Source organism: Peromyscus maniculatus, chromosome 7 (genome assembly GCF_049852395.1).
Source record: "Peromyscus maniculatus bairdii isolate BWxNUB_F1_BW_parent chromosome 7, HU_Pman_BW_mat_3.1, whole genome shotgun sequence".
In the NCBI taxonomy this organism is placed as follows: domain Eukaryota; kingdom Metazoa; phylum Chordata; class Mammalia; order Rodentia; family Cricetidae; genus Peromyscus; species Peromyscus maniculatus.
Window position 1 is genome coordinate 15,441,408 of NC_134858.1, and position 72,089 is coordinate 15,513,496.

Consider the following 72,089-nt stretch of genomic DNA (forward strand, 5'->3'; position numbering starts at 1 on the left):
CACTCCCACCCTGATACCCCCCTTGAGGTTTTGGAAAGAATGGGCATGCGGACCTGACTGTACCCACCCTGTGATCAGGCTGTGATCTTGTGAAATTAGCCTCTAGACATAAATCAATTGAAACGGAATTGTATGGGAATTGTAATCTTGTGGCTTTTGTGGGTTTTTCCTTTAAAAGTACCTATGTGGTTGCAGTGGGATGCGACTCTTGCTCTCAGGACAAGAGTGGCCCGACTGTACAGCCACATCAATAAACCTCTTGCTGTTTGCATCAACTGGACTGGAGTCTGGGTTCTTAGGGTGCCCAACTGAGAAGGTAGTACCCTGGGTCTGGGGTCTATCATGATATTTCAGCATTTATCCCAAAATTGCTCTCTTGTTTTTTTTATTAAAAGACCATTTAGAGTTCATGTTACACTTGATATCAGTCAAGCATTAATCAAAGGACCATATACCACTTTGCTGAACTATTGAATATAAGTGGATTCTGGGGGAGAGGAATTCTTGTCTTCACTTGTGTACCCAGAGATGAGCCCTGAAGGTTCCAAAGGACAGTTCAAATGCATGGTCATACAGCTTGTCCTGCTTAAAATCAATGAGTCATGAAACAAAAAAGAAGTTATGAATGTAAGAAAGAGACTTGTAGGGAGGAAGGAGAATATATAAGGGCTTGAGAAAAACACTTTTACATTCAGAGAAAACAGCATAGTCAAAGAATTAAAATTAATTTTAAATTTTTATAAATTCATAAATCAGTTTGAATAAATTTATGCATATAGATAAGGATCTTTATCTAACATGGATCTTGTAGCCTATAATCCTTAAATTAATTATATTAGTAAATTGCCTTTTTATCAAGCTACTTCAGTAAAAATGTGTTTCTTTTTATTTTAAATAATTCTGAAACATATAGAGAAAATTAGAGTATTCCAAGGTAAATGTATATGTAAGGACATTCTGAATAAGAAACACTTGAATTTGCTCAGAAAATAATAGCAATTATTTACAAATGGCACCTTATAAAAGAGAAAAGCTTTTAGTATAGTAAATGAAACTGTCAATTAAGCATATGGGCACTCTGAAGAATGAGAGAATACCATTGCCATGTATGCATGTGACAGAATATTAATATCCAGAATATACAAATATAAAGATTTAAATATTAAGAAAAGAATCAGATAAAAAATAGGCTATGATTCTAGATGCTGTGGTCTGCACCTTTAATACCAGCACTTAGGAAGAAAAGAAAGGCACATTTCTTTGAGTTTGAGGCCAGCCTAGTCTATGTAATGAGTTCCTGGGTAGTTGGGTCTATATAGTGAGACCATGTCTCAAAAATGGTGAGGTGTATTCCATCCAGGGAAGCAGGTAGACTAACTGAAGACCTTCTCCTCTCCTTCTGGTCCTCCAAATCAAATACTCCAGTCTCATCCACAGCTCTGCCACAAAATACCTGTTACAGCCTCCCTTCCCCATACTCCCATCTCTAGTGGATCCAACAGCTCTCCCTCTCTTAACCTCCCTTCCCCTATTGCCTTGCATTACCTCAGTCCTTTACTCCAGAAAGCACTTGGTGGGAACCTACAGGCCATGCTGGGCAGGGAAGCAGGTAGGCTAATTAGACAAAATTAATACAATTCCCCATTTCATCCCAAGCTCTGTAGCAGAGGATCTGCCACAGACATCCTTCCATACCTGCAACTATCTCCAGGGGATCACACAGAACTTCCTGTCCAAATTTCATTCCCTCAACCCATTGCTTTGTCCCAGGCCCCAACTCCAGAAGGTACTCCCTAAAAACTCCCATACCACCCTGACCAGAGAAGCAAATAGGCAAACTGAGATCTTCACATTTTCCTCCATTCTTCCAACTCCAATACCCCAGTCTTATTCTCAGCTCTATAGCAAAACTTCTGCGGTGGTATCTCCTCACTTTATGTCCATATTTCCAGGGGACTAAGCATGGTATTCTGTGGAATAGTCCACTTTCCTCCATCTTGTGAACTCCCTGTGATATCCCGGGTCCATTACCATTTCTAAGTGTCAGCCCATCCCCACTCCTAAGTGTCAGATCACAATACACAGAAACACATTTTATCTGGAACTCCTCTACATCCACACCTATCCGGACCCCAGAAAATTTTCCTACCAGGCAACCCACAGCCTCCACACTCTTCTAAGAACTGTAGAGGAAACAGAAACCAAGAAAGCATTCACCAAACAAAGACAAAAAATAGATATCAGCACCCAGAACTATAATCTCCCCAATCCCAGATTCCTAGATGCCAGTATGAAAACATGAGCATGAAAAATAATATCCAGGACAGAATCCAGAAGCTCTGATTGGACCAAGAGGTGAGTGTCTCTTCTAGCCAGAGAGTCCTGTCTCTAGGACCCATTCCCCAGGCACTATCCGTAACCCCTTTCCCCACCCATTGCTGCCCCAGGTACAGGCCAGCAGGGAAGACTCCTGTGGGCAGGCATCCTCATCAACAACTCCATCAGACCAGACCCTGAAGTCTACAAGACTCACTCCCTGCCCGAAACCCACCCCTGTGACCTCAGTGATTCTCTGAGACACATACTCCACCAGCTCTGATTGGACTAAGAGATGCAGTTCCTTCAGAATCAGACACCCCTTGCACCAATTTGAGGAAGAGATGGGTAGATATAAATGCAAAAATACATACAGAAACATAAAGAGCAATATGTCACCACCAGAACCTAGTGGTTCTAGGTTCTACAACAGCAAGACCTGAACAACACAACATAGAAGAAACAGAAGAAAGTGACCTTAAAAATAACTATGAAGATGATGCAGGCCTTTAAAGATGAAATGAGGCCGGGCGGTGGTGGCGCACGCCTTTAATCCCAGCACTCGGGAGGCAGAGGCAGGCGAATCTCTGTGAGTTCGAGGCCAGCCTGGGCTACCAAGTGAGTCCCAGGAAAGGCGCAAAGCTACACGGAGAAACCCTGTCTTGAAAAACCAAAAAAAAAAAAAAAAAAAAAAAAAAAAAAAAAAAAAAAAGATGAAATGAAAAATTCCCTTAAAGAAATTGAGTAGAATACAAACAGAAAAAAATGGGAAGAAATCAATAAATCCCTTAGAGAAAGCCAAGAAAAAGCAATTAAACAGGTGAAGCAAACAGTTCAAGGTTTGAAAACTGAAATTGAAACAATGAAGAAGACACAAACTGAAGGAAGGACGGAAATAGAAAATCTGAGTAAGTGAACAGGAACTACACATATAAGCATAACCAACAGAATACAAGAGATGGAAGAATCTATGGCATGGAGGATGCAATAGAGGAAATAGATACATCAGTCAAAGAAAACACTACAGTCAAAAGGTCATAATACAAAAAGTCCAGGAAATTAGGGAAAACAATGACACTATAAAAAGACTAAACTTAACAGGGATAGAAGAAGAAGAAGAATACCAACTCAAAGGCACAAAAAATATATTCAACAAAATCATAGAAGAAAACTTTCCCAACTTAAAAAAGGAAATACCTATGAATATATTTATAGAACACCAAACAGACAAGACCCTCCAAAAAGTCCCTCACCACATAATAATCAAACCACTAAACATACAGAATAAAGACAGACTATTAAGAGTATCAAAGGAAAGGGGCTAAGTGACTTATAAAGTCTGACCCATCAGAATAACACCCAAATTCTCAATGAAGACTCTGATAGCCAGAAGGTCCTGGACAGACACTAAGAGATCATGGATGCCAGCCCAATTATAGCTGGTAGATTCTGTGTCTCAGGAAGCTGCTGAGGTCACAGGGGGATGGGTGGGCTTGGGGTAGGGAGTTGATCTTGCAGATTGCAAGATCCTTTTGGGGTGTTGATGTGGAAGCCTGCCCGCAGGTATCCTCCTTGTGGACCTGAAACAGGCTGTGCTGAGTGGGTTTGTGGAGCATGGGTTGTGCCTCAGGGCCTTGGTCCTAGAGGCAGGATTCTTTGAGGAGTAGAAGACTCACTCATCCCTTGGTCCAATCAGAGCTGGTGAACTCTGTGTCCCAGGGAGCCAGTGAGGTTGCAGGGGCACAAGGCAGAGAGTGAGTCCTGCAGACCGCAGGGTCAGATGGAAGTGTTGGTGGGGATGCCCACATGCAGGAGTCCTCTCTGTTGACCTGAAATTGTGGCAGCCAAGACAGAAAATTTATATCCAAATCATATAAAGAACTCAACAAAGATTCAAGAAATGGCTCAATTAAAAAAGAAATATGGCCAGGCAGTGGTGGCATGTGCCTTTAATCCCAGCACTCGGGAGGCAGAGCCAGGTGGATCTCTGTGAGTTTGAGGCCAGCCTGGTCTCCAAAGTGAGTTCCAGGAAAGGCGCAAAGCTACACAGAGAAACTTTGTCTCAAAAAAACAAAAACAAAAACAAAAAAGAAAGAAATATGGATTTGAATAGAGGATTTTCAATAGAGGAAGTAAATGGCAGACATACATGTCAAAAGTATCCATCATCCTGAGCAATTAGGGAAATGCCAAGTAAAATTTCTCTGATATTTCATCTCAGCCAAGTAATAATGATTAAGATCAACAAATCAAATGACATCAAATTCTGAGATGTGAGGAAAGAAGAATATTTATTGTTGCTGGTAGTGCAAACTGATATAGCCATTCTGAAAATTAGTGTGAAGAATTCTCTAAAAGGTTAAAAATTACATCCACAATAAGACCCAGATTTACCACTTCTTGACATATGTCCAAAGGATTCAACATACTACCACACAAGTATCTGCTCAGCATTGGTAATTGCTTCTGTATTACCAGTAGCTAGGGAATGTAAACAACCTACCTGTCCTTCAAATGGTGAATAGATAAAGGAAATAAGGTACATATACACTATGAAATACTATTCCTCAATGAAGAATAATAAAATTGTGAAATGTGCATGTAAATCAATGGAACTAGAAAATATTTTCAGTGAGTTAACAGGCCCAGAAAAATAAATGCTGTATGTTCTCTCTTTTCTGTAGTTCCTTGCTTCAAATCTGCATACATGCATATATAACCTAGAATAACCTGCCAAAATAGAAAAATAAGTTAAGCAAAAGAAAAAAAAGTATACCTTGGTAGGAGGTGGAGGGTTTGAGAGAGATCTATAGAGCAATGGAGGAGGGTTTTGGGACAAAGATGATATGCAGGAAGATATGTGTGAGGGATTTAATGGAAAAGAATAATGGGGGTCAGTACAGAAGAAGGAATGAGGATCTATAAATAAAAATAAGATTTCTTGAAAAAGCCTTAAGGAACCATGTGTTTTATTTACCTAAAATTACATAATAGATACATGTGTGTACATACGTAAACAGTTTAAGTGAAATTATACCACTTGTGGTAATAATGTTCCTCCCTGGGAAATACATACTATCTAACAAAAACCCAAGTGCCAGAATTAGAATACTCCTTTTGACAGATTGGTAAGGGAATCCAAGGGACTCCTAAAACAATATAGGCTATTTTTATTTTCCTTTTATTGTCTCTAAGAAGTAGAAGGAATTTCCTATTACTGAAGACATCAGGCACTTTGGAACCAGGACTGGATGGAATTCAGCTTGATATGATCCCAAAACTCCTCTCTGAAAACTAGTACCAGAGGGTGCTATGTATGCTGTCAAGGGAAGATAGCATTCAACTGTCCTAGTCAGCTGTAGTACCTATGAACCAGAACAATAATCAGTCCTGCAAGTTATCCTCACAGGTTCATTAAGAGCATAAACACTTTTGTGGCAAACATTCAGCTGTCTAATTGGATGTAAGACCTACTCAACAAAATAGAAAACAGCCTGGTACTATAAATATAGTCAAACCTCTCATGACTAGTGAGGTTATAGATGTCAGAGGAGAACTTTATAATGTCACTTGCCACAATTAGTATAATTCCTAACTGCTTTTAAATGTTTATCCTTATAGCTACAGACAAGTGTAGCTTCCTACCACTAACAGAGCAACTTCTTCATCCAGCAGATGGAGACCGTAACAAAAGCCAAATGCAGATAACAACTTTATGTGGGCTGCCTAGTCTTAGCTGACATACTACTTACACCTAAGATTCAGGATACATTGCAGAAGTTGGGACAGAAAATGGTCAGAGTCATAAGACCAGGAAGTCTGCTACAAGAACAAATCTTAGCAATCATGATGAAGCTACAGCAATAAATTCTCAACTAACTGGCTTTTTAATGAAGACCTGAACAATGACAACACAGGTGAAATATAAACTTACATCAAGAAATCTCACAGCACTTCACCTTTAGATGAAGAGCCACAAACAATTAAAAACTGCTGAGAGCATGAGAATTAGTATTTTTCAGAGATGAGGACTGTCTTTATGAGGTTTCTACTGCTCTGGTAGAGACCATGATGCAAAGCAAGTTGGGAGGGAAAGGGTTCAATTATGTGTTATATACCAGCCCACACTCCATTGAGAGATGTCAAAACAGGAATCCAAGGCAGGAAACTGGAGGCAGGAAATGAAACAGATGTCATGAAGGAGTGCTTCTTCTGCCTAGCTCTCCACTCTCCTTTTATTACCCAGACCACCTGCTCAGGTGTGACTCTGTCCACAATGAGCTGGATCCTCCCACATCAATTATTAATCAAGAAAATGCCCCACAGAGTGGCCTACAGTCTAATGTGATGGACGCAATTCCTCAATGAAATCTTCGCTTTCCAGTATATCTAGGTTTCTGTTTACTTGACAAAAACAAATCAGCATAAAGAAACACCCTAAGTGTTTTTCCAATTTCTAGTGGTCACCACTAAAAGAATATACATATAAGCAAATGTACACACATGGATCCATTTACAGATTTATTGTCATATATATGTAACAGTAATTACAGGACAAAAAGTCATGAATTTGCAAAGCAGACACCTAAGATGTATGGTGGAAATTGAAGGGAGGAGGGATAGTTATTGTAATCATATTTTTAAAAAATAAAATATTCTGGAAAAATAAAATAAAAAATTATTTTCTTAAATTCAGGATTCTATAAATTAAACAAGTAACTATCCAGATATATGGTTTGTACATGTTCTCAAGTGATGCTGCTGTTAATGCCTATGGTTTTAATTGCCTTTTCTCTTCATCTTTTCAAAGTTGTTACCTGTGAGGTCAAGTTGAGAAAACAAACACATGCTGCAGAATTCTGTCTCCTTTGACTGACAGATGATCACAAACAGCAGCCTCTGCTCTTCATCATGTTTCTGTCCTTTTTTTTTTTTGGTCTCCTCTTGGGAAACCTGCTCATCAACCACATCTGTCAGTTCTTACTTCCATATATGTACTGCCATGTAGTTCTCCCTCTCTATCATGTTCATTAATGTTATCTGTTCAAGTGGAAGCAGGATCCTTAGGATGTTGGTGAATATTCATGTAAAAGATAAGATGATTACTGATATATAATATCCCTCACATCTGTATTATCCCAATTTTTAATAGCATAGAAATCTTTCTTCTCAAAATGATGGTCTATGTCCTCAACAGGTCCATTTGTTACTATCAAGAGATTATATCTATGGCATGCTATTTACTTCATGCATTTTGAGAAATTTAGATTTAGTATAATCAGATTACTAGTAAGCCCAAATATTGACTATTCTGACTTATTAGTTCTTAGAGAATTTCATACAGTGTATTTTGATTATATTCACCTTTCCTCCTGCTCATCCAAGGTTCTCCCCCACTTCTCAGCCCACCTGACTTTTGTTCATTTTCCAATCACCTCCAGTTTGTGGTATTCATATATTCTTGGATGTGTGAGCTTCACTGGATGATAGTTATCTAACTAGTGGCTTTATCCTTAAGGGAAACTGACTTCCTCTCTCTCTTGTATACCATCAATTCCTGATCTTAGTTACTAGTGGGACTTTAACATCATTCCGTTCTCCATGTTAGAATTTGTTTTGTCTTAAGCATGGAGCATATGAATACTTTCATAACTGCTATGAATTCATAAATGTAGCTACTCTGAATGTACTTATTCATTGCCTTTGTCTCTTTGCCACTTGTGAGCCTCTGTGTTAATCAACATCTACTGCAAATAGAAGCTTCTCTGATGAGGGTTGAAAAATTATTTAATCTATAGGTATAACCCATTAGAAGTCAGTTCCATATTGTATTCATTGAGCATAATATTATATCCATTTAGTAGAACACAAAAGCTTCATCTCTAGTACCTAGCTTTCACAGTGCTAGAAGGTGCTATTTGTATTACCAGATGGAAAAAGCAAGGAGTCCTGTAAAATATAATTATGACTGGTCAACAAAGAAATGCTCACTGGTGCAGTAATGATACAAAAATTTTGGGAATAACAAACCACTTTCTGGCTGCATTTAAATATTGTTCCACAAGATGAAACCTATAGTTGGCACAATTGTTTGACTATGAAACTGGTTAGATAGGGATGAAACTTCTATTTCAGTACCAGCATAACATCTCCATATTCTGTGACTCCTAGTCTTTGTATTTATTTTTATTCATTATTTTCTCCTCTATGCTGCCCTCCCGTCTCCTAGCCCATTTTACCCTTCCTGTTCCATTATTCCCTTTGAAACTTTTCTGTCATTGCTTTTAATAACCTCTCCCCTTGAAAGACATTTCCATGATCCCTTATGAATTCTTTGACCTTTGTGGGTATTCTAAATGAAACATCTGTACCTGAAGTTCAAAGCTAAATTCCAGAAAGGCGAGAATACATGTGACCCTTATTCTTCTGGGTCTGGGATAACACATTTAGAATACATGTTTTAAACTCATTTCCTTGCTTATGGGTTACATTTTCATTTTTATAGAAGTAGATGAATGATATTTTATTGCATAAATATACTTTATTTTCATTATCTGTGCATAAGTCTTGGATGTCCAACATCCAACATTCTTTAGCTATTGTGAATAGAATATCAAAGAACATGCTTGAAGAGGAATCTCTGTAATAAGAGGTTTTTTTTTTTTTAGGGGGGTATATGTTGAAGAATAGCATAGCTGGATAATGTATTAGATCTTTATTTAGATTTATTTGTTTGTATTTTGGTTTTTTGAGACAGGATTTCTCTGTGTAGCCCTCACTGTTTGGAACTTATTATGTAGACAAGGCTGGCCTCAAGCTCCGAGATATGCCTGCCTTTGACTCCTGAGTATTAGGATTAAAGTTGTGCACCCCCATGCCTTTAATCATGTAGTATTTAGAGTTTTAAGTAATGACCACATGAGTTCCACAGTGGCTGCATCAGATGGCAATTACAGCAGCAGTAATAATTGTTCTACTTTCTCTATAGCCCACAGTGGAATTTGTCAGCTTTGTTTCCAGTGTTTTTGTATTTTTGTTTTTCTTTTTTCTTTGTTTTGTATTGTTTTTGCCTGATCTTATGCACTCTGACTTTAGTAAGATAAAATTTCAATGTAATGTTAATTTGTACTTTCCTGATGGCTAGAGATGATGAACATTTAAAAAATATTTGTCTGCCAACTTTACAATTATATTTCATCTTTAGAGACCACTCTGTTTTGTTCTATGGCCTAATTTTGTAATTGAGTTCATTTTCTCTCTCTTTCTTTCTTTTTCGACATTTAGTATCTAGAGGTTCTTATATATTTCAGAAACTGACCCTCTGTCAGATGCATAAGAAGTAAAGATTTTCACCCGTTTTGTAGTTTGACTCCTCATTTGAATAAAGATGTCCTGTGATGTACAGAGGTATTTTAGTTTCATATAGTCTGATTTGTCATTTTTTTATCTTTTTTTAAAGCAGTACTTCATTTTATTTGTTCAGAAATTAACAAAGGAAGTGGAAGGCTCATAGCTTTTGTATTCTACAAGTTTGGATCAAGAAATTTGAATTGTATTTATTCTATTGTTAGTCACATCCTCTCAAAGGGCTTCACTTCTTTGCATTTATGTTGCCATAAAAACCTTTCATTCCTTTAATTCTTTTATTTCTACAATTGTCTAAGGTTTTCTGTTTGCATGCATTCTACCCAACAAAATGAAATATATTAGTCCTGTTTTCCTACCTCAGAAAGTGTCATGACTAATTCTCCTCTACACAACAGCAAGAGTGTTCTACCAGGTCTGCTTCCAATAGCGCCATTTCTTCCATCCATTTCTCGTCCATTGCAGCCCAGTAACCCATCACCATGCCAGGCTCCACGAAGACACTGTTCGGCTTTTTATCCATACAGCAAAACCTTCTTTTATTTCTGTTGCTCATGTAAATAGGACCCATGCATTGTAGCTTTAAGGCACACATGATTTCTTAAGCCATCATTATCATATTGTACACATGATGGAGAACATTTCCCTAAATGTATTATTTTGCACTTCACTATTCTGAAACTTCCATAGATCATTTTTCCTTCTTTCAAGGTGTTCTGAGCTGCCTTTTTCTCTGATATAAGGAAACTGTAATTCTGTCTTGATTATACATTAGAATTACATGGGAAGGGTAAAAACATATTCCTTCCTATTTTCCATCACAAATAATTCTAAATTAAATTCTGTGGGGCGCGGCTTTCTGCTTTTTTACTCCCTCGCCAACTCTATTGTGTTAGGAGAATTGTTCTAAATGTCTGGCTCCAAAATGGCAAGACTAGGATCCATCAGCACCAGACCACCTGCAGCATCCAGGACACACCCAGACCCGATGAATCAGAGCATGTTAAGCAGACTACTGTGGTGGTATTGTGTTCCCCAAAATATTGTGTATCTTAATAAACTTATCTGGGGTCAGAGAACAGAAAAGCCACTAGTTAGGCAGTGATAGCACACGCCTTTAATCCTAGCATTCCAGAGGCAGAAATCCATCTGGGATCTCTGTGAGTTCAAGGCCACATTGGAAACAGCCAGGCATGGTGACTCACGCCTTTAATCTCAGGAAGCTAGCCTTTAATCCTAGGGAGTAATGGTAGAAAGCAGAAAGGTATATAAGGCATGAGGATCAGAAACTAGAAGATTTTGGCTGGTTAAGTATTTGGCTGGTTAAGCATTTGGCTAGTTGAGCTTTCAGGCTTTGAAGCAGCACCGTTCAGCTGAGATTCATTCTGGATGAGGTGAGGTAGCTGTGGCTTGTTCTGTCTCTCTGATCTTCCAGTATTCACCCCAATAACTGGCCTCGGGTTTGATTTTATTAATAAGAACGTTTAAGATTCCTGCTACATACTACCTTCTCCCACAATGGTTCCATGTTTACTCTAAGTTTCACCGTGAAATTTTCCAACAAAAACCATTTGCTAAAATGATTAAGAGGAAACCCCATCATCTGCTGGTAGGAGCTCTGAGTTCTCATTTCTCACCCAAGATCTTCATCTGTCCATGAGTTCTGACTTAGGAAATGTATAGTAGTGTTTTCTCTCAAGGTCAACAAAAAGACTGTAAGAAATTATTAGCTCAAAAGTGGTCAAGGTGTTCTTCAATCATTTTGTCCTCAGAAGGAGTAATTATTTAACACAAAAATGTTTCTTCATTTTTCAAGCCCATATGATCAACCACACCAATCAGTAAATGTCCCACCACCAAGGTGGCAATCAAAGGATCTTCCCATATTGATCCAAATGTTACTTCTATGACTCAGAAAGACCTTCTTAGAATGGATGGCCTTCCTCCCAGAGGTGTGGATTTTTACAAAAAGAAAATACCTGGAGAACCTCTTATTCTACCATTTTCATCCCTGTCACGAAATGTCTGAGAGGATCAACTTAAAAGCTAAAAGGTTTACTTAGTCCATGGTTTCAGAGTTTCAGCCCAGGGTTGCTTGGCCTGTTGGTTTGGACCTGTATAATCCCAGCACCAGGAGGCAGAGACAAGCAGATCCTGGGGGGCCTCTGGCCAGCTGGTGTAGGTGGATTTCTGTGAGTTTAAAGCTGAAGCCAGCTCCAGGAAAGTCAGGCTGTTACATGGAGAAATACTGGCTCTTTTATTTCCAGCATATTTATCAGCCCAAGATATTTGATTTAAATCATGTGTCAACCTAGGTTGCAGATTGGAGTTGTCTTGAGCGTTTCTGGTTCAACTCAAGATTGTATGATGCACTTTTGAGAGAAGCTTAGACATTGAAATTTGGTATGTTCCCCGGGTGACTCCAATGTACAAGCAAAGCAGGAATTCTCAGGACTATTTAGTGCTGTGGGATGGTCTGTATGTCAAATTGCTCTGATTGGTCAATAAATAAAACACTGGTTGGCCAGTGGCAGGAAGTAGGTGGGACAAGGAGAGAGGAGAATTCTGGGAAGTGGAAGGCTGACGCGGAGAGACACTGCAGCCGCTGCCATGACCAGCAGCATGTGAGGATGCCAGTAAGCCACCAGCCACGTGGCAAGGTATAGATTTATGGAAATGGATTAATTTAAGCTGTAAGAACAGTTAGCAAGAAGCCTGCCACGGCCATACAGTTTGTAAGCAATATAAGTCTCTGTGTTTGCTTGGTTGGGTCTGAGCGGCTGTGGGACTGGCGGGTGACAGAGATTTGTCCTGACTGTGGGCAAGGCCGGAAAACTCTAGCTACAAATGGCGCCCAACGAGTTGGCAAGAGTTTCCACCTAAAACCTGAGAAAAGATTCTAAAACGGAACTAAAAACAGCTTCCTAATTGTCTCTCTCAAATGAGCGGCAGCTGCCGGTTTGAGCTACTGGCGGGTTCCTGGCGTGTGAGCTCGGTTTGCAGTATGGCGGGAATGAGGCCTCTGCAAGTGGCACATTAAGCTGCGTAGTGGATTTAGCCTTTGCTAGTACAAAACAAAAAAAGAGGTTTCTGGGCTACACGCTGCTTTGATAAAAGCATAGACCCAGGAGGGCTCCCAGAGCTGGAGGTAAATATACCACCGCCATGTTGGGAAACTGAAGTGGGAGGAGCCAGCAGCCACAGCACCGTTTCAGGCTTAGAAGGCTGCAGTTTAAAGCAATAGGCTCAAGGTAATATAAAACATAAGCCACATAAATATGGCTACCACACAGAGAATCTGGATTATGTTCTCTTTGATATTCGTAACTGAAGAGAAACATTTGATTGCAAAAGCTGTTGAGTTATGCCAAAATGTGTATTTTAAAGGTACCTTAACTTCAAAATTTGGATTTAAGGATATGTTGCTTTGGAAAGGAGGCTCTGCTTTTGTTTCCACAGAAAGCCAGAGGCTATGGATTTGTTCCAGATTAAGATACATCAGGTTTGACCAGCCAAGACCGCCTGAAAGGTCTCCGATGACACCATGGCCCAGATGATCCAACATCCAGAATCGTTTCAAGGCAACTGGCTCAGATGATATGGTCTCACGGACTACTCCATGATCCTAAAATTTTCTTTGTGTCCCCATAAGATACAGCGCCCCCCTCCAGCAGGAAGTAGTAAGAGAAGCTACGCCCAAATTCCCAAAAATACCAAGCTGACTTTGGAGATGTGTAAAAGTTAAAACCTTCCTTTTTAAAAAAAAGAAAGGGGAAGTGCTGTGGGATGGTCTGTATGTCAAATTGCTCTGATTGGTCAATAAATAAAACACTGGTTGGCCAGTGGCAGGAAGTAGGTGGGACAAGGAGAGAGGAGAATTCTGGGAAGTGGAAGGCTGACGCGGAGAGACACTGCAGCCGCTGCCATGACCAGCAGCATGTGAGGATGCCAGTAAGCCACCAGCCACGTGGCAAGGTATAGATTTATGGAAATGGATTAATTTAAGCTGTAAGAACAGTTAGCAAGAAGCCTGCCACGGCCATACAGTTTGTAAGCAATATAAGTCTCTGTGTTTGCTTGGTTGGGTCTGAGCGGCTGTGGGACTGGCGGGTGACAGAGATTTGTCCTGACTGTGGGCAAGGCCGGAAAACTCTAGCTACAATTTAGACCTGCTGTGTTCGGAGTGGGTTCACTTTGTGTCATCTCATCTTCCTGGTTTTCTCACAAACTAACTGCAGGTAAAGGTTTCAAGGGATTTTAATTTTTATTTATTCTCTTACTTGCTAACTCCTCAGCCGATCCTATCTCCTTAGACTGAAAGCCTCAGAGTCCTCACCCAAAAGGGTGGCAGCTGATCTGCTGCTGCCACTAGCTTACCTCCGGGAAATCCTCAGTCTAAAGAGCCATTTTTTCATCTTACTGACTTTGTCATCAGGGCCTTGCTCAGAAAGTCCTTTCCAGTGCCATAATTTCAAGCATATACCTTAATCTTCACTCTGTTAGGCTCAGGGCATCAAATCTTACATTGAGATCCTTGATCAATTTAAAGTTGAGTGCTGGGACACTTTGCTCAGCCTGGGTGAAGGGAGGAGGGGACTGGACCTGCCTCAACTGAATCTACCAAGCTGAGCCGAATCCCCAGGGGAGTCCTTGCCCTGGAGGAGAAGGGAATGGGGGGGGGTGGATTAGGGGGATGGGGAAGAAGGAGGACAAGGCAATCTGTGGCTGATGTGTAAAATTAAATTAATTATAAAATTTTAAAAATGATCCCAGAAGGAAAAATAAATAAATAATGAATAAGTAAATAAAGTGAATTTGGTCTGAAAAAATTAAAAATAAAGTTGAGTTTTGTACAGGATGAGTTATTAGGACATAGTTTCATTATTCTACATGTAGCTCTCCAATTTGAGCAGTACCATTTTCTGAAGTTGCTATTTTTCCCCAAATATATATTGCTGGTCTCTGTCAAAAATAAGGCTGATGTGTATGTGTGAGTTTATGTGTGTGTAAGCAGTTTCCTCCTATTGATCAGTGAATCTGTTTTATGTTATTTCTGTATTTGTTTTAATACTGTAACTCTATAGTCTAACTTGAAATTTTGTATCATAACTTACATCCAAAAGTTTTCTTTTTCCCAGTCAAGATTTTCTTCCTCCTAAGTTGTTTTTATTTCACATGAAATTTAAGGTTTGCTTTTGTTTTCTTTTCTTTTTATTTTTTCAGCTGCTGTAAAGAATTGCATTGATATCTTCTTGGGAGACTCCCACCGGGGAAGCTGATAGGCTAACTGCAGAACTTGGTATCTCTCTCTGCTCTTCCAAATCCAATCCCTGAGTCTCATCCCTAGATCTTCAGGAGGATGTCCGCTGAGTCCTCCCTTCACTCTCTGCCCCATCTCCAGTGGATCACACAGATCTTTCTCTCCTAACTATTCTTCCCCTACTCATTGCCTTATCCTAAACCTCAACACCAGCAGTCATTCCCTGAGGAACCATCAGCCTATTCAGGCCAGGGAAGCAGGTAGGCTAACTGTAGATTGTCAACTCCCTTTCATTCCTCCAAGTCCAATTTTTCATTCTCACTCCCAGCTTTGTGGCAGACATTCTGTTGTGGTCTATCCTCACTCTCTGTCTCCATTTACAGGGAACTAAGCAGATAGATCATGGTGGATCATTCTGCTTCTTCTCTCATGTGGATGCCCTCAGCCCCAATCCTTTCCCCATTCTCATTCATAAGTGTCAGCTTCCAATAGCTAGAAACACATTTTATCTCTTACCCTAGTAGCTATATTCCTATCAGGATCTCAGAAGAATTTCCTATTTGACAACACACAACCACCACATTCTCATAAGAGACCGAGAATAAAAAAACAAAGCAACCATCCAGCAAAAACAAGATCAGACAATACCAGCACCTAGTATTACTATCTCTCAAACTAAGATGCCTAGAAACCAGTATGAAAACACAATCAATAATAGCTACACCAATATGTCTCCAGTGGAGCCCAGCAACTGTAGAACACCAAGATCTGAATATAGTCTTTATGGATAGAGGACACCAAGAAATAACTCCTCTAAACACAACAGGACAAGCACACCTACAAACTCACAGAGACTGAGGCAGCATTACAGGGACTGCAGAGATCGGCACTATAGAGGGTCCTAGAACTGAATAAAGAAGTGGATACATGACTCCATCCTTAGCCCAAAAGCTACCTCCAATTGATAATTGCTTTCTAATGAAAATTTAGTTTTATCCAAGAGAGTATCACTGGGGAAACAAACTACTGTTATAAGTAACCCACATGCCTAGCAGTAGATGGTCATCAGAAGATAAACTCAACGGCATCTTTGGAGGTTCTTGTCACATAGAAGTCAAAGGTTTTTCTTCTTCTTTTTCATCTCCCTCTCTCTTATCCTCTCTCTCCCTAGAGGTTCGTGTGTGTGTGTGTGTGTGTGTGTGTGTGTGTGTGTGTGTATTATGACTTCTCATCTTATGTTTTTATGGGAAATAAAAATACATGTAAAATACATGATTCTCTGCATGTATATCTGTTTATTGTGTCTTTCCATGGGCTCTTTTCCTTCTGCTTGTTTTGTCATATTCCAATGTACTTTATTGGTGAAATTATTAAGGCCACTCCACGTAGTTAAACAGGAGGTTTATTTTGTGGGGTAACTTACAATTGAAGGGATAGGAAACAGGGTCTGGGAAAAGTGTAGCTCAGTCCGGCGGTGTTCTCTGGAGAACTCTGCTCGGTTTACCTCCAGCGTCCAGGGTCCAGGAACCAAGAGAGCCAGTGGGTCTTCAGGGTCCTCTCTTGGCCCTGCCTTGTAGGTGTGACAGTTACCAAAGCCTCAATGGGGGTTGGAACTTCCAGACCAAAGCTGGAATGGTTACCCACTACAGTACTTGTTTTTTATTTATCTTATTTTGCTATTATTCCACATAATAGTGCTTGTTTATTATTGAATTTATATTGGATATGGATGGGGGTAGGTTAGGGAAGAACTGGGATGAATAGAGGAAAGTGAAACTATAATTAGGATATATTTTATACAAAATACCTAATTCCACTAAGAGAAAAAGTGTAAGAAATGATATTGTCAGCTTTGATTCAAGTGGCTATCTGGAAAAGAAAATTTTAAAAATACATTGCTTATTAAAAATGTTTTCTTCAAGCTGGGCAGTGGTGGCGCACGCCTTTAATCCCAGCACTCGGGAGGCAGAGCCCGGCGGATCTCTGTGAGTTCGAGGCCAGCCTGGACTACCAAGTGAGTTCCAGGAAAAGGCACAAAGATACACAGAGAAACCCTGTCTCGAAAAACCAAAAAAAAAAAAATGTTTTCTTCAAAGTAAATAAATAAAAGGGAAAGCATGACAAATCAGTGAATAGTCTTGAGGGGTTCAGAATCACACTGACATATGTTTATAAATTTGGTTCACTAAAATGAAACCAGGAATGATATAAAAGTATTTGTAATCTACATACATAACCTTTGAAGTTCATATAACAAATGTTTAAAAAAAATGGAATGTTTGTCAGAATCCATTTTTCAAAATGAGAAAATATTTGCGTAATAAAATAAGATTGAAAAAGTGCAGATAGCAAACACAAATTGAGCCAATAAATAGAAAATTAATATTTAAAATAAAAAGGGACACAAAGGATCAACCTTGGGCACATGAGGTGGCACAGGCTTTTAATCTCAGAAATAAAAGAGCCTAGTATTGAAGGATAGTCCTGTTTCTATAGTCATGCTCAGGCCAGTCTACACAGTGAGATTATATTTGAAGAACACTCACAACACTGATATTAGACTTGGAAATCTGATACCTACATTTGAAAAAAGGGTATTTTAATATAATTAGATGAAAGAAGACTAGCTCATGGGATTAAATATCATATTACAAAATTGTAACTAGTTAGAATGGCATGGGACTGGATTCATTCCCTGTATTTGATTTAGAAATATGTGGCCAAATATATTGTTTCATTAATATTAATTAAGGTTATTTCTTCCATAGTGTGTATTGTCTCTGATGCCATGAAACACATTCTTATCTGGCTTTAACAAAATAATGTAACATTTAGGGGCAAATATGAAGCCTAGGAGTGCTACACTGGAAGCCAATATAGAGAAGACTTCCATAGCCACCATAACCTTCCCCTTGGTGCTGTGGTAGACAGGAAGAAAGGTGACCCACACACTGAAGAACACAAGCATGCTGAATGTCAAATACTTGGCTTCATTGAATTTGTCAGGAAGATTCCTGGACAAGAAGGCCATGGTATAGCTCCCAAGGGCCAAGGAGCAGAGGTATCCCAGAACACAGTGAAAGGCAATGGCTGAGCCCTTGTTGCACAAAATGATGATGTGTCCATGTTGAGCATAAGCATCTTGATCAACAAAGGGAGGAGAGGTTCCCAGCCAGATTCCACAAAGAATTATTTGGAGCAGAGTAAAAATGGGAATGACGTAGTTAGTGGCTCTCGATATCATTAACCACCTCATCAATCTCCCTGGAAAGGTGACCTTGAAGGCAATAACTACTGTAAGAGCTTTGGCCAACACAGTGGAGAGAGCCACAGTGAATGCAATTCCAAATGTGGTCTGCTGCAGGATACAGGTAGCTGTGTTGGGCTGCCCAATGAAGAGCAAGGAAGAGAGGAAACAGATGATGAGTGTGATGAGCAGAATGTAACTTAGGGCCCGATTATTAGCCTTTACAATGGGAGTGTCTCGATGCTTCACAAAGATCACAAGAACAGAAGCTGTAATTGTGGAGAAGCACAAGGCTATGCTACTGAGTGCCATGCCCAAGGGATCTTCATAATGTAAAAATGTCACAGTTTTCTGGAGGCAATGATTCTTCTCTGTGTTTGCATAATGGCTTTCTGGACACTTCAAACAATGATCCATATCTGATAAGAAATTAAGATGATCATGAGTATGTGTACAGATGTTTCTTTTTATCCTAAGGTACTTTTCAACACCAACTTATTGGATTGTCTCCTAAATGACTTTCTTTGGTTCTTTCAGACTTTAATAAATATTCTATAGTGAGTAATTCCAAATTAATATAGACTATTTTCTTTATGAAGCCACAAATTAACTAAGTCTAATGTCATATCTATACTTACTTTCATGCTCACCCAGAATTTTTCAATGTTTTTTGTTTCTAAAGTCACTTCATTACTAAATTCCTTTGTATAAACCTAATTTAGTTCTAATATAATTTTCTTCTTTCATCTCCACCTTTAATTGGACATGGATTTACATATACAACAAAAGAAAACCCTTTAAAATTAGTTATTATAACTATGATCACAGATAAGTGTCCCAATTTACCCATTTTCATAAAGTCCATTGGCTTCTCCAAGTCTGTTCATTACTGATGGAGCTTGAGATTTGCATATTCTTATATTTTTGATGTCTTAAAATCTTGGGACTGGACCTGCCTGGACTGAGTCTACCAGGTCGATCTCAGTCCTTGGGGGAGGCTTTGCCCTGGAGGAGATGGGAATGGGGGGTGGGCTGAGGGGGAGGGGAGGAGGGCAGGAGGGGGGAGAACAAGGGAATTCTTGGCTGATATATAGAACTGAATGGTATTGTAAAAGAAAAGAAAAGAAAAAAATCTTTACTATTAAAACTCTTATTGTAAAATATAGTTACTATCTTCATCTTACACATAAGACTATTACTGAAGATACCATGAACTTATGGCATAGAACTTGGGAAAATCAAGCTGGTACTTAACTGGAAGCTTCACCACTTCTAGTTAGCATTCATAGTGCTAGAAGAAAGCAATCATCTATCTCACTCAGCTTCATATTCTGTGAACTGTAACAACAGACTACTTGCAAAGTATGTGCACTGATGCAACAGTGTCAGGACTGTTAGGAGAGTAACTAGCTGCGTTTTTATTGTACTTCACATGCATTCCCTAAGCTAGAACACATATCTGATACTATTAATGATTCGGGAAACTGGCTAGATTTATTACAAGCCCAGGAGCAAACCTAATATTATCAATCTGCTAAATGATCACAGCAATAAAATGACTCCTACTGTTGAATTGCCATGTTCATACATCAGTTTATCATTCCATCCTCAGAAATTTTTCTTGCAGTAGATAGTAATTAATGAGACCCACAACTGAACCCCATACAGAGAATAAAAGACTTTGTACTGTTTATTCCTGAATGAAATGTCTTTATCATATCTCTCCCCTCAAGGCTTGGGGATCTGTGTTGAAAAGGAGATGGAAAATTTGTAAAAAGTTAAGTGTTTGAGGGTTCCTATTGCTGTGAAGAGACACCATGATGATGGCAACTCTTATAAATAAAAACATTTATTTCGGGGTGACTCATTTACAATTCAGAGGTTCAGTCCATTATCATTATAGTGGGGAGCATGGCAGCACACAGGTAGATATGGTGCTGGCAACCTCTTGATCAGAAGTCAACAGGAATTGGACTGTGACACTGAATGCTATATTTAGCATAGGAAACCTCAAAGCACACCCCCACAGTGACTAACTTCCTCCTAGAAGGCTATACCTGCTCCAACAAAGTCACACCTTCAAATAGTCTCACTCATAATAAGTACACTTATTTGGGCCAATTACATTTAACTTACCAAACAAAGGGTAGTAGATTATTTTAAGAAAACATCATTTTTCAACATAATAAAGCAAGTGCACCTATGAAGTCATAGAGACTGTAACAGTATGCACAAACCTGCACAAATAATAAAACCTTTTCTTTTTAGATGTTAGCTGTTTGTTTAATTTGAACTATGTTCAGAGGTCAGGATGTTAATAATGTCTCTATTTCAAAATTGTTTCCTGAATAATATTTGTGTTTTCAAGGTAATATGATAAACAATACATTCAGTGGATAATTATACAATCTAATTGCTCTATAGGCTTCATTTATTGTTGCTAATCAATGGTATATTATTTCTCATTTTGGGGCATCCTTTTTATTAAATTTTTTCATTATTTTACATATCAACCAGTTTTCCCTCCCTCTTCTCTTCCTGTTCCCTCTCCCAGATTCCATCTATGCCTTCCACCCACTCCTCCTCTATTCAGAAAGGTGCAAGCATCCCATGGGAGTTCACAAACCATAACATATCAAGGTGAGGCAGGACAAAGCCTCTTGTCCTGCATCAAGGCTTGGTGAGGGATCCCAGTATGGGGAATAGGTTCTAAAATGGCATTTCATGTACCAGTGACAGGTCCTGATCAGACGGCTAGGGCCTCACAAACAGACCAAGCTACACTGTCTGCACATGTGGAGGCCTTAGGTCAGTCCCAGGCAGGCTCCCTAGCTGTCTGTCCAAAGTCCATCAGCTCCCTCCAGCTGAGGTGAGCTATCTCTGTGGGATCTCCTTTCATGATCTTGATCCCCCTTGCTCATACAATCCCTCCTCCCTCTCTTCAGCTGGACTCCTAGAGCTCAGCTCAGTGCTTGGCTGTGAATCTCTCCATCTGCTTCAGACACTTACTGGATGAAGATTTTCCAATGACAATTATGGCAGTCACCAATCTGATTACAGGAGAAGGCCAGTTCAGTTACCCTCTATACTATTGCTAGGAGTCCTATCTGGGGTCATCCTTGTGAATTCCTAGGAATTTCCCTGGCACCAGGTTTCCTTTTAACCCCCAAATGGCCCCCTCTATCAAAATATCTCTTCCATTGCTCTTTGCTGTGGGATGTCTTTCTGTATGCTGTGAATGTGTTGCTCTCACTGGTTGATAAATAAAGCCGTTTGGCCTATGGCAAGTCAGGTTATAGCCAGGCAGGAAACTGGTGAGAGAGACAGGAAAACAAAAAGGCAGAGGGAAGAGACGCCAGCACTGCCAGGAGAAGCAAGATGTGAAATTACTGGTAAGCCACAGCCACATGGCAACTTACAGATTAATAGAAATGGGTCAAGTTATAAGAGCCAACTAGCCAGAAGCCTGCCATAGGCCATGCAATTGGTAATTAATATTAAGTCTCTGAATGATTATTTTATAAGTGGCTGTGGAACCTTGGGGCTGGGCGAGACAAGAGAAACCTTCCAGCTACAACTCTCCCCCTCTGTCCTGTCCCCAAATCGACCAACCTGACCCCTCATGTTCCCATCTCCCCATCCCCTTCTCTCCATAGCCTCTGCCCTCCACTCCCAGTTTACCCAGGACATCTCATCTATTTCCTCTTACCAGGGAAATCCATGCAAACCTCTCAGGGTCCTCCTTGTCACCTAGCTTCTCTGGGGCTGTGGAATGTAGCCTAGTTATCATTTGCTTTACATTTAATATCAACTTATGATTGAATACATACCATATTTATCTTTCTGGGTCTGGGTTACCTCACACAGGATGATTTTTTTTCTAGTTCCATCCATTTGCCTGCAGATTTCACGATGTCATTGTTTATTACCACTGAGTAATACTCCACTGTGGAAATGTACCACACTTTCTTTATCCATTCTTCTGGGAGTCCTTATTCAATATGTCTTAATGCTCATGCTTTTTTTCTGATTATAGTTATATTGCCCCCTTTATATATTCTCCAAACATACTTTGAAACATTTTAGTCTATTTTGCACAATTAGGCTTGGAACTAATGACTTTTTAGTTGTCATTAGTGCAGGTCTATACAGCTGTGCCGGGATATCCATTCCACCAACATTCAATGAAGTGGTTATATGCTATGAATTTATATTATAACTAGTAGGCACAAGTTGTTATATTACCCTGTAATTATTTTAGATAGAGGAAACATTACATTAATATTTATAAGCTCTAAGCATTTGTAAGTATTGGTACATTATGTTCCCTAAAGTTTGAAAATCTTCATCAATATATGATTTTCATTATAACATTGAAAAGTCACACAATTATAGATGCAACAACACTACTAGATGTGGAAACACCAACTTCTATTTTTTCTCTACCATGGAAGTAAATCTGAACATGTTTATGACCTAATCTAGAAATGAAAATCCTGTAGACATTGCATTTCTTAGGTTTCCGAATGTCATGTCATTGCAGACAGTTCATATTTTCTTGAGTTTACTTCTTAAATACTGTTTCTTATTCCAGTGGAGCAAGAGAATAATAAAGAAACCCTACTTTTCATCAAGTGTGCAAGATACCAATTTTTATGCACTAGAAAACTCAAACAAAGTTTCCTTGTCATCTGCTATGTGTAAACACAATTGTGGTGGGAAGTATCCTTAAAAAAGCACAATTGTGGTGGGAAGTATCCTTAAAAAAACACAATAAACTTAAGCTTTGAGTTGATGTGACTAAATGTAACTAAAATTTAACTTGAAAAACATAGTTAAAACAATTGTATGTGGAAAGTTTTTTTTTTCAGTCAACAAAATCTATAATTTATCAATAGCATAAATCAAGCATGAATTATAATTTAATTCTTGTATAATTTCAAGAAGAAATATAATTAATTATACCATTAAAGTTCATATAAAAAAGAAAAAGTTTTGTCTCTTCAGTTCTTTCATAGATCTTTTTCCATTTGCTTTGATTTTTCAGAATTGAATGGAGAGTTTAAATGTTTCTAGGACTTGCTTTTACCTGTCTCATTGGAAATTTCATTGTATGGACAGGTAGTACAATCAAAGCAACAGGCAGCTTTACCCTCTTGGACAGTTCTTCTGAGTCCAGGTCCACAGAGCTTATAGCATACAGACTTGGGAATCTGAAGAAAATGAAAGGTGTTTTAGAAAATGTTCAGAGTTCTGGGGATAAATATGGAGGTTTTAAATATTACACTGTTAATTCATAGATTTTATACTTATAAATGAAGATGATGATTACAGTACTACCAATTTTGGAAGGTTATACTCAACACAAACTCATAGGATTAAAATTTGGCCTAAAGAACATGAATTTGATGGAAGTTTTTAAACTTTAAGAAACATGGTTAATTAGGAAGAACTTTCATAATTGTAGCATGTCCATGTGTGATTCTGGATTGATCTTATCTCTACCTATATTGACTTCTTACGTTATCAGCTTTTATTTCTACAAGTGTTTCTAATCCTGTCAACCTGAAAACTTTTATAATGACTATGAAACAAGTGTTTGCTCATTCATCTGAGGTATTTCCAGGTGAGCTTACATGGATTAGAAAGAGCCACTCTTAAAATGGTTTACACTTTCTCATTGTGAATGAAAAGGAGAAAGGAAGTGAACAGTAGCAGTCACCACTTATGATTTCTAAATGTAGATGTAATGTGACCAGTGACTTTCTGATTCTACAGTTATAATTTATACAATACAATTAAACTGCTTTATCAATTTTGGAGCCAAAGTAATCCTTTAAATTATTTTTGTTAACAAATTTATTTTCAGCAGTGAGATAAGTAACTATGATATACACAGATGCCCATTATACTTTGTAGCTGTGCTAGAAAACTAAATTGCAGGAAACTTTGTCATGATATTTTACAAGCAGACCTCAAAATAAATCTCATACCAAGTGTTTTGAATCAATGACATGAATTTTACTTATACATTTATGACAGAAAATGAGTGAAAATCAAGAAACATTGAAAAACAAACAGTTCCATTGATCAGAATCTGGATATCAGAAAATCTGTGCATACATTTCTTATGCTATTCTGAATTGGTATTAGTATACTGATTGGATCTGAGTCAGGAACTAAGAATTATTACATACAAAAACACATTTTGATTTTATTTAGTAATTTCAAACTATTTGGATAAGAGCCAACCCACCTCTGTAAATCTTGTGGGCCATTGTATCAAATTGGTAGTTAAAGACAATTGTTGACCAGGTGGAGCATTTGGAGAAAATGATCCTACTTTCACCTTTAGTCCAATGCCTTTTGGAAAATTCCAAAAGTTGATAATGTCATACTTGGAATCTAACTTAAATTTCATGTGCGTTAACATATGGCTTCTTACATGATTATTCATATAGATATTCTGTAGGGATGGATGGAGCTAAAAGAGATACATGAACTTATATTAAGGTAGGTCCCAGACAGTTACAACAGAACCAAAATAATGGAAAATCTCTCTGCTTTTTGTCCCAGAAGTAAAATGCTATTTTAGTATAGGCAATTTTACTGGGTAATGTATAGTAAATGGGATCCTAGCTGATAAGAACTACTATTGTAATGATAAAAGGTACAGCTGTTTCAAGAGCAAACACTGAAGCAATACACATAAGCAGTCAAAAATGAGGCAAATCTCAAAAACTGGACACCCCTATTTATTTGCTAAACATGTCTAAGGTTTCAATGTAATGTAAAATGTGAAGATAATAATGCAGAAATGATACTTAAAATTATCATTTACATACATCATCCTTGCTGCAGGTATCAACTTTTCTTATTTTTACTGTGAAAAATGTTTGAGGTGAGTCAAATTTTCATGTTGAAATGATTACTAAGGAGATTGTGAGGCTATTTGTAAAACAAATCAGATACTGTCTTAACATTTGTCCTCTTACAACTGGCACCCCATTGATCAGAGACAAAGAAACTTAGGTAAGTATTGAGCTCCAGAGAAACAAGCATAGGCCATCCTATGCTATTTGACCAAACGTGCCACTATCTACAGTGTTTGTGTTTGGTAACTTTGAAAAGTATCTTAGTGTAACAATGCTGATTTTAAAACATAGTAGGAGAGAGATTACCTGCCAGGGGAGGAATTTAATTCTCTCTCCATTATCATATTGTTGAATTTGAACTTGCTTAAGAATCATCTCATGGAGACTGTGGGCCACAGCATACACAGCCTTGTATATGTAGTAACTCTCTTCACTCATGGCCGTGTCAAAATTTTGCTTAGGCAATAAATCCAAGGAAGCATTGGGTTGACAGTTCTCCAAGAGTTTACAATCAATCCTGGAGAATGGGCATTTGAAGAACAAATGCCACAATTTAGGAAGATATGTATCTTCTGGGTATTTGGAAGGACGAACTGTTTGGATAAAATGTGTAAAATCAACCATCTCCTCATAGTGGTGTGAAAAAATGAGACTCCCATGGAAAGAATCTAACATAAAATAATCAAAGTGGTTGGTAACATCCCAAGGTGAGTTCATGACCCAGACTTTCCCTGTAGTTAACTTCTGTCCTATATTTTTCACTAAGCCATGTAGAGAATCAGTGTCTCCATAAATGATAATCACATTTGCAGATGAGTCTTGGATCCTTCCCACACTTTTCCAGAAATTGTCAGAAAATGAAGCCAATGTACCTGAAATCATTTCCACAAAAGCCATGCAGACTATATTTTTCCTCATCTCTTCTTTCAAGTCAAATAAAATTTGAATTCCTCTGTGGTCATCTGTGAGGAGCAATCCTACCCAGGTCCATTTGAAATGAAGCATCAAAGAGACAATGCCAAGTGACAGTGATGTGTCTTTGGGAGCCATCTGGTAGAGAGAAGTAAACTGTGCTTGATCATCCAGGATAGTATCAAAAGGCCCAAAAGTAAGCTAAGGTGAAAGCACAATATTGAAAAAAGTGTGAGAACATTGGCATCAAAGACAGTTTTACATTTGAAGCAATAGTTGAGACTTTTTTAAAAGCTAGTCTGCAGATTTTATTTTTAAAAACTAACCTCCTTTGCTGTGAGGTTTCCAAAACCTTATGTCAAGTCTCATACTCAACAGAAATCTTTGTCTTCACTACCCTGCTGGTCCTTTCTATTCCTAGCAGAAAAAATATAGATAAATCATCAAATGTCTAAATATTTATCTCTTGATATATTAGTAATTCAAATGACCATATTTTTCCTCTGTAGACACCCTAACTATCACCAAATGAAAGCTGTTTTCCTGTTCTGTAAAGTCCCCTCCCTCACCTGTGGTATTTTGTAGAGCTGAAGCAGTGTCCCTATATGGGCTGATATTGCGAATGATGTTCCAGTAAGTGCTGCTGCTGAAGTCTGCTTCTCTTTACAATTGTAATTAACTTTGAAGTGATTCATCCCTGTGAGCCAAATAAAAGCATTCGTAAGAGTATTCTTTTCAATGAAAGGGATATTATAAAGATCAAATCCAAGAGATGTGTTAGGTAAAAGATGAGGGTTCCTGTTGATCTCCTCAATGGCAAATACCAGGGCCAGGACAAACTGGTAGTTCTTAAACTTATACCTGCACATAGGGTATAAAAATATATAAGAAGAAGACTTAGACAACATACATCTGCTCATTTAATGAAATACATTTTATAGTTCAAATGTTACTGTTCCTACAAAACCCATACTGTAAATTCTCCATTTAATGGCTACATTTAGAAGGAGTTTTTTATACTTAGGATTAATTATGTTCCCATAGTTATAACAATGATTAGTTAAAGCTAAAAGTGAGCTTATTTTGTCTGTCTAGCTCGTGAGAATACACTAAAAATTCTGCCCTGGAAGCAGAAAATAAGCCCCCCAAAATTAAAATGATCTGATGCCTGTGTCATAGTTTCTCAGCCTCTACAACTATTAAAAGCCAACATTTTTGCAATTAGCCATTAAGTTTTCTAAATTAACATTGTTTTTGTTTATTTTTTAAATTATAATTTATTTACAACCTTTCTCCCTTGCCTTTCCTACCTCTAAATCCTCCTACTTACTCTACCATATTCTCCTTCAAATTCATGTCCCCCTTTTTCATCCATTGCATGTATATATGTATATGTATATACACATATATTTTTAAATATAACATTTTAATCCATGTTGTATATATGTATATATGTTTTCAGTGCTGACTACTTAAGGCGATCAAGGAGATACAAATACGAAGGGAAGAACTCAAAGTATCATTATTTTCTGATGACATGATCATATATATATATATACATATATATACATATATATATATAGACATGACTCTGAAATGGCACCACTAAAATTGATAAACAACTTAACCAAAATATCAGAATTAATGCATAAAAATCAGTAGCCTCCAGATGGATGTACAAATGACAAATAGAATGGCAAAAAATCAGATTAAACACCTTTTACAATAGACTCAGTATTATAAAATATCTTAAGGTATCTCTAAACCAGAAATCAAAAGACCCAAATAATTAAAAAGTTTATGAAATTGAAGAACAAAAACGTAAGAAGATAACATAAGAAGGAAAGATCTCCTATGCTCATGGATTAATAGGATTAATATAGTAAAAAGACCATCATAACAACAGAAATGCATGGATTCAGTGCAATCTCCATTAAAATTTCAACACAATTCTTCACAGAATTTGAAAGGAAACTTTTCAGCTTCATATAGAAACACATGCACACTCACACACACAAAATAAATGCAACAATAACAAAGGTTAGTTAAAACACTTCTGAATGATGTGAGAACTGCTAGAAGAATCACCATTCCTGGTATCAAGAAGTACTACAGAGTACTTCTTGTACTTGTGTGGTATTTGTGATGATATATTGTGTACCCTAATAAAATTTGCCTGAAGATCACAGAACAGAACAAGCCACTTGATTAAACATAGAGGCCAGAGGGTGGAGGTACACATCTTTTATCCTAGCACTCAGGAGACAGTGATTCATCTGGATCTCTGTGAATTCAAAGCCACCCTGGACTACATGAGATTGACTCAGTCTAGGAGAGAAACAGAGCCAAGCAGTTGTGGCACACACCTTTAATCCCAGTACTGGGAAGTACACACGCCTTTCATCGCGGGAAGTGATGGTTGGGTGGAGAAAGGTCTATATGGCAAGAGGAGACAGAAGCTAAAGTCTTTTTGGCAGAAGAGTCTCTTTTAGCTAGAGGCTTTCTCAGCTGGAGCCTTTGGGTGAGGACTCAGAGGATTTCAGTGAGGTGAGACATAGCAGTGGCTTGTTCCTTTTTCTCTCTGTTCTTTCAGCATTTACCCCAATATCCTGCCTCAGGATTATTTATTAAAAGATCATCTAGAGTTAGTGTTATATATAAGCCATATAAGCATATAAGCCATATAAGCAGACACATTGATCAGTGGAATCAAATTGAAGGCTCTAACATAAATACGTAGCTATGGATTCCTGACTTTTGACAGTGACGTACCTTCAACAAATGCTGCTGGTCAAACTGGATGGCTTCATGCAGAGGAATGCATGTGCATTCTTACTTATAAATCTGCACAAAACTAAGTTCCAAATGGATCAATGACTTCAACCAAAAGCCAGATACATTACAGAAAGTGAGAATTTGATAGAGAAAGTGACAAATAGAGTTGAAGTCATTGGGACACTGAAAGCAGAGGAACTAAGATAAACAATTAACAATGGGGCTTCACAAAACTGGAAAAAAACTTCTGTATGGCAAAGGACAGCATCATGCACACAAATTGGCAGAGTACAAAATGGGCAATGCTTTTTTTTTTACTACTATATATCTGATACAGGGATTATTTCCAAAATACATAAAGAACTCAAAATTTGAACATCAAGGAAACAAATAGTCCACCTAAAAATGAGTACAGATCTAAACATATATTTTCCAACAGGAAACTCACATGAATGAGTAGCACTGAAAGAAATGTTCAAAATCTTAGTCCATGGTGAAATCCAAATCAAACCTACTTTGTGTTTTCATCTTACACCTGGCAGATTGGCCAAGCAAGATCAATAAAACACATGACATCTCATGCTGACAAGGATGTAGAGTGATAGAAATACTCATCCATTCCTGGTTGTACTGCAAAGTTGTATAGCCTATATAAAAGTAAGTGGAAGTTCCTCAGGAATCTGAGAATAGAGCTATCTCAAGATCCAGTGTTATACCATTCTTGGACATATACCAAAAATTATGCTTCATCCTATTAAAAAGACATTTACTCAACCATATCATAGCTGCTCTATTCATAATAACTAAAAATGGAAAGAACCTAGATATCTACAAAAGTGAATGGATTAAGAGAATGTGGTATTTTTACATAATGGAATTTCACTCAGCCTTTAAAAAAAACAAAAAAGTGAGAAATTCTTGGGTAAATGGATGGACTAAAAAAATCAGTCTGAGTTAACCCAGCTCCCCCAACACAAATATGATCTATATTTGCTTATATGTGGATGTTAGCTGTGATGTGATCGATAAGATATATTCCATATATCCACAGAAATTTGGTATATAAGAAAGGGATGGATCTCCATAGAAAAGGGAAATAGAACAGATAGTTATGAACAGATGGGGTGAGAACTGTTACAGGAGGATGAAAACAGGACAGCAGAGAGAACATTTGGGCAAGGCAGACAATATGTGGGGGACAGCTAAAACTTAGCACATTTTAGAGGTCATATGGAAAACTAATTCAGTATTAGCTTCCTGAAATTTGTACATATGTGAGGGTAATTTAAATGAAATTGCCAAATAATGTAGAGACAGATCCCCAACTAAATACTTCTCATGACAAAATGAACCTTTTAGTACCAGAAATGGCTTATATCTAATCAAATTCTTGGTTAAATGTTTTTCATGAGAATGCCTAGACAACCCAGGATATTATTAAGAGAATTGATGCTCCTCCACAAACCAATAGGAAAGTACTATTGCTAAAGACAACCTCTACACAACTGTCTCAGGCAAAATTCTATGGTCATGAAGAGACACCATGACCATGGATATTCTTATAGGGAAAAGTATTTATTTGGGTGCTTGTCTACACTCTCAGAGGCTTAGTCCATTATTATCATAGTGGGGAGAATGACAGGTATAGTGTGGTCATCCCAATCCACAGGAAGAGAGAGGGAGAGAGAGACTTGGCCTGGCATGGGCTTTTGAATCCTCAAAGCTCAGCCCCAGTAAGATACTTCTTTCAACATGGACATATCTTCTTGGAACACTCAGCCCCCAATCAAATTCTTCCCCTCAGGGTTCAATGAAATTTGAGAAGAGGATATGGAAAAATGAGTAAATGGATTGCACGAAGGGAATGGGGCCTTCTTAACACAGCAAGAACAGTGCACATATGAGCTCACTCTGGGCCTGCACAGGTCTGGTCCAGGTGAAGTAAGTCCTAGAGCTGAAAGGAGAAGTGAACACTAGACACTGTCCATAACCCAGAGGATATCTCTGATTGATAGCTACCTGCATTGAAGACAGTCTCATTGGGGAAACAAACCACTCTTAAAGGGCAGGCCCCACATCTGGTAGTAGATGGTCAATATAAAATTAATTCAGGAAAATTAATTAAATTAAAATTAATTAAAATGACACAGCAAAATGATGTAGTAAAATAATGTGATAAATCCAGAGTCCCTGGGAACCCCCACCCAACTCTGCCCCACTTGCCAGCCAGCAGGGAAAACTCTTGTGGGAAGCCCCCACCACCACCAAAACCCTCCATCAGACCCTGCAATCTGTAAGTTCCACACCCCGCCCCAATACCCACCTGCCTGTGACTCCTGAGGCACAGAAACCAAACTGCCAGCTCTCATTGGACCAAGAGGTGAGTGACTCTTCTCACAGCCAGAGAGGCCTGCCCCTAGGACTCAGGCCCTGTGACACAACCAGCTCCCTGGAACCCCCATCCAACTCTGTGCCAGTTGCTGGCCAGTAGAGAAAACTCCCGAGGGAAGCCCCCACACACACCAAAACCCCCATCAGACCCTGAAAACTACAAGTTCCACACCCTGCACCAATACCCACCCTCCTGTGACCCTAGTAACTTCCTGAGGCACAGAAACCAAACCACCAGCTCTCATTGGACCAAGAGTAACTTCCTGACACAGGGGATCCCTGAGTCCTTAAAATACCTAACAGTCCCATTAAAAAATGGGTTATAGAGCTAAACAGAGAATTCTCAACAGAAGGATCTCAAATGACTGAGAGACATTTAAGGAATTTCTCAACATCCTTAGTCATCACAGAAATGACTCTGAGATACCATCTTACACCTGTCAGAATGGCTAAAATCAAACACACTGAAGACAGCTTATGTTGGAGGAGATGTAGAGCAAGCAGAACTCTCCTTCACTGATGGTGGGAATGCAAACTTGTACAGATACTTTGGAAATCAGTATGGTGGCTTCTCAGGAATTTGGGAATCAATCTTCCTCAAGATCCAGCTATACCATTCTTAGTCATATACCCAAGGAATGCTCAATCATACCACAAGGACATATGCTCAACTATGTTCATAGCAGCAATATTTGTAATAGCCAGAACCTGGAAACAACCTATATGTCCCTCAACTGAAGAATGGATAAAGAAAATGTGGTACATATACACGATGGAGTACTACTTAGCAGAGAAAAACAATGACATCATGAGGATTGCAGGCAAATGGATGGAACTAGAAAATTTCATCACAAGTGAGGTAACCCAGACTCAGAAAGACAAACATGGTATGTACTCATTCATAAGTGGATACTAGATGTAAAGCAAAGGATAACCAGACTGCAACCAACAGCTCCAGGGATACTAGCTTGTAAGTAGGACCCTAGGATACACACAGGGATTGCCCAGAGATGGAGAAATGGATGAGCTCTACATGAGCAAATGGGGTTAGGAGGTAATGGAGGGCAGGGGATTGGGGAATGCGAGCTTATGGGTGTGGAAAGATTGAGCTGGATCAGGAACAGGATGGGAGAACAAGCAAAGAGATACCATGATAAATGAAGGTACCATTAGATTAGGGAGAAGCAGAGTGTTAGGGAGGTCCCCAGGCATCCACAAAGATGACTCCACCATAGACTACTAGCAGTGGTTGAGAAGGTGCCTGAGCTGACCTACTCTGGTGATTGGGTGGCTGAATTCCCTAACTGACATCATAGAACCCTCATCCAGTGACTGATGGAAGCAGATGCAGAGATCCACAGCCAGGTCCCAGGAGGAGCTTCAGGAGTCCAATCAATGAGAGAGAGGAGGGATGCTATGAGCAAGAGTTATCGAGACCATGATTGGAAAAAGTACAGAGACCACTAGCCAAACTAGTGGAAACACATGAATTGTGGACCAACAGTTGAGGAGCTCCCATGGCACTGGACTAGGCCCTCTGGATCAGCAAGACAATTGTTTAGCTTAAACTGTTTAGGGGCCCCCTAGGCAGGTGGACCAGGACCTGTCCCTAGTGCATGAGCAGGCCTTTTGGAACCTTATACATGTGAGATACTTTGCCCAGCTGTGGTGCAGGAAGGAGGGCCTTGGACCTGCCTCATCTAAATATACCAACCTCTGCTGACTCACAGGGGAGACCTTGCCTTGGAGGAGGTGGGTTGGGGGGAAGACTGGGTGGTGGGAGGAGGGAAGATGGGACTCTGTGGTTGATAGGTAAAATGAATAGAAAAATCTCTTTTAAAAATCTACCAACAACAACAAAAATATGATAAATCCAATGGACCTAGGAGATATTTACACAACATTTCATGCAAAGACAAGGAATATACCCTCTTCTCAACATTTAATGGAACATTTCTCAAAACTAAGCACACACGTGGACAAAAAGAAAGTCTCAACAATTATAATTAAATGAAAATACTCTCTACAACCGGTCTGTTCATCATGGTTCAAAGCTGGATATCAGCAACAGGAACAACAGAAACTTCATAAATTCTTAGACACTGAAAAAACTCACTACTCAGTTAATAGTTGGTTAAGATAAAAATCAAAAACAAAATTAGAAACATTTTATAACTGAATGAAAATAAAAACACAACATACACAAATGTGGGAGACAATGAAGCTTCTAAGCATCAAGTTCCTAGTACTAAGTTCCTACATACAAACTTGGAGGTATTTCTTACTAATAACTTAATGACACTCTTCAGTTCTCTAGAAATAAAAGAATCACTGACAGAGAAGACATACATATCAAGAAATACCAACTCCAGTCTGAAATCAATAAAACAGAAACAAAGAAAAAATACAAGGAATTAATAAAATGAAGAGTTGGCTCTTTGAAATTGATAAACCTTATCCAAATTAACTAAAAGATGTAAAGAGAATATCCAAATTAAAAAATTAGACATGAATACGGAGGCAACATAAGAAACACCAAAGAGCCGGGCGGTGGTGGCGCACGCCTTTAATCCCAGCACTCGGGAGGCAGAGCCAGGCGGATCTCTGTGAGTTCGAGGCCAGCCTGGGCTACCAAGTGAGCTCCAGGAAAGGCGCAAAGCTACACAGAGAAACCCTGTCTCGAAAAAACCAAAAAAAAAAAAAAAAAAAAAAAAAAAAAAAAAAAAAAAAACACCAAAGAAATCCAGAGAATCATAAAGACATACTTTAAAATGTTGTAATCCACCAAACTGGAAAACCTAAAAGAAATGGTTAAATTTCTATATATGTATGACACACCAAAGTTAAATGAAAATAAGGTGAGCAACCTAAACAGGATCATATCCCTTGGTGAAATATAAGCAGTAACTTAAACTTCTCCAGCAACAAAAATCTACAAAGATGAGGACAATGTAGTTTCAGAGCAGAATTCTACTAGACATTCAAGGACGAATTAATACCAGTACTGCTCAAATTATTCCACAAACTAGAAATGGAAGGAACATTGCCTGATTATTTTCATGAAGAGACAATTATTGTGACAACTAAGCCACACTACGTACGACCCAACAAAGAAAATTGTGGATCAATTTCACTAATGAACATGCATTAAAAATTCTAAATAAAATATTTGGAAACCAAATCCAAGGACACATCAAAAAGATTATCTACCTTGATCAAGTAGGCTCTATCCAAGAGATGCAAAGATAGTTCAATATATGTAAATTGATAAATGTAATTCACCACCTAAACAGAGAGGTAAGACTACCTGCTGATCTGATTAGATGAGAAAGTGCTTTTGATATAATCTACTGATCCTTCATGATAAAATTCCTGGAACGATTTAGAATACAAAGGACATATCTCAGCATAATAAATGCAATATAGAGCAAGTACTCAACCAACATCAGCCTAAACAAACAGAAATTCAAAGAATTTCAATTAAAATGAGGAATAAGACAAGGATGTCAATATCTATTCAGTATATTCTTGAAACCTTATCTAGAGCAGTAATATGACTGATGGTGATCAAAGTGATACAAACAAGAAATAAGAAGTCAAAGTAACTTTATGTGTGGATGTAATGATTTTATATATAAAATACCTTTAAAATTCCATCAGAAAAATTATACAGCTCATAAACTGAAAAAGGTAGGTCATGAAATCAATACACATAAGCAGTTGTGTTCCAATACACAAATGACAAACAGGTTGAACTAGAAATCAGGAAAATAATACATTTTACAATAGCTTCAAAATAAATATAAAATACCATGGGATAATGCTAACAAAGGAAATGAAAGATGTCTGTAATAAAAACTTCATAAATTGATGAAGACATCAGAAGATGGAAAGATCTTCCATGCTCATGGATTAGTAGGATTAATGTAATAAAAATTGCCATCCTACAGCTATATTCACATTCAAGACAATTCCTATTGAACTTCCAATGCAATACTTTAAAGAAATTTTAAAGATAATTTTCCACTTCATATGGAAACACAAAAAATCCAGGATAGGTAAAAGAATTCTCAGTAATAAAAGAACTGTGGGAGCTATCACCATCCCTTATATCAAACAGTATCATAGAGCTATTGCAGTAAAAACAGCATGGAATTGGCATAAACAGAGACACATTGATCAATGGAATGAAAGTGAAGACTCATACATAAGTGCATACATCTATGAACAACTTATTTTTAACAAAAAAGTAAAAAATATGCAATGGAGAACACACCACCTTTAGCAAATGTTTGTCAAACTGGATAAATCAATGTAGAAGAATACAAATAGACCAACGTTTATCACCCTGCAGAAAATTCAACTCCAAATGGATAAAATAGATGAAAGATTTCCTGTGCCCATCTGGCTCCGGTGTCCTTGTGGTCCCGCAGTTGCTCAGACCCAAATGAACATACAGAGGTTTATATTAATTACAAACTATATGGCCTATTGACTCAGGCTTCTCGCTAGCTAGATCTAACATCTTAAATTAACCCATTTCTATAAATCTATACTTTGCCATGTGGCTCATGGCTTACCAGCATCTTTACATCTTGTTTCTCATAGTGGAGGCTGGCAGCATCCTCTCTGGTCTGTCTTTCTCCTTCCTCCTCTATAGTTAGAATGTCCTGATTAACCCTAGTCTGCCTCATCATTGGACAAACAGTTAGTTCTATTTATTAACCAATCAGAGCAACATATTTTCACAGCATACAAAAAGACATTTCCTCATTAGATTAAGGCCCTTAACATAAAGCCAGATACCCAGAATCTGATAGAAGATGAAGTGAAGGATAGTCTTGAACATCTTGGTACAGGAAAAGACACTCTAAACAGGACACCAAAAGCACAGGTACTAATAATAACAATCAATTAGTGAGACCTGTTGAAATTAAACTTTTTCTTTATGGCAAACATACCATCATTCAGGCAACATGGAATCTTGCATAATGTGTAGACCAACTACACATTCAATAGATGGTTAATATCTAAAATAAATAAGTTTAAAAATGGACATCAGAAAACAAATGACCCAGTTAAAAATGGGGTATAAAACTAAACAGACAGTTCTCAAAAAATGAACACAAATTGCTGACAATTGTTTAAAGAAATGTTCAACATCTTAGTCATTAGAGAAATGCAAATAAAAACTACTCTAAGATTTCACCTTAACACAACACAATGGTCAATATCAGTAAAACCAACAACAGCCCAAGCTGGCAAGGGTGTGGGACTAGTGAGCACTTATTCATTGTTGGTAGGAATACAAAATTGTACAATAGCCATGCAAATAAATGTGGCACTTCCTCAGGAATCCAGGAATAGTTCTACCTCAAGATCCAGCTATTGCACTTATATAACTATACTCAAAGGACTGTGCATCCTATCTTAATGTCTCTCAAATATTACAGAGACTCTATATTACATCTGTAGATTGATTTTGGTAGAAAATTTCATCCATGTTCATTATTGTATTTCCTAATATCCAGAAATTAGATAGAGCTTATATCCTCACCAACAGATGAATGGATAGGAAAATGTGGTGCATTTACACAATGGACTATTATTTACCTTTTTAGAAAATGAAATGATAAAATGCACATGTAAATGATTGAATTAGAAAAATATCAGGCTAACCCAGACACAAAGAGTACACATATTATCTATATTTTTATACATGTAGTGTTACATTTTAAGCTTTCAATAAGCACTATACTATCCATGAAACAGAGATCAGGTATAGAGTATGAGACTAGTTGGGAAGAGAGGATCACACAAGGTGGAGGAAATAGAATATATATTTTTAGAAAGACAGAGGAGACTATAGCTGGAGAACTAAATAAAAGGGCAGATATAGAATGTGGTAGGGAGGAAATATGGGAAGGGACATTTGAAGGGTTATATGGAACCTTACTATTGTATAAGCATCTCAAAATACATTCACATAGAAAAGTAATCTAAATGGAATCAACAAATGATGGGGGGCCATGCCCCAACTAGATATCTTTCTTAAGCAAGTGAAATGTCTAGTGGCAGGAATGGTTTACATATAATTAGATTGTTGGCCAAAGGAATTCTAAGTCAATTATGCTATTGCCAAGGCTTTTGGTTATTCTCAACAAACTGATGGTAAGGCCTATTGTGGAAGACAACATTTCATGTATTTAATTGAATAAGGAGAAGTTTGTAGGTGCCTAACTATAGCCTTCACCACTTTTGAAAAGTATTAGTAGTCTGAGGTGCACTAGAAGGTTCTCTGCATACTACCAGAGGAGAAAGGTAACCATATACCTAGCTATAAACCCTGCAATTTACAATGGTGACCTCCCTGCATGAAATGCTGGTGCAATAGCTGCACAAATATTGTGGTACTAAAGTTTATATTGGTAGTAAGCAACCACTGTCTAATTGGATTTATGGGCCTCTTCAGAAGATAGAAGCCATACCTGACACTGCTCAGGTGTCTAAAAATTAATACTAAATGGAACAATAAAATAGCTCCTAGCAACGTTCTGCTATACCCATAGATCTATGCATTACTTGGCCATAATCAAAGAAGCTTCTTCTTAGAGTAGACCAGAACTTATATAAAGACCCACATCTGGACAACATCCAGAGAGTGAAAGAATTTGGTAAATGTAGGTAGATTTTTTTCATTGGAACAGTCAGCTTCCCAATAATTACAAGGAGATTTATAGTTAATTATGATACCATAGGCTTTTCCCATTAGCTCTTATAACTTAAATTAACCTATTTCTATTCATCTATGTGTTGCCATGTAACTCATAGCATTTACCTGTCTTGCTCCCTTTCCACTTAGCTAGTGACTCTGCCTTTTTTCTTCCCAGCATCCTCTCTGCCCCCAAAATCTTAGCTCGCTATTGGTCACTAAGCTTTTTTTTAAACCAATCAGAGTGACACATATTCGCAGTGTACAAAGAGATTATTCCACAAAAGTAAAAGTCAGTCCTAAACGGGACAGCTTCATCTGTCCCCTCCCCTCAGAGGTCAGAAGAGGAGGCACAATGGTTGTAAGAGGCAGAAGGAAATGGATGACACCAGGAAAATGGTATCTTTCTGACACAACAGGACTGATGCACATGTGAACTCAAAGAGTCTGTGGCAATATGCACAGTGTCTGAAAGGTGAAAGCCATGCAGCATCGCAGTGCTGAGATAGGAAAGTGGACTTATCTACCATCCCTAACCAAGAAGATATTTCTCATTGACAACTTTTTGCAAAGAGAAAAAAAAAACAGTAATTTCCAATGGAATCTCTCTGGGTATATAAACCACACTTAAGAGTAGGCTCGATGTCTAGCAGTAGATGACCAACAAAAATGAAGTGAATGTTTTTTCTCTTCTGCAGAGACAAAAATGGTACTTTTGTCTCATATTGTTTTAGCATTTTTTTTAGTCTTCCTGGTCTTTTGCTTGTATATTATGCTTTTTGATTTTGTGATTTTTATGGATTTTGCTTGTATATTATGGTTCTTGATTTTGTGACTTATGAATTATGTATCTATGTGTGTTTTTTGTACTATTTTACTTTTTAAAAAAATCATGATTTTTTATTGGCCTGTTTGTGTGGAGGTGTGGAGGACCTTGGAAGAGATGGAGGAGGGAAAACACAATCAGAAAACACCGCAGGACTTTTCATTTAAGAAGGTTTGTATCTCTGACTCTTTGAGTTTCCTACTCTTTCTTTTAAGCCTTCTTCCTCTTCATGAAGCTGACTCTCTGTCATGTATCTGGCCACCTAGCCATCTAAAAAAGCATGACACTTATCCTTCCCTTCTCCATTATCCCTCTCTTGTCACATTCTATGATTTATAACTTGTGTTCATTGGGGTATTTTTATTTTAAACCCCTATGACTTTGCTATTAGGCTTTGGAAGAAGTTTGTATCCTACATTATCCAAAACCAAGAACTAAGTGATCCATAATATTAATGAAAATGGAGTTGTGGAAAACCAGACCACATGGGAGAAGAAAAACTCATGAAAGACTGCAAAATCTAAGAAGGAATGTAAGATGCTGTCAGTGAAAATATTTTTAAAGGTTTCTCACCTTTTTTCTACTGAAGAGAATTAACACAGCTGAGGTGATAAGTCAATCATTAACCTGCCATAAAAGGATGAGAAGAGAAGTGACCAGTAATTAAATATTTATTTCTTTTAATGTATAGATATATGGTCACAAAAGAGATAAATTATCAGGGAATATATTTCAATGAATAATGTTTTTAAGTTATTATTCTAAAAAGCATATATGCTAGGTGGAAAACCACTTTAACACATAATCAACCATATTTTTGGTAAACGTGATGAAAGCTACTGACATATATGACTAGAGAAAGTTAGTTTCTTGGGTTTTTTGTTGTTGTTTCTTTTTTCTTTTTATTTTTTAGTTCATTGGTTTCATTGTACTTCACTTACATATACTAATCAGTAATTATAAAGCACTTCTTTCTTTTAAACATTCTTTAGTTTTGGTTGCATTTTTCATTGAAAATATTTTTTCATACAACATATTCTTATGCTTTCTGCCCCCTCAACCTTCCAGATCTTCCATACATGCCCAATCCCACATCCTTTCTTTTTCTTTCTCATTAGAGAGCAAGTAGGCATTTAAACATTAATAAAATAAGATAAAATGAACAAACCAGAATAGGATAAAACTAAGGAACAAATGAATCAAAAAATCGCAAAAGAGAAAGCACAGAAAAGACATGTAGACCCAGAGATACACAAATTCCACACACAAACAGATGCTATAAAATCACAGAATTGGAAACCATAAGACCTATAAACTTAAAAAAATAAAAACCCCAGACAAAGTACTAGTTCTTATTGGTTTGGATGGATATTAGCCACCATGCATTTGAATTTCCAATGTGGGCTAGCACTATGGCTTAGCAAGTAAGGGTTGCTGCCACTGAGCCTTATAAACTGTGTTAGATCAGCAACTCAGTCCTTGTGGAAGGATTGAATTCACTACTGTAACTTCTCCTCTGACCTCTATATGTAGGCCACAGAATGTGTGTGTGGTGTGTACACATACACACAAACAAAAACACACCAAACTAAATAAACATGGTAAAAATGTAAAGACTTTAACATTCACAAAACCATTTGCCAAACGACTGTGCTCCTAAAAATAAGGTTGCATTAATCAGAAAGCTAGCATGTATTTCTGATACTTCATGTAGAAGAAAATGCTCATAAGTGATTATATTTGCTTGGAATTAAAATCATATTTGAAGGTAGTTTCATACAGAAACTAATGTAATGCCAAGTAATTGTGCTCCTTGGGTTATGACTTTATTTGTAATCATGATCATTGTGTAGAAGAATATGAGTAAATTCAATTCAAAAGAGAAATAGAACAACCTCTCTTTCAAAATATATACATCCAGGCACATATCTAGAAAGGGAACTTAATCAGAATCAAGAAAGATGCTTTTCTTATTTTGCTTTGAAGTATATATCCTTTTTGTGTCCCAAGTGTATGAAAAAATATGTTGAGAAAAAGAGCTGCATAAGAAAGTCCTTTATCCCTTCATGCTAAATATAACATTTTCCTAGTCATGGATTTGATCTGATGTTTTTCTGACATAATAAGAAGTAAAATAATTCTTACAGGCCACTATCCTCTTTTATTGTGGACAAGCTAGCCACTAAAATCGCTTGTAAATGAAAGGATGCTATTTGCAGGCATAGCCTTGCTACTGTACAGTCTAAAAAGAAATACATAATCTATAATAATGCATATTGTTACTGGAAAATTAGAGAGTAAAAGAGAACAAGAGTTCAGGTAGCATTATCTTTTATGAAGTAGAAGAGTCTCTATCCACCATAAAAGGTTATTATATCAGCTAAAACATATAAGATAAAATTGTAATTTTATTGATATAAAATATGATCCTAGAGGCTTGTAGACCATGAAATATTCTAAAAATCTAGTTATGAATTTTTGTGACCATGTTTACTGTGGCAGTTCAAAATGTCAAGATACCCTTAATATCCAAAAGCATTTCATATCTGAACATTTTTTCCTTCTCCACGCTAACTGATGTAGTGACACAACACCTCACCAAGTTTTGAGGAAAATGACAGTAATGTTACTCTGACTGCATTCCACTTTCACTCCTGCTTTTTTCTCTTATTTGGTGTTTTCCATTAGATGAATTCTTAAATGGCCTTGATTAGGTTATTCCATTTTCTCATACTGTAGTCAATCTGAAGTGCAAGCTATGTTCTTTCATAATGGATTGTTATTGAATGTATTTCTACTGCTCTGAGAATATCTGCATGAGATAAAACACAACTTATTTCCTTTAAAATGAAACATATCTGACTATTTTTCTTATATTGGACTAAGTATATCAAATGGGTATCTCTGAAACCATCCCTTAACCTTGCAGATTTGAGAATAGTTAAGAAACAGTCTTAAGTGTATATCAATGCAATCAATATGTCATCATAAAAAACATTTTTTAGCTATGAGGAAATGCATATTGGAAATATATAGAGAAAATCAATAAACATGAAAAATATTTGTGATAACAGGAAAATTAGCAGTCAAACATACAGATACAAAAACAATCTTACATTTGTATATCAGATAAATGGTCCAAATTCTAATTCTGACACTCCTGAACCAGAATTATCAGCATCTAATATAAGCTAGAATTCTCATTCTAAAATCACATGTGGAACTCAGGAGTTGCTGCTTTCAGTACATCATCTTTTATCATAGGTGCACAGCTCAATTTCTAGAATGCTATAAAGTATGATATCAACCCTTAATCAATAATCCATCTGAAGAACTAACATTTAAAATATCCATAATGTGGAGTGTTATAGACACGACATAAAAGGACAAGAAAACTCAATTATTAAAAGTGGACATTAAAATGAACAAAACCAGAATTCTTACCCCACGTGAGAAGCAAAGAAATGAAGACAAAAAGGTATTTAAAAAACAACAAACTCGAGAATGAAAAAGAGTGATTGTCCTAGTGAAAATCAGAGAGAAGAGTGACAATTGAATCCATACAGCCCCAAAGTTATAAGAATCCTGGAAATTAAAAGGCACTTACTGTAAATAAAAATCTTCATAATGGTTTGGTAGAAATTTATGAGGAATTTTCTTAATTGTGTAATAATAATGAAGAGGGAAAAATGCACCAATCATCACATTTCCATCATGACGAAAGTCTTTGATACTGAAATAGCACTCAGAGATCTGAAAAGCACACATTAGAGGGGGAATCTGCAGGATCCAAGGGATGAAACTCCAAGAGATCATACTATTAGTATAAATGTCTTCCAATACATAAAAAATGGCTAGTTATAGAAGCCACAGTGCCTGGCAGCTATATACTCAGTTGATGTATTGTTGTGCAAGAGAGCTTACAACTCTGTTGGCCAGTGAAGTTGTGACTCTAATCACACCAATTACTTGGTGACAAGCTTCCTACGTTGCCCCAGAGAGCTCTTCCCTTAGGCTCTGCATCTGAGGTCCTGTATTCAAGTGAAAATCAAACTGAAAACATGTTTGTGGATCTTCTTCTCCAGCTGCACGAATTATGAATTTAGACAAGACAAGTGACAGCAAGTCCTCAGGGATAAACACATCCTGGGTGGGTTTGGCCACAAGAGTGAACTAAGAAGTCTTACATGTGAAAGTCTTGAGGATGGTGCAAACATATTAGAAATGGGTATGGGGCTTCAAAAAAAAAATGTCCATGTAATCCAAAGTATTTTGAAAAAAACAAGAATTTTACTCCCATAAAACACAGTTCATTTTATTTACATTTCCTACATTTTCCTTCCTGTTTACAATTGATTTTCATTTTTTTCTCTAAATTCATTCAACATTGTCTGATTTTCCTATTCTGAGGAAAGCCACTACAGTACTTTGATGAGATCTAGGCATAGGAATTTTGTCAGTTATAGCTGTTTAAATGAATCATGGGTGTGGCCATCAGATGCATGGAATTACATAGCAATCAACTATAATCTTGGGTTATAATTATGGAGGTCAGGAATAAGGTTATTTTATGTTTTCACTATCTAAATCAATTTTCTATTAAATAAGAAAAAGGGTTCTTTATTCCTCAATTTTCTAATTCTAACTTTGTTAAGAAGTTAGCTCTTAAAGACTGCTTCTAATGCTGCCATCAGAAGTCATGTTGTCAGGAGTGAAAATGCAGGATTTTCCCACTATCATCCCAAATACCCCATATTTTTTTGTGTTCATATCATGTCCAGGGCTAGTCCATTTTTCTCATGCCATTTAAATTGTTGTTTTCAAATGATCAGGTATAGCCTAAAATTTTCTTGTGTGATTCATAATCTTTGCTGCTTCTGGTTTATATAATTAATCAAGTCTACAATGTTACTTATGGTAGTCCAACACAATGCACTGACTCAAACCCTGATTATGTTCATCAGAGACTCACCTTGGTACTTCAATTAAATCTACATAAATTGGTGGTCAAATAAATCTCATGGAGCCACAAGCTTCCTTTTTCTATAAGTCAACTGAGGTTGACCTTGACAGGTTGAAGATACAAAATAGTGAAAGACTAACTAGGTATACCAAGCCGTAGGTCCCATTCCAATTGACCAGTTATATTTTGAATTATTGCCAACTTTAATGGTTTCACATCTCCTCAACAACTCAAAGGACATCACATCCAAACACATTTAACAATGATTCCAATTCCTCCCCTGTCTTGAAGTAAAGAGGTATAGATGGCTTTGATATAACAAGGCTAATTATTTTCTGAAGGTCTTTTCCTCATTCACTTTCTGGCTGGGAATAGAAATAAACCCCATCCAAGGACTGAGGAATCTGGATGCAGACATCCACGGCTGGGTCCCTGGTGGAGCACTGGGAGTCTAATTAGTGAGAAAGAGGAGGGTTTATATGAGCGAGAATTGTTGAAGCCAAGGTTGGATAAAGTACAGGGACAAATAACCAAATGAATGGAAGCACATGAACTATGAACCAAAGGCTGAGGGGCCCCCAACTGGATCAGGCCCTCTGAATGGGTGAGACAGTCATTTGGCTTGATCTGTTTGGGAGGCAGCTGTGCAGTGGTGCCGGGTCCTGGGCTCCTTGCATGAGTTGGCTGTTTGAATCCTGGGACTTATGCAGGGACGCTTGTCTCGGTCTGGGAGGGGGGGACTGGACCTGCCTGGACTGAGTATATCAGGTCGATCCCGGTCCTCGGGGGAGAACTTGATCTGGAGGAGGTGGGAATGGGTGGTGGGCTGGGGGGAGGGGGAGGGGGGCGAGATGGGGAGAACAGGGGAATCTGTGGCTATTATGTGGAACTGAATGGTGTTGTAAAATAAAAAAAAATTAAAAAAAAGAAAGAAGGTCAATAGAAGATCAATATGATTATCTACCCACATGGGAAATGAAAACTAAACCTTCACTCAGAATAGTGAAGATCAAGAAATTTGACAAAAATATATTGGGAATTTTTGAAAGAAAAGAACCTTTATTCTCTGTTGGTGTGGGTACAAATTAGTAAAGTCATTATGGAAATCAGTTTCTACTAAACAAAGTTAAAAATAGAATATGACCAAGATATGTTATAGAATATTTGTTTACACTGTGTGAAGATGCATCACTGTGATTGGTTTAAAGAGCCAATTGGCCAATAATAAAATACAGGTTAATATAATGAGCAATGTATGTACAAAGTAATTAGTTCTGTGGATTTTATAATAGAATACTTTAAAATGAATATACTGAGTGTGATGGCTATTCTTGATTATCAAGCTGACTATATCTGGAGTAAACTACAATCCAGAAATGTGGGCACATTCATGATCTGGATCTTGAAGCTGGCAGACTCACTCTTTTGACCCTGATCATGGGAAGGTTCAACTTTAATCTTGGCCACATTTTCTCCTGGAAGCCTACATAAGGACAATGAAGAGAGGAAGAGAGGAAGAGGTTTTTTTTTTGTTGTTGTTTTGTTTTGTTTTTGTTTTTGTTTTGTTTTTGTTTTTGTTTTTGTTTTTTGCCTACTTGCCTGCTCCTTGATATCGCCTCCATTTCTTCACTGGGATTGGAGTCTACTTCTTCAGGATTCCAGCATATACAGAAGACCAGCTGAGACACCAGCCTCGTGGGACTTCTTGTATTTTCCATTTATTGCTAGTTACTGTTAAACTACAGCCTGTAAGTCGGTATTTCCAATAAAATTCCATATATTCACATATATACACATATATCTCTATCTATACTTATATGGAGAGATTCATTATAATACATTGAATGCAAAGCATTGATTATCCATCAATCGCAGTTGAATGTTGTACTGAATCATTAATTCCAGGTATTACTGATACCAGAATATATAAATAAAGTATAGTGACAATTTATTATATTTTATTCATATTTAATATTGCACATAGTAATAGATTGTATTGTTAGTAAAGTGATTTTTTAAAATATTCATTGTGTTATCAACTCACCTTTACACTCTGAGGCTTAGAATCTAAGCCTTATATCTTTCTGTGATTCTGCTTCTCAAACTCTATGTTAATGTCTTATTTTTCTGAAATATGGGTACTATAGAACACATGTAAATCTTGCTTACCTTAATCTAACTTTTTTCATTTAACTTTATGATCTCCACTTATATCAATGTTTGCCAAATGATCCCATTTTTTATTAATTTTTATTTTTGAATTATTTATAGTCTATTTTATGAAATATGTTTTGATTATATACTTTCCCTCTCTCCAACTTCTTTTAGATCCTCCCTACTTTCCTACCTGATTAGCTTTTTGTTCTTTCTCTGTATCAGAAAAATGAAAAAGTAAAACATGAAAGAAAACAATACAAGATGACCATTTCAATTTAAAAAACGCCTAAACAAAATAGAACAAATTTTTAATGTAGACTATTTCTGTTGATCAGCTAACCCTGGGCATAATACCTTCCCCAGAATTTGGTTGATATACTTAGTTACATCCCATTGGAGAAAATGAATTTTCCTATTCTAGATGGTATCACTTGCAAGTATCTTCTTGAGATAGAGTTGGAACTTTGTGATAACTTCCTCTTCACGATAATGAGTCTTTGTCTAGTTTAAACTTGTCCAGGCTTTCTGTGTGCTTTCACAGTCTCTTAGGTCATATGTGCCTTATCCCTACATGTTGTTTTCTTGAAGTCACCTAGCATATATAGCTCTAACAAAGTTGCTCCTCATATTATGCATAGATTCCTGAGCCTTGAAGATAAATGTTGACAGAGATATTCTATTTAGAGCTGAATGCCACTCTCTGGACATTGCCTAGTGTGGGTCTCTATGTTAAGTACTATCTCCTTAACTAGGGAAAAGGAGCTTCTTTGATTAGTGCTGGACACAACACTGATCATTGGGTATTTTTATTGAGTTATTTTATTGCTATGTTCCATTAGCAAAATACTAGTAGTTGGGATTCCCTAGCCCACATCCTATATAGTTTCAAGCTTTTTGCTTCATTAACAGTTTCAACTATGCATTCCATCTCAAGAGAGGGTCTCATATCCAAATATACAAAGTGGTAAGGTACTTCTGTAACATTTTTGCCACTAATTCTACCAGTGGACATTTCTAGCAGTTATGTATCTAAAGTACCAAGAGACTTAATAATTGGGTCAGATTCATGACTGCTTTTGTACTTTAGTGGCATGTACACTATCTTATAGCATTATTAACACTCATTAGTTAAGATGAAATGTCCAGTTTTGGACCAGTTCAATTTCTTTATGTTTGATGACATTAGTATGCTGTATCTTCAACAATAAAATTTTATTGTTAGACTTCAAAATATAACCTAGAGCTTTGGCAATATCCTGTAATATTTTAGGTATGTATAAGGACTCCTTTGGCCAATGACTCAATAAGATATAACCAATTGCTCACACTGGAGATTTTACTTTGTGAAAGATGTCAAGTTGGTATACTCTGTACATATTATAGTAGTATGTTCCACATGGTGTTTAAGATGGCCTCTCTAGCGTTAGTTGTCCCTCCACATATCCCCCATGCTCTTCTCTCCCATCATTTTTTTTGCCCTTTAATCCTCATTTCTAGTTTTTCTTTTTTATCTATCAAGAACACTGTACTTTCCCTTCCTTAGTAGATCTTTCTCCCTGTCCCCATCATTTTTCCTTCGTAGGTACCTAAGTTCTGGTTTTGTTTTTGCTTTTGTTTGTTTGATGTTTTTGTTTTTGTTTTTGTTTTTAGATCATGGTGTGGATATTTAAAGCATAGCAGCGAGCATCTACATAAAAGAGAAAGAATTTAATGTGTGTGTTTCTTGGTATGGGTCAAGTCTCTTGAGAGGATTGTTTCCAATTCCATCCATTTCCTGCAAATCCCAAAATTTTACTTCTCTCAACATCTGGATAATATTTTGTTGAATACATGGACAACACTTCCATTATATATCCATCAGTCAATGACTTGTGGGCCGTGCCCATTTCCTCACTGCTGGTAATGGTGCAGCATGGATGAGCAAATAGCTCTGTGCTAAGATTTAGAGTCTTTGGGTATATAACCAAAAGTTCTATAACTGGAGCTTATGGTAGATTTCTTTTCACCTTTTAGAGGAAACTACATACTAATTTCCATAATAGCTATAAAAATTTGTACTGCTACCAGCAATAAGTAAATATTTTCATCTATTTCCCCACATCCTCATCAGTATAAGCTGCAACTTTTCCTTTTTAATTAATTTTTGACATTTTGACTATGGAAAATGGAATTTCAAAGCAGTTTTAATTTACAGGAAAGACACACACACACACAAACACACACACCCATCATACATACACATACACACATGAACGCCATAAAAACACAGAATTTGAAACCATAACATGCAAGTGAAAGACCACTAAGAAAAAAACAATGCCCACAGAAATCAATGTGACACAAAAAGTCCACAAAAATAAACTTATATGGTTAATAATTTTCTTTTGGAAATAGTGTTAATTGTAGACAACCTTTTGGTGAGGTTAGGGATAGGAACCTATGTCAATTTTTCCCTCTCAACACTTGACTTGAACCTGTGCAGTTCCTGTGTGTGCTATGTGCCCTGTGTGAGTTCATATGAGTGTCAGTCTTGATGTATATGGAAGATACTATTTCCATGGAGTCCTTTTCCCCCTCTGGCTCTTACAATTTTTCTAACTGATCCTTAACCTTGGTCGCTGATCTCTAAGTAGAAAGAATTAATAAAGAAATTCAATTCAAAAATGGCTGTTCCAAAGTCTCTCAGTCTCAGTATATTGTCTAAATATGGGTCTTTGCCTTAGTTCCCAACTACTGCTAGGGGAAGCTTCACTGATGATGGCTGAGTGATGCACTGGTGTATATGTATAGAGAATGTCACTATGACTCATTTATTGTTATGTTTATTTAAAGGACCAATAGGACTTGGATTTAACCTATGTCTATCTAGTCTCATGTTCTTGGTCACTGAAGCAATGTCAGGCATAGGTTTCATCTCATAGAGTGGGTCTTAAATCCAATCAGAGAATAGCTACTTACTCTGACAAGCTTAAGATTATTTTTAAGTTTTGCTGAAGAATTGCATTGGATATGTAAATTGGTTTTCAAAGAATTGTCATTTTCACAATACTCCAGGAGCATGGTAGTTATCTCAATTTTTCAATGTCATCTTCTATTACATTTAATCAATGTCTTAAAGGTTTTTATTATACAATACTTTCACTTGCTTGGTTTGAGGTATTCCAGGATATTTAAAGTTTTAGGATATTATGAAAGATATTTTTTCCTTATTTATTACTGAGTATATGTGTTATCTATATATTTGTTTTGAACCTAGAGAGGATTTTTAGTAAAGGAAGATATGGAGCCTGAACCAGCCATCTTCTGTAATCCGGCTAGGCTCTCAGTAGTGGGACTTTGCAACCAGCCAAGCCACAAATTCTATGACCCACAACCTGTCCCACGTGCAAGATGCACTGTGAGAGTGGGGGCTTAGAGTTGTGGGAATGGTCAACCAATGATTGGTCTAATATGAAGCCCATGCCAGGAGAGGGGGACCCTGCCTGTCACTACCTACATAGCCAGGATCCGGGAGACAAATGGCTCAGTGACCTAGGACAGAATCAAGCATAATAGAAAAAAAAGGCAATGAAATTATTTCTAATGCTAGCCTATACTCTTAGGATTGGTGCCTAGCCCAATCATCATCAGAGAGGCTTCATCCAGCAGCTGGTGGGAACAGATACACAGACCCAATAAATCAAGAAGAAAAAAAGTGCATCAGCTCAAACATAAAGTATAGGATCTAGTCAAAATATTAAAGGTAGGACTATAAAAAAGTTTAAAAACATAGATATTGAATATACAAAAATGTGGGACACATGAAAAACTAATCCTATGAATTATAGGCATAGAGGAATAAAAAGAATCCCAATCAATGGCATCAACCAAATATTCAACAAGAATCACAGAATAAAAATTCACCAAGTCAAGGAAAGTCACCCATACAGATACAAGCACCATACAAAACACCAAATAGACAAGAAAATAATTCAAGAGAATTTTTTAGGTAAGACAGTAGTATGCATAATAAAGTATATTAAAACCTACAAATTAAAACAATGCATGTAAGAAGTTATAGAAGGAAGGATTCTCATTTATAACCTTACTGTAAAGAAGCATCAGGAAGTCACTATGACCCACACGCTAATGTTTGGGAGAACACAAGCTCTTAAAAGATTGTGCAATTATCCCTCAGTAAGCAGGAAACAACTACTTCCTGGGTCTTCATGATTATTGGTGCCAATCATAGTGCTAAGTTTCTGCAAAAGTGGAAAGGTATCCATGTAAGTATAAACTTTCCTAAAGTTTCCTTCAATCTGGCACAGTCTAAGTCAATCAATCTGAACCACAGCTGAGATTGGCCCAATAATATGACCTTTAAGAATTTCCACTGAAAGGATTGTACAAACTTGGTAAAAAAGATGAATCACACTTTTTCCCTTTCTCATGCATCCTTTACTTCACTCTTTGAAATATTATGGGTACTCATTAAAAGGAATTTACTCATGGTCAATGTCAATATTAGTAGGAACGTTTGAAGAACCATTACAATAATAAATGATTTGCTGAATACAAAAAAAATGCAAGTCTCACATAAAAGAAAACCCATTAAAATAACAGGTTATTTATAAATAGGACCCTTTAAAGCAAGATTTTGAACTATGCATTTTGAATCCTGAAAGACTACAGTGAGCAGCTTAGAATAATGTACTCAACAAGACTATCTGCCATAATTGAAGTTGAAGAAAAATTTTCATGAAATAAAACCCTAGAACATTTAAATTCAACAAAATAAATCCAGTTGTGGTAGCACATGCCAGTAGGATTTGCTGAAGAAGGCAAAGACAGGAGGATCACAAAGAGAGAGAAGAGGGATTCTACGAGCAAGAGCATCAAGATCCTGATGGGGAAACCTACGGAGACAACCAAACCAAGCAAGTGCTTTACAATTCATATTACACTAATGGGAACTCATGAATTTTAGACCATAGCTGTGGAGCCTCCACGAGACTGGACCAGGCCCTCTGCATAAGCAAGACAGTTGTGTAGCTTAATATGTTTAAGGGGTCCCCTGGCAGTAGGATCAGGATCCATCCCTGATGCATGAGCTGGCTTTTTGGAGCCCACTACCCATGGTGGGATGCCATGCACAGTCTTTTTTTTTTTTTTTTTTTGGTTTTTCGAGACAGGGTTTCTCTGTGTAGCTTTGCGCCTTTCCTGGAACTCACTTGGTAGCCCAGGCTGGCCTCGAACTCAGAGAGATCCGCCTGGCTCTGCCTCCCGAGTGCTGGGATTAAAGGCGTGCGCCACCACTGCCTGGTGCCATGCACAGTCTTGATACAGGGGCAGGACCTGCCTCAATTGAATACACCAGGCTCTGTTGACTCTGCATGGGAAGCCTTTCCTTGCCTGAGGAGGGAATAGGGGAGTGGTGTAGCAGGAATCTTAGAAAGTCTTATTAATAAAACAAACCTGAGGCTAGTTATTGGGGTGAACACTGGAAGACCAGAGAACCAGAATAAGCCACAGCTACCTCACCTCGGCGGATCCTCAGCTGATCCTGTTTCCTCAGACTGGATGCCTCTGAGTCCTCATCCAGAATGAATCTCAGCTGAACTGTGCTGCTAGAAGCCTGAAAGCTTAAAAAGCCAAATGCTTCTAGTTTCTTGTCTCCATGCCTTATATATCTTTCTGTTTTTGCCATCACTCCCTGGGATTAAAGGCTGGCTTTCGATGATTAAAGGCGTGAGTCACCATGCTTTGCTGTATCCTTGAACAGATGGATTTCTGCCTCTGGAATGCTAGGATTAAAGGCGTGTGCTACCACTGCCTATCCTCTATGTTTAATATTGTGGCTGTTCTGTCTCTGACCCCAGGTAAATTTATTAGCATGCACAATATTTTGGGGAACACAATACCATATTTCCCCTCTTTTTGTCTAAAATTTAAAAAAGCTTATAACTAATACAAGAAAAATTATATCCAGTAAGTATATACAATATACACAGTCAAGATTACATTAACGATGTCTAGTTCATTAACATTTGACAGATTCAGATAAAAAACTCCATTAATATATAACAAAGTCCAATCCAGTAACATTTGACAAATTCAAACAAAAAAAATTCATTACTTATCTTATTTAAAACAAGTAGTTCCTTTTTAAAAGTAGATTCCATAATCTCCCTTTTTATCTTATCATATCCAGGGTGGTTTCAGGGTGGGGAGGCTGGGGGGTGGGAGGAGGGAAGAGAGGGGGACTTGTGTTTGGTATATAAGATGAATAAAAAATGTTTAATTAAAAATTTAACAAAATAAACCTACCAATAATAAAGGAAGCAATATTCTGGATAAGAAAGGAATAATCATTATAAAGAAAAACAAATCTTTACTTACTAAAACACAAAGTACCACAGAGAACACAAATAACATCAAAAATCAACAGCATGATAACCAGAATAAACAGACGTATTTCAACAATAACTTTCAATATCAATGGCCTCAATTCTTCAATCCAATGGTACATGCGACCGAATGAGAGGGAAGGCAAAAAGAATCCTGAAGGATTTAGGGGATAGGAAAACATAATCTGAAAATTTTATATGAAAAAATCTATTTTCATTAAAAAAGAAAAATTTAAAAATGTAAAAAGAAAAAATTAAAAAGGGGAAAAAAGAAAAAAAAACACATCTAGTCAAAGATAGGTGCCACCTTAGCAAAATAGGATGGACCAAAATACTCCAATCAAACAGGACAAGAATGTAAGAAGGCAACACTATCCTGATATCTGACAAAATAGACATCAAACTAAAATTAGTCAGAGGAGATAAATATAGACACTTTATTATATTCAAGGAAACAGATAAATAACAATGCATTACTATTACACACACAGATATATATATAATTTTATATATAAAAAAATATATATATACAATATATATTTAAAATTTTTATCATAACACTTTTTATCCTCTGTGAAAATAATGGAATTAAACTTAAAATTGATAACAAAAATTTAAAAAAATCATGAAAATAAAAAAAATGAAACCTCTGTGACATCTTGAAGTTATTCCTGTGAAAGAAATCTATAGCTCTAAGTACTAACATTAAAATCACAAAGAGTAAAAATATATTACTTAATGATGCAAATGAAAATTTTGGGAAAACATGAACAAACCAAATATAAACACAGTGTACAGAACGAAATATAAATCACAGTGGAAATAAATTAAATAGAAACAAAAAAGAACAATACAAAGAATCAATATTTCTAAGCGCTGGTTCTTTGAGAAGATAAATAGTACTGATATATCCTTGGCCAAATTAATGAAACATGAGAAAGAGGGACCTAGATTATCAACATCATAGATAAGTAGGGGAGCATTGCAAATGTCAAATAAATTCAGAATATTTTAAAATCCTATACTCCATTAAGCTGGAAAACTTAAAGAATGTAGCTTGATTTTCCTTTACTTAACAACTAATAATACTTATAAATGAATACAAATTATAGTTGTCTTTCTGGATCTGGGTTATCTCACACAGGATGTTCTTTTCTAGTTCCACCCAATTTGCTTGCAACGGCAATTGAATGTCTTTTTTTTTTTTTTTTTAGAAACCTGGGTAATACACCCTTGTGTAAATATATTATATGTTCTTTATTCATTTGTCCATTGAGAGATATCTAGGTTGTTTCCCGTTTCAGGTTATTATGAATGAAGCCACAATGAACATATCTGAGCAAGTGTCCTTGTGGTAGGATAGAGCATCCTTTGGTTACATGTCCAAGAATGGTTTACCTGGGTCTTGAGGTAGATCAATTCCCAGTGTTCTGAGGAATCACCATATTGATTCCACAGAAGCTGTACAAGTTTGTACTCCCACCAGAAATAGAGGAGAGTTCTCCTTGCTACAAATACACACCAGGAAAAGCTGTCACTCCTGTTATTAATCCTAGCTATTCTCACAGGTTACTCAAAGTAGTTTTGATTATCATTTTCCTGATAGCTAATGTAGATGTAACCAATCGTCTTTTTAAAATAAGAAACACAGAGCCAATGTAAAAGAGAAAGCCGAGAGGTCAGAGCTCAGAGATAAAATCTTACCTCCTGCAGTGCTCCTAGCTTCCCAGAGAGAGAGCTACTTCCTGTTTGTCTGTGTTTAAATAGTCTTTCTGTTCTGCCTTCTCATTGGTTGTAAACCCAACCACATGACTGCCTCATCACTGCCTGTAAGTACCGCCCTCCAGGTCTTAAAGGCATATGTCTCCAATACTGGCTGTATCCCTGAACACACAGAAATCTACCTAGCTCTTCTAACCATCACGCTCTTGCTATGGCTCTAATAGCTCTGACCCCATGGCAACTTTATTTATTAACATAAAATTAAAATCGCATTTCAGTACAAATAAAATATCACCATATTTCCCCTTTTCTATTTTAATAAAAGAAAAAAAGGCAAAAGGTTATAACTAACAAAAGAAAAACTATATACAAAAGTACAATAACTATATACAATATATACAAGTAACAAATACCTAAACGATGTCTAGTCCATTTGTATTTGACAAATCAGAGAAAATAATTCCCTTATCTATCCTATTTTAGTAAGTCCAAAATGTATCTAATTCACTTTCTATCCTAATTAATCTTCAACTATAACTAACTAATCTTCAACTCCCTCAGAGACCCAAGAAGGAAATAATATTAGCTAACAAAAATAAAAACAGGAAGTGCACAAAAGCAACTTCCAAAAATTTTGTGAGTCGACAGAAACAGCCAGCTGCCTGGACAGTCACCTGAGGTTTCTCTGCAGTGTTGGGGCATCATCTTCAGCCTATAGGCTTATCGTATCTGACAGACTCATTTGTGAAGTAGGTTGTACACAAGGTCAACAGTTCAACCTCACACTGGGTGAGAGCAGTCCATGTACCAGAAACACCTGAATTCCACTAGTGTCATGTCATGATTCAGGATTTTTAAATTCTGGAAATTGTTGATGGTTTTTGAATTCAGCTGTCCATTCTTCTTGGCTGTGTATATATGGCTTCATCTCAGCATCCCCTTCTTCTCCACATTCCTCTATTAAATGCCAGTCTACTATTGAGAGGCGTGAGCTTTCAGTTGCTGTTCCATTGCACAACAGAAGCCATCGGCCCACTGCCTGTTCAGCTGCCTTCTAAGAAAAGGGTACTGTACCTTTTCCGGATTGTGAAGGCCACTTCAGGGATGGTGCCATATTGTCCTGGCCTCAGAAGATGCCTTTTGATAAAGCCATAACCACACTTGTTTTGGCAAGAATCAGTAGTCCTTTGTTTCGTGTTCTGTCTGTCCATTTTGTCCTGTTGATTTGAGGATACTTTGTTGTCCAGTGGCTAACTTTTGCCACAATGAAAGTTAACTCCATATGCAGTTTCTTCAATGCCCATATTTTCTCTGAAGTAGATTAGTACTGCCAGGAGTCGACATGTCTCAAAAAAGAAAAATTTCTAAGTTATTAAAACATTTTAAATGCCATATTCGGTAGATCTCTGAAGGGTTTGAAGATGACCTGTCTAAAATATATCTGCTCAATTTTTAAAACGTATCTAATATGACTACAATTTCTATTGTAATGTCTATAACTACTAACTTTCATTTCTGTATATCCTAATAGTTGGTAATAATGTAAAGTATTTAAAACTAGTAATTATCTTTTTCTTTTCTTTTCTTTCTTTCTTTCTTTTTTTTTTAAAACAAGAACCTTTAATCTAATCTCCTTTGCTTAGCCTTTTTCCTAACCCTTGACAACAACTTGTAACCAACCCCCCTAAACAATGAAAATTATCCCAGACCCAAAACCCATTAAAAAGACCAAAAAAACCACCTGCCCCACACCACCTCTTTGGGAATGTGGGCGTCATTCTTAAAATTGCTTCCTGCTGGGTATGGGTGAAGTTATCTTTATCCTGAAAGAAAAATTTAGGTTAATTGTCAAATTCTAGGAAAGGTAACTATATCCTTCATTATTATCCAGTCTGTGTATAAAGCCAAAGTTCAGGGTTTATCTCAAGTCCTTATTCAAGTAGTCTTTGAGACTGGATCATCTCAGCTAGTCATCTCAAAATTGCTCTGAGCACCTTGTAGTTCAAAGATGATCTGTGGTGATATTTTATTTGTACTGAAATGTTATTTTAATTTTATGTTAATAAATAAAGTTGCCCTGGGGTCAGAGCTATTAGAGCCATAGTGAGAGCATGGTGGTTAGAAGAGCTAGGTAGATTTCTGTGTGTTCAGGGATACAGCCAGTATTGGAGACATACGCCTTTAAGACCTGGAGGGCGGTACTTACAGGCAGTGATGAGGCAGTCATGTGGTTGGGTTTACAACCAATGAGAAGGCAGAACAGAAAGATTATTTAAACAGGGACACAGGAAGTACCTCCCTCTCTCGGGGAAGCTAGGAGCACTGCAGGAGGTAAGATTTTATCTCTGAGCTCTGACCTCTCGGCTTTTCTCTTTTACCTTGGCTCTGTTTCTTATTTTAATAATACGATTGGTTACATCTACATCTGGCGCCCAACGTGACAAGAATCCATTAAAAACTGCTTGGGGCCGGCTCCCTAGCCGGAGCAACCGGCTCCCTAGCCCCAGCCCAGGTCTGCTTGGGCTCAGGCCGGACTGTGAGCTGCTTGCTTAAAGCCAGTGCTACAAACAGCTCAGGCCTGCCCTGCTAAACAGGGCCCCTGGCTGTAAAGCCAAGCCTTGACTCGGCTCAGAGGGAACAAGTGGCTGGCTTTAAGCTTTAGCCGGCTACCCCTTCGCTTTCGCTTTCACTTTCACTTTCACTTTCGCTTTTGCTTTCTCTCTTGCTTTCTCTCTGTCTCTCTGTTTCTCTCTCTCTCTCTCTCTCTCTCTCTGGATTTACACCTAGGACTCTAGGTGGCTGTTTTGAAATTCGCTCGGATTTCTACTGTTCTACGCAGATTTGGTAAGTCATAAAGGAAACTATTTAAAAGACAAATTTTTTCCACATTTAAAAAAAAATGGGTTTCCTGTGTACATTGGAAGAAAATTGGGTTTTGTTTGAAATTTTAGGCAGTCTGACAATGGAACAACTATATGAAAAGATTAGTATTATGGGAATTATGCAGTTAATCACCATGCTTATTCTCATTTTACTATTTAAAAAGATAGTCGATTTAAGTGCCAGGATAACAGCTTTAGAAAAACCTGTTAATTTTAACAGTGAAGTTGGTTCAAGTTTGGATCATAAGGTTACAGAAAGAAAGCCTGTTTTCACACAATCATCCTTAATTTATCCTGTAACCGTACAGCAGATGCCTGATCAAATGGCTACACAAAATATCTGGGCTCCAATTGAACTGATGGATTTTAAAAGGTTTAAGGAGGCAATAGTATCTTATGGCATGCATTCCCCATATGTAAAGCAAATGTTAAACTCTTGGTCAACATATAATAGGATTATACCACAGGACTGGCGGGACCTTGCACAAGCTGTTCTGGAACCCAGCCAGAGAATTCAATTTCTGACTTGGTTTAAGGAGGAAGCTAGAAACGTAGAAACACAATGGAGGGATAAAGGAATACAAGTTTGTCAGGATCAGCTTATTGGAGAAGGCCAATATGCTTCAATACAAACACAATGTTTATATGATGTTCAAACCCTAATTTTATGTTGAATGGCAGCCTTGAATGCATGGGACAGAGTTGATGAACCAGGAAAAAAACATGAGTCATTCACAAAGGTTATGCAAGGCCCTAAAGAATCTTTCACAGATTTTTTAGAAAGACTGGCTTCAGCAGTAAACAGAATGGTCTCAGGATCAGAAGCTAGTAAGGCAATAATTGAAGCTTTGGCATTTGAGAATGCGAATGCAGCATGCAAAAGAATAATCAGGCCGTTAAGGGCAAGATCTGCACCTTTGGAAGATTGGATTAGAGAAACAATTAATGTTGAGGTTGATGAGCATGATACGTGGGTAGGAGAAGTAATTTCAAAAGGTTTGAGGAGTGTTAGATGTTTTGGGTGTGGAAAGCAAGGACATTTTAAAAGGGACTGTAAACAGGTCAATCCTAGAAGCAATGTTTCTTCAAGGAACAATGGCAACAGAATGCCCCTTCCTTCTGGAGTATGCAGAAGGTGTGGTAAGGGAAAACACTGGACCAACGAATGTAGATCAACAAAGGACAGACAGGGTAATCCTTTGCCTCAGTTTTCGGGAAACTCCCGGAGGGGCCTCATGCAGGCCCCCATAGCAAAACCAGTTCAAACCTTTCCTGCAGCTGTAGAGGAAATCCCTGCTCTGAGCGATTAAATAACCAAATGACTATTGGAATAAATCAGGCTGGTCAGGATGATGAAAAAGAGAGAATAGAAAATTCAGGAGAAAACATAAAGAAAATTTTTTGGCAAACTTCTATTAATGAACAGAGACCAAAATTAACCATAAAAATAAATGGTGTTTTGTTGTCTGGTCTGGTAGACACAGGTGTGGACATTACCATAATTGCACCAGAATTTTGGCATCCAGCTTGGCCTCTTCAGGAGGTAAACGTTCAACTGTTAGGAATTGGGACATTATCTGGAGTGAAACAGAGTGCAAGATGGCTGGAATGTATAGGTCCAGAAGGACAGAGAGGAAAATTAAAACCATATGTCGCTAACATAGCTATGAACCTGTGGGGTCGAGACTTGTTGCAACAATGGAATACTCAGATTAAAATCCCTCCAATCTCAGAAACAAATCATAAACTAGCACATGTTGCTGAGAGAAATATTAGAAGGCATTATTTTGAGTGGTCACCAGCCATCCATATTATACAGGAACAGGGCACAACAACTGATAATCTTCCAAAAATACCAACAGCTCTACCTTTAAAATGGTTAACAGACAAGCCTGTATGGGTTCAGCAATGGCCTTTAACAACAGAGAAACTCCAGGCTTTAGAAGAGCTGGTAGAAGAACAGCTAAATGCTCAGCATATTGAACAGTCAACCAGCCCTTGGAATTCTCCTGTATTTGTTATTAAAAAGAAATCTGGTAAATGGAGAATGGTAACAGACCTTAGAGCAATTAACAAAGTAATTCAGCCGATGGGCTCTCTACAATCTGGAATTCCTTTGCCTACTCTGTTACCAAAAGGATGGCCTCTCATAGTTATTGATTTAAAAGACTGTTTCTTTTCAATACCCTTACAAGAAAAGGACAAAGAAAGATTTGCTTTCACAGTGCCTACTTATAATAATTCTCAACCGGTTAAAAGATTTCAATGGAGGGTCCTCCCACAGGGAATGTTAAATAGCCCAACTCTGTGCCAATATTTTGTACAACAGCCATTGGAAGTGATACGTAAAAAATTTCCTAAATCTATAATTTATCATTATATGGATGATATTTTACTAGCTGACTCAAATGCAGATACTTTAGAAAGAATGTTTGAAGAAGTAAAGAAAATTTTGCCTTGCTGGGGATTACAAATTGCTCCTGAAAAAATACAAAGAGGAGATTCTATTAATTATTTAGGATATAAAATAGAGCTACAAAAAATTAGACCCCAAAAGGTGCAAATTCGGAGAGATAGACTACAGACTCTTAATGACTTTCAAAGATTATTTGGAGATATTTCTCATCTACGAACTATTGTTGGGGTAAAAAATGATGAACTGACTAATTTGTTCAAAACCTTAGAAGGTGACAAGGACTTAAATAGTCCAAGAGAATTATCACCTGAAGCTGAGAAAGAATTGGCCTTGGTAGAAAAGAAAGTACATGAAGGGCACGTGGATCGTATTGATCCAAAGCTGGATTGCATTTTGGTTATTTTACCCTCTAGGCATTCCCCTACTGGAATATTAATGCAGAGGGAAGATATTATATTGGAATGGATATTTTTACCAAATAAAGCAAATAAAAAATTAAAAACTTATGGGGAAAAAATCTCTGACTTGATTTGGAAAGGAAAATTGAGACTTCGTCAATTAGCAGGAATAGACCCAGCAGAAATTGTCGTACCTTTAACTAAGGAGGACATTGAAAAATTATGGACAGAAAGTGAACCTTGGCAAAGAGCTTGCAGTAATTTTTTGGGAGAAATTAACAGCAAATATCCCAAAAGCAACAGAATTGATTTTATAAAGAGAGCTGATTGGATCTTGCCTCGAATTGTACGGCAAAAACCCATATCTGGAGTTCGTACATTTTATACAGATGCCAACAAACAAGGAAAGGCAGGTTACAAATCAGAAAATTTAAGTAAAGTGGTACAAAGTCCTTATAATTCAGTGCAAAAATCAGAATTGTATGCTATTCTGTTGGTATTAATGGATTTTTCAGAACCTCTCAACATAGTAACTGACTCTCAGTATGCTGAAAGAGTGGTATTACATATTGAGACTGCAGAATTTATCCATGATGCTTCAGAATTAACTTCAATATTTATTCAATTACAAGATACAATCAGGAAAAGGAGTCATCCTTTATATATAACTCACATCCGATCTCATACTGGTCTGCCAGGCCCTCTAGCACAAGGCAATGATGAGATTGATAAATTATTGATAGGAAATGTGCTGGAGGCCTCAGAATTTCATAAAAAACATCATGTCAATAGTAAAGGTTTAAAAAAGGATTTTCCCATAACCTGGCAACAAGCCAAAGAAATAGTAAAGAAATGTCCTACTTGTTCCTTCTATAATCAAACACCATTACCAGCAGGATGTAACCCCAAGGGTACTCAGAGGAATGAAATCTGGCAGATGGACGTGTTTCACTTTGCAGAATTTGGAAAACTGAAATATGTACACCACACTATCGATACTTATTCAGGATTTCAATGGGCAACTGCTTTGAGTTCTGAAAAAGCTGATTCTGTAATCACTCATTTGCTAGAAGTTATGGCCATCATGGGTATACCTGCACAAATCAAAACTGACAATGCTCCATCATATGTCTCTGTTAAAATGAAACAGTTTTTTGCTTATTACAATATAAAGCATATTACAGGTATACCACATAATCCTACAGGTCAAGCAGTTATAGAAAGGTCAAACAGAACTCTAAAGGATATGCTAAATAAACAGAAAGGAGTAACAAAAACACCCAGAAATAGACTGCATAATGCTCTATTAACTTTGAATTTTCTGAATGCCAATGAGAAAGGAACAACAGCTGCAGAGAGACATTGGGTAATAGAAAAAACTACAGAATTAAATCAGCCTATATACTTTAAGGATGTGCTGACCTCAGAATGGAAGCCAGGGTATGTATTACGTTGGGGACGAGGTTTTGCTTTTGTTTCTATAGGAGAAGATAAGCTGTGGGTACCATCAAAATTGATAAAGGTTCGATTTGAACAAGAGAAACCTCTTAATTAGAGGAGGTGATAGTTCATCAACCAGCATGAACATCCAATTTAAACTAACTTGTACCTGTAACACATGTCTTTTCATTTAATCAGATAATAACTTGCCAAAAAGGAACATTACCAAAATTAGTCTTGGGGGAAGGTTTTTGTTTTTGTCTTTTAGGAGAATGAAGGTTAAGGAATCTGAAGGACACAAGACAAATGAGACAACTGAAGAAAAGGGACAAATCATCTATCCCAGGAAACAGAGTATATTGGAGTATATGGCATATGGGTATATATTATCTAAAAAATTTTATGTCTTCTTAAATGTTTGTTTCTGCTTTTCTCTAAAGATTTAACACTATTGGTTTTCTAATAGTCCCAGTTCAATTAAAATTTAAAGCTGACTTTGGAGTTGGAGAATGGCTCTCTCCTTCTTTAAACTCAAGCATGTTGTTAAAATGAAAATACAAACTCCCTGTATCATGACAGAATAAAAGAGCCATTTTCTGCTATGGGACAGGACAAAAGCCAAATTAATTAAGGGACTATTCTATTACTAATCTCAACTCTTTGATTCTATTCTGATTCTTTAAACTTTTCTTAAAGTATAAATTTTATATCAAAATTTACAAGATTAATATATATATACATTTTAAACTTTGTTAAGATATGAATGGTCATATAGAGTACTAACTAATTCTAGAAAAAAGGCTTCAGTTAGCTGCATATATATGTCTTTGTGTTCGAGTCTCTTATCAGTTTTCTGCAGGAAATCACGGCCAGGCCTAACATCAACTGAAGTCTCCGGAAAGAAGATGGGGCCCCACAACAACAACAACAACAACAATTCCACGTGGACAATAATAATATCACTAAGCTGACAAACATCATCTACAGATCAGCTTTGAACTACAAGGTGCTCAGAACAATTTTGAGATGACTAGCTGAGATGATCCAGTCTCAAAGACTACTTGAATAAGGACTTGAGATAAACCCTGAACTTTGGCTTTATACACAGACTGGATAATAATGAAGGATATAGTTACCTTTCCTAGAATTTGACAATTAACCTAAATTTTTCTTTCAGGATAAAGATAACTTCACCCATACCCAGCAGGAAGCAATTTTAAGAATATGACACCCACATTGCCAAAGAAGTGGTGTGGGGCAGGTGGTTTTTTGGTTCTTTTAATGGGTTTTGGGTCTGGGATAATTTTCAATTGTTTAGGGGGGTTGGTTACAAGTTGTTGTCAAGGGTTAGGAAAAAGGCTAAGCAAAGGAGATTAGATTTAAGGTTCTTGTTTAAAAAAAAAAAAAAAAAGAAAGAAAAGAAAAAGACAATTACTAGTTTTAAATACTTTACATTATTACCAACTATTAGGATATAAAGAAATGAAAGTTAGTAGTTAGACATTACAATAGAAATTGTAGTCATATTAGATATGTTTTAAAAATTGAGCAGATATATTTTAGACAGGTCATCTTCAAACCCTTCAGAGATCTAACGAATATGGCATTTAAAATATTTTAATAACTTAGAAATTTTTCTTTTTTGAGACATGTCAGCTCCTGGCAGTACCAATCTACTTCAGAGAAAATATGGGCATTGAAGAAACTGCATATGGAGTTAATTTTCATTGTGGCAAAAGTTAGCCACTGGACAACAAAGTATCCTCAAATCAACAGGACAAAATGGACAGACAGAACACGAAACAAAGGACTACCGATTCCTGCCAAAACAAGTATGGTTATGGCTTTATCAGAAGGCATCTTCTGAGGCCAGGACAATATGGCACCATCCCTGATGTGGCCTTCACAATCTGGAAAAGGTACAGTGCCCTTTTCTTTGAAGGCAGCTGAACAGGCAGTGGGCCGATGGCTTCTGTTGTGCAATGGAACAGCAACTGAAAGCTCACGCCTCTCAATAGTAGACTGGCATTTAATAGAGGGATGTGGAGAAGGGCATGCTTAGATGAAGCCATATATACACAGCCAAGAAGAATGGACAGCTGAATTCAAAAACCATCAACAATTTCCAGAATTTAAAATCCTGAATCATGACATGACACTAGTGGAATTCAGGTGTTTCTGGTACATGGACTGCTCTCACCCAGTGTGAGGTTGAACTGTTGACCTTGTGTACAACCTACTTCACAAATGAGTCTGTCAGATACGATAAGCCTATAGGCTGAAGATGATGCCCCAACACTGTGGAGAAACCTCAGGTGACTGTCCAGGCAGCTGGCTGTTTCTGTCAACTCACAAAATTTTTGGAAGTTGCTTTTGTGCACTTCCTGTTTTTATTTTTGTTAGCTAATATTATTTCCTTCTTGGGTCTCTGAGGGAGTTGAAGATTAGTTAGTTATAGTTGAAGATTAATTAGGATAGAAAGTGAAGTAGATACATTTTGGACTTACTAAAATAGGATAGATAAGGGAATTATTTTCTCTGATTTGTCAAATACAAATGGACTAGACATCGTTTAGGTATTTGTTACTTGTATATATTGTATATAGTTATTGTACTTTTGTATATAGTTTTTCTTTTGTTAGTTATAACCTTTTGCCTTTTTTCTTTTTATTAAAATAGAAAAGGGGAAATGTGGTGATATTTTATTTGTACTGAAATGTTATTTTAATTTTATGTTAATAAATAAAGTTGCCCTGGGGTCAGAGCTATTAGAGCCATAGTGAGAGCGTGGTGGTTAGAAGAGCTAGGTAGATTTCTGTGTGTTCAGGGATACAGCCAGTATTGGAGACATACGCCTTTAAGACCTGGAGGGCGGTACTTACAGGCAGTGATGAGGCAGTCATGTGGTTGGGTTTACAACCAATGAGAAGGCAGAACAGAAAGATTATTTAAACAGGGACACAGGAAGTACCTCCCTCTCTCGGGGAAGCTAGGAGCACTGCAGGAGGTAAGATTTTATCTCTGAGCTCTGACCTCTCGGCTTTTCTCTTTTACCTTGGCTCTGTGTTTCTTATTTTAATAATACGATTGGTTACATCTACATCGATCTGTAGATGATGTTTGTCAGTTCAGTGATATTATTATTGTCCACGTGGAATTGTTGTTGTTGTTGTTGTGGGGCCCCATCTTCTTCCTGGAGACTTCAGTTGATGTTAGGCCTGGCCGTGATTTCCTGCAGAAAACTGATAAGAGACTCGAACACAAAGACATATATATGCATCTAATTGAAGCCTTTTTTTTAGAATTAGTTAGTAATCTATATGACCATTCATATCTTAACAAAGTTTAAAATGTATATATATATATATTAATCTTGTAAATTTTGATATAAAATTTATATTTAATAAAAGTTTAAAGAATCAGAATAGAATCAAAGAGTTGAGATTAGTAATAGAATAGTCCCTTAATTAATTTGGCTTTTGTCCTGTCCCATAGCAGAAAATGGCTCTTTTATTCTGGCATGATACAGGGAGTTTGTATTTTCATTTTAACAACATGCTTGATTTTAAAGAAGGAGAGAGCCATTCTCCAACTCCAAAGTCAGCTTTAAATTTTAATTGAACTGGGACTATTAGAAGACCAATAGTGTTAAATCTTTAGAGAAAAGCAGAAACAAACATTTAAGAAGACATAATTTTTTTTTTTTAGATAATATATACCCATACACCGTTTCACTCTGTTTCCTGGGATAGATGATTTGTCCCTTTTCTTCAGTTGTCTCATTTGTCTTGTGTTCTTCAGATTCCTTAACCTTCATCCTCCTAAAAGACAAAAAACAAAAACCTTTCCCCAAGACTAATTTTGGGGATGTTCCTTTTTGGCAAGTTATTATCTGATTAAATGAAAAGACATGTGTTACTGGTACAAGTTAGTTTAAATTGGATGTTCATGCTGGTTGATGAACTATCTCCTCCTCTAATTAAAAGGTTTTTCTTGTTCAAATCGAACCTTTATCAATTTTGATGGTATCCACACCTTATCTTCTCCTGTAGAAACAAAAGCAAAACCTCGTCCCCAACATAATACATACCCTGGCTTCCATTCTGAGGTCAGCACATCCTTAAAGTATATAGGCTGATTTAATTCTGTAGTTTTTTCTATTATCCAATGTCTCTCTGCAGCTGTTGTTCCTTTCTCATTGGCATTCAGAAAATTCAAAGTTAATAGAGCATTATGCAGTCTATTTCTGGGTGTTTTTGTTACTCCTTTCTGTTTATTTAGCATATCCTTTAGAGTTCTGTTCGATCTTTCTATAACTGCTTGACCTGTAGGATTATGTGGTATACCTGTAATATGCTTTATATTGTAATAAGCAAAAAACTGTTTCATTTTAACAGAGACATATGATGGAGCATTGTCAGTTTTGATTTGTGCAGGTATACCCATGATGGCCATAACTTCTAGCAAATGAGTGATTACAGAATCAGCTTTTTCAGAACTCAAAGCAGTTGCCCATTGAAATCCTGAATAAGTATCAATGGTGTGGTGTACATATTTCAATTTTCCAAATTCTGCAAAGTGAAACACATCCATCTGCCAGATTTCATTTCTCTGAGTACCCTTGGGGTTACATCCTGCTGGTAATGGCATTTGATTATAGAAGGAACAAGTAGGACATTTCTTTACTATTTCTTTGGCTTGTTGCCAGGTTATGGAAAAATCTTTTTTTAAACCTTTACTATTGACATGATGTTTTTTATGAAATCCTGAGGCCTCCAGCACATTTCCTATCAATAATTTATCAATCTCATCATTGCCTTGTGCTAAAGGGCCTGGCAGACCAGTATGAGATCGGATGTGAGTTATATATAAAGGATGACTCCTTTTCCTGATTGTATCTTGTAATTGAATAAATATTGAAGTTAATTCTGAAGCATCATGGATAAATTCTGCAGTCTCAATATGTAATACCACTCTTTCAGCATACTGAGAGTCAGTTACTATGTTGAGAGGTTCTGAAAAATCCATTAATACCAACAGAATAGCATACAGTTCTGATTTTTGCACTGAATTATAAGGACTTTGTACCACTTTACTTAAATTTTCTGATTTGTAACCTGCCTTTCCTTGTTTGTTGGCATCTGTATAAAATGTACGAACTCCAGATATGAGTTTTTGCCGTACAATTCGAGGCAAGATCCAATCAGCTCTCTTTATAAAATCAATTCTGTTGCTTTTGGGATATTTGCTGTTAATTTCTCCCAAAAAATTACTGCAAGCTCTTTGCCAAGGTTCACTTTCTGTCCATAATTTTTCAATGTCCTCCTTAGTTAAAGGTACGACAATTTCTGCTGGGTCTATTCCTGCTAATTGACGAAGTCTCAATTTTCCTTTCCAAATCAAGTCAGAGATTTTTTCCCCATAAGTTTTTAATTTTTTATTTGCTTTATTTGGTAAGAATATCCATTCCAAAATAATATCTTCCCTCTGCATTAATATTCCAGTAGGAGAATGCCTAGAAGGTAAAATAACCAAAATGCAATCCAACTTTGGATCAATACGATCCACGTGCCCTTCATGTACTTTCTTTTCTACCAAGGCCAATTCTTTCTCAGCTTCAGGTGATAATTCTCTTGGACTATTTAAGTCCTTGTCACCTTCTAAGGTTTTGAACAAATTAGTCAGTTCATCATTTTTTACCCCAACAATAGTTCGTAGATGAGAAATATCTCCAAATAATCTTTGAAAGTCATTAAGAGTCTGTAGTCTATCTCTCCGAATTTGCACCTTTTGGGGTCTAATCTTTTGTAGCTCTATTTTATATCCTAAATAATTAATAGAATCCCCTCTTTGTATTTTTTCAGGAGCAATTTGTAATCCCCAGCAAGGCAAAATTTTCTTTACTTCTTCAAACATTCTTTCTAAAGTATCTGCATTTGAGTCAGCTAGTAAAATATCGTCCATATAATGATAAATTATAGATTTAGGAAATTTTTTACGTATCACTTCCAATGGCTGTTGTACAAAATATTGGCACAGAGTTGGGCTATTTAACATTCCCTGTGGGAGGACCCTCCATTGAAATCTTTTAACCGGTTGAGAGTTATTATAAGTAGGCACTGTGAAAGCAAATCTTTCTTTGTCTTTTTCTTGTAAGGGTATTGAAAAGAAACAGTCTTGTAAATCAATAACTATGAGAGGCCATCCTTTTGGTAACAGAGTAGGCAAAGGAATTCCAGATTGTAGAGAGCCCATCGGCTGAATTACTTTGTTAATTGCTCTAAGGTCTGTTACCATTCTCCATTTACCAGATTTCTTTTTAATAACAAATACAGGAGAATTCCAAGGGCTGGTTGACTGTTCAATATGCTGAGCATTTAGCTGTTCTTCTACCAGCTCTTCTAAAGCCTGGAGTTTCTCTGTTGTTAAAGGCCATTGCTGAACCCATACAGGCTTGTCTGTTAACCATTTTAAAGGTAGAGCTGTTGGTATTTTTGGAAGATTATCAGTTGTTGTGCCCTGTTCCTGTATAATATGGATGGCTGGTGACCACTCAAAATAATGCCTTCTAATATTTCTCTCAGCAACATGTGCTAGTTTATGATTTGTTTCTGAGATTGGAGGGATTTTAATCTGAGTATTCCATTGTTGCAACAAGTCTCGACCCCACAGGTTCATAGCTATGTTAGCGACATATGGTTTTAATTTTCCTCTCTGTCCTTCTGGACCTATACATTCCAGCCATCTTGCACTCTGTTTCACTCCAGATAATGTCCCAATTCCTAATAGTTGAACGTTTACCTCCTGAAGAGGCCAAGCTGGATGCCAAAATTCTGGTGCAATTATGGTAACGTCCGCACCTGTGTCTACCAGACCAGACAACAAAACACCATTTATTTTTATGGTTAATTTTGGTCTCTGTTCATTAATAGAAGTTTGCCAAAAAATTTTCTTTATGTTTTCTCCTGAATTTTCTATTCTCTCTGTTTCATCATCCTGACCAGCCTGATTTATTCCAATAGTCATTTGGTTATTTAATCGCTCAGAGCAGGCATTTCCTCTATAGCTGTAGGAAAGGTTTGAACTGGTTTTGCTATGGGGGCCTGCATGAGGCCCCTCCGGGAGTTTCCCGAAAACTGAGGCAAAGGATTACCCTGTCTGTCCTTTGTTGATCTACATTCGTTGGTCCAGTGTTTTCCCTTACCACACCTTCTGCATACTCCAGAAGGAAGGGGCATTCTGTTGCCATTGTTCCTTGAAGTAACTTTGCTTCTAGGAATGACCTGTTTACAGTCCCTTTTAAAATGTCCTTGCTTTCCACACCCAAAACATCTAACACTCCTCAAACCTTTTGAAATTACTTCTCCTACCCACGTATCATGCTCATCAACCTCAACATTAATTGTTTCTCTAATCCAATCTTCCATAGGTGCAGATCTTGCCTTTAACGGCCTGATTATTCTTTTACATGCTGCATTCGCATTCTCAAATGCCAAAGCTTCAATTATTGCCTTACTAGCTTCTGATCCTGAGACCATTCTGTTTACTGCTGAAGCCAGTCTTTCTAAAAAATCTGTGAAAGATTCTTTTGGGCCTTGCATAACCTTTGTGAATGACTCAGGTTTTTTTCCTGGTTCCTCAACTCTGTCCCATGCATTCAAGGCTGCCATTCGACATAAAATTAGGGTTTGAACATCATATAAACATTGTGTTTGTATTGAAGCATATTGGCCTTCTCCAATAAGCTGATCCTGACAAACTTGTATTCCTTTATCCATCCATTGTTTTTCTACGTTTCTAGCTTCCTCCTTAAACCACGTTAGAAACTGAAGTCTCTGGCTGGGTTCCAGAACAGCTTGTGCAAGGTCCCGCCAGTCCTGTGGTATAATCCTATTATATGTTGACCAAGAGTTTAACATTTGCTTTACATATGGGGAATGCATGCCATAAGATACTATTGCCTCCTTAAACCTTTTAAAATCCATCAGTTCAATTGGAGCCCAAATATTTTGTGTAGCCATTTGATCAGGCATCTGCTGTACGGTTACAGGATAAATTAAGGGTGACTGTGTGAAAACAGGCTTTCTTTCTGTAACCTTATGATCCAAACTTGAACCAACTTCACTGTTAATTTCTCCTGTCTGAATTTTTACAGGTTTAACAGGTTTTTCTAAAGCTGTTATCCTGGCACTTAAATGGACTAACTTTTTAAATAGTAAAATGAGAATAAACATGGTGATAAACTGCATAATTCCCATAATACTAATCTTTTTATATAGTTGTTCCATTGTCAGACTGCCTAAAATTTCAAACAAAACCCATTCTTCCAATGTACACAGGAAACCCATTTTTTTAAATGTGGAAAAAATTTGTCTTTAAATAGTTTCCTTTATGACTTACCAAATCTGCATAGAACAGTAGAAATCCGAGCGAATTTCAAAAGAGCCACCTAGTGTCCTAGGTGTGAATCCAGAGAGAGAGAGACAGAGACAGAAACAGAGAGACAGAGAGAAAGCGAAAGCGAAAGCGAAAGTGAAAGTGAAAGAGTAGCTGGCTAAAGCTTAAATCCAGCTACTTGTTTCCTCTTGAGCCGAGTCAAGGCTTGGCTTTACAGGCAGGGGCCCTGTTTAGCAGGGCAGGCCTGAGTTGTTTGTAGCACTGGCTTTAATCAAGCAGCTCACAGTCCAGCCTGAGCCCAAGCAGACCTGGGCCGGGGCTAGGGAGTCGGCTGCTCCCGCTAGGGAGCCAGCCCCAAGCAGTTTTTAATGGATTCTTGTCACGTTGGGCGCCAGATGTAGATGTAACCAATCGTCTTTTTAAAATAAGAAACACAGAGCCAATGTAAAAGAGAAAGCCGAGAGGTCAGAGCTCAGAGATAAAATCTTACCTCCTGCAGTGCTCCTAGCTTCCCCGAGAGAGAGCTACTTCCTGTTTGTCTGTGTTTAAATAGTCTTTCTGTTCTGCCTTCTCATTGGTTGTAAACCCAACCACATGACTGCCTCATCACTGCCTGTAAGTACCGCCCTCCAGGTCTTAAAGGCATATGTCTCCAATACTGGCTGTATCCCTGAACACACAGAAATCTACCTAGCTCTTCTAACCATCACGCTCTTGCTATGGCTCTAATAGCTCTGACCCCATGGCAACTTTATTTATTAACATAAAATTAAAATCGCATTTCAGTACAAATAAAATATCACCATAAGCTAAGGTTGTAGAATGTTTCAGTATTTCTCAGTTATTTGAGATTCTTCTTTGAGAATTCTCTGTTTAGATCTGTTCCCCAGTTTTTAATTGGATGATTTTGTTTGTTGATGTCTAGTCTATTAAATTCTTTATATATTTTGGATATTTGCCCTCTGTCAGATGTGGAGTTGATGCAAATATTTTCCCATTCTCTAGGCTGCCATTTTGTCCTATTGATGGTGTGCTTTGCTTTAAGAAGCTTCTCAGTTTCATGAGGTCTTATTAATTATTGATCTTAGCTCCTGTGCTATCCATGTTCTCTTGAGAAATTCATCTTTTTTGCCAGTGTGTTCAGGGCTATTCCTTATATTCCCTTCTACCAGGTTCAATGTGTCTGTTTTAATGTTGAGGCCTTTCATCCTTTTGGACTTGGGTTTTGTGCAATACAGAGAATATCAAGTTAAAAGTGAACTTATCACATGTGCAAATTTAAGTGTCTACAACTTTAGCATGCCCCCCCCCAATTATCTGAAACACCACTCAAAATGCATCTGTGGTAGTTCATGTTATCTATCCCATGGATGTATCAGAAAATGTCATAATAAGCATCTCTTCAGTGTTTTGAAAAAATTCATTCAGCACTTTGATTGCCTGACAGCTTATTTGACAATATGTGCTAATGCATCTTATTATGGAATTAGCATTGATAAAAGACTGTAATTTGATTTTGTATGTAAATATGTATCTATTTATGTGTAGTCAGGTGCATATGTGTGTTGTGAGTTCAGGTACAGGTGAGAGAACCAACTTGGGTACTGTTCCTCAGTCTTCAGGCACTTTATACAAACTTTTGCTATTTTAAAGCAGGTGTAGTTTAGGCAGAGAGGACAGAATACTCCAGGGATCCACCTACCTTTAACTGCCCACTTCGGGGATCATAAGCACACACCAACATTCTTGACTTTTTAAAAAATATCGCTTTTAGAGTTCAAACTGAGTTCCTCACACTTGCACAAAAAGTGCCTTGTCCATTGAACTGTAGTGCAAGCTTAATAATAAAAGTCTTTCAGATTACTTAATAACAGTTTTTGCATAAATGTTTCCCAAATTTTCCTTTATTTTGTAGGTAGATGTGCCCAGTTATACTCATTAGATCACCAGCAGCATATGGAAAGCAACCATGCAAGTGGTCCTTGGTAATAGCTAGAAAATGTTGCCTTTCGACAGAACTCACTTAGCTAATATTGCTCTAAATACAAGCAATTTGTTATAGTAATTAACTCCAAATTCATGTGAATATAATTATTGGAGTCTCTTTCTCATTTTAATGGCGCCTATTCTCATGAGACTCATAGCACGTCATTATACAATATAAACACACACACACACACACACACACACACACACACAAACAGTTAAATGAGAAAAACAAATGCAAAGTCTCCTATGAAAACAGATCAGAAGGCAATCTTTCAGTGATAAAGGGTTTTAATTTGAGATGTCCTTAGAGAACAATAGCATTTGACTCCCAGAGAACATAAAAGTAGTTGACAGTGATAATCATTTCTTGCACTATTAAATTCATACACTTGAAAATTGTTATAGTGTCTCCCATTTTCTTTTAGAATATGGGAACATATTACATTGGATGAGAAGATGTGTTTCCTCATGGGAACTGCTAGATGAATGCATTTCCTATTGGCAGGGTGGTAATCACATCAAAATGTGTATACATTTCTAAATTTCACAATCTTATCTAAACAAAGTTGAGGGAAAAAACTCAGGATGATTTGAATCTAATGGTGATCTTATTTCTAATCCCCTCCCTCTCATTCCATCCACCCCCATCTTTTTCTCTCT

The 72,089-nt window shown here is 37.2% G+C and overlaps 1 protein-coding gene across 1 annotated transcript; it reads right to left on the reverse strand.

Moving 5' to 3' along the window:
* Positions 1-17,684: 17,684 nt before the first annotated feature.
* LOC102913351 (vomeronasal type-2 receptor 116-like) lies at positions 17,685-42,495 on the reverse strand. The gene is made up of 7 exons (XM_015986315.3): positions 42,287-42,495; positions 26,545-26,836; positions 25,370-26,176; positions 24,445-24,672; positions 23,278-23,401; positions 20,246-20,248; positions 17,685-18,607 (listed from the first exon to the last, which is right to left on the reverse strand). The coding sequence occupies exons 1-7, from the start codon at positions 42,493-42,495 to the stop codon at positions 17,685-17,687; spliced, it is 2,586 nt and encodes an 861-aa protein (XP_015841801.3).
* Between the last annotated feature and the right edge of the window lie 29,594 nt (positions 42,496-72,089).

Coding starts and splice junctions, on each gene's coding strand:
- LOC102913351 (XM_015986315.3), bottom strand. CDS start 42,495: ATGATCTCTTGGAGTTTCATCCCTTGGATCCTGCAGATTCCCCCTCTA. Junction 26,177..26,544: donor AGCTCTACAAAATACCACAG/GTGAGGGAGGGG, acceptor CTTTCACCTTAG/CTTACTTTTGGGCCTTTTGA. Junction 23,402..24,444: donor GGCCCACAAGATTTACAGAG/GTGGGTTGGCTC, acceptor CATTTTCTTCAG/ATTCCCAAGTCTGTATGCTA.